We start from the raw sequence: 72,089 nt of genomic DNA on the forward strand, positions 1-72,089 counted from the left end.
TCTTCGGAGTCCCTTTCTACTCCCTCGCCTAGAGACTTTCTTTATTATCTTCAGACTTTTGTATAGAGCTATATAGATTATAGCAGCTTGTGACTTAGTGATATTCCGGGTCTTGGGAAATTATTTTGTATATGCCGAGTGGTACTACTCTTGGTTATTTATAATATGTTGTTTATCTTTAAAATATTGTGTTTCTTTATATTTTTTGTAATATTAGGCTTACCTAATCGTAAAGACTAGGTGTCATCATGACACCTTACAGAGGGATAATTTGGGTCGTGACAAGTTGGTATCAGAGCACTAGGTTCGTAGGAGTCGCGAGTCATAAGCCGGTTTATTAGAGTCTCGCGGATCGGTGCAGAGGCATCCGTACTTATCTTCGGGAGGCTATGTAACTGTTAAGAATAATCACATTTCTTTGATTTCCTTGTCGTGCGAGTTATTGACACCAAAAAAAAATAAGATTTTATTCTATTCTTTCTCACATATGGTGAGGACCCGTACTGAGAGGACCGACGATCATGCACCCGAGCCCCCCGCCAGAGCCGCTAGAGGCCGGGGTCGGGGTAGAGGACGACCACGTGGTGTAGCCCGAGCACCTGCGAGAGATGCATCAGTGGAGCCCCCAGCAGCTCCAATTGGAGGGCCAGCGCCGAAGATCCCTATTGCTACTCCAGTTCTCCACGAGACTTTAGCTCAGTTCTTGAGCATGTTCAGCACTCTAGCTCAGGCTGGACTATTTTCGATAGCTCCCACTATATCTCAGGTCGGGGGAGGGGCACAGACTCCCGCAGCCCGCACTCCTGAGCAGAGGTTCCAGGTTGATCAGGCCTAAGGGTATATTCCTATACCCCCAGTGGCTCCGGTTCAGCATGAGATCAGGGTAGCTGCTTCTGAGGCAGAGCAGCTCAGACTTGAGAGGTACAAGAAGTACCACCCACCTACTTTCAGCGGACTAGCTTCAAATGATGCTCTGGGTTTTCTTGAGGAGTGTCATCGTATTCTCCGCACTATGGGCATTGTGGAGACGAGTGGGGTTTCTTTCACCACTTTCCAGCTGAGGGGAGCATCATATCAATGGTGGCGTGCCTATGAGCTGAGTAGTCCGGACGAGCCAGCCTCACTCACTTGGACTCAGTTTTCAGAGATGTTCATACGTTAGTATGTTCCTCAGAGCCTCAAGGATTCTTGATGCACAGAGTTTGAGGAGTTGCGTCAGGGTGCTATGACTGTGTCAGAGTATGCAGTATGTTTCAGTGAGTTAGCTCGCCATGCACCGACTCTGGTTGCTACAGTCAGAGAGAGGGTTCGTCACTTCATTGAGGGACTCTACTCCAGTATTCGGACCAGTATGGCCAGGGAGTTGGAGATGGACATCACTTATCAGTAGGCAGTGAGAATTGCCAAGAGAGTGGAGGGCATGTTCGCCTGGGACAGAGAGGAGAGAGAGTCCAAGAGGTCTCGAGAGACCGGTCATTACTCAGGAGCTCGTGCACCAGCAACACGCTATGGTAGGGGTTTTGTCAATCGCCCTTTTCATTCAGCTCTTCCAGCAGCCAACGGTATCCCAGCTCCTCCTAGACCTCAGGAGCCCTATTATGCACTGCCAGTATCCAGTATGCCTCCTGCTCGACGTGCTATCACCGGCCAGTCCAGTAGGCCAGGTCTAGTCAGACTTAGCCACCGCATCCTCCGAGAGGTTGTTTTGAGTGTGGTAACACTCGTCACCTAGTTAGAGATTTCCCCAGAGCCAGGAAGGGCGCACCTCCACCGACTTATCAGCCTCCATGTGCTCCACCGGGTCCTCTGGCCATTCTTCCAGCACCAGTTTCTACCCCACCTCCTCAGCCAGCTCGAGGTAGAGGTCGGGGAGGCCGAGGTCTCCCTAGAGGGGGAGGTCAGGTCAGGTACTATGCCCTTCCAGCCCGTTCAGAGGCCGTTGCTTCAGATTCAGTCATCATAGGTATCCTCCTTGTCTGTCATAGGGATGAATCGGTATTATTTGACCCAGGCTTTACGTACTCATATGTGTCTTCTTATTTTTCTCCATATTTGGGGATATCTCAGGATTCTTTGAGTTTCCATGTTTATGTATCTACTCTCGTGAGGGATTCTCTCATTGTGGATCGCGTATATCGGTCGTGTTTGATTACTCTTAGTGGTTTTGAGACCAGAGCTGATTTGTTATTATTCAGTATGGTAGATTTTGATGTTATCTTAGGCATGGACTGGTTGTCGCCCCATTATGCTATTCTTGATTGTCACGCTAAGATCATGACGCTGGCTATGCCAGGCGTGCCGAGATTAGAGTGGGGAGGTACCTTAGAGTATACTTCCCATAGGGTCATTTCATTTCTTAAGGCTCAACGAATGGTTGAGAAGGGGTGTGATGCGTATTTGGCCTATGTGAGGGATGTCAGTATTGATACCCCTACAGTTTAGTCAGTTCCAGTAGTGAGGGACTTTCCAGATGTGTTTCCAGCTGATCTTACGGGCATGCCACCCGACAGAGATATTGATTTTGGCATTAATTTGTTGCCGGGCACTCAGTCCATCTCTATTACTCCATATCGTATGGCTCCTCCTAAATTAAAGGAGTTGAAGGAGCAGTTACAGGAGTTACTTGATAAGGGCTTCATTCGGCCCAGTGTGTCACCTTGGGGTGCTCCTGTCTTATTTGTGAAGAAGAAGGATGGTTCTATGCGTATGTGTATTGATTATCGGCAGTTTAACAAGGTTACAGTGAAGAAAAGGTATCCATTGCCTCGTATTAATGACTTATTTGATCAGTTGCTGGGGGCCAGGGTGTTTTCCAAGATTGACTTGCGTTCTGTCTATCATCAGTTGAAGATTCGGGAGCTGGATATCCCGAAGACTGCTTTCAGGACCAGTATGGTCACTATGAGTTTCTTGTCATGTCATTTGGGTTGACCAATGCCTCAACAGCCTTTATGCATTTGATGCATAGTGTATTTCGGCCTTATCTTGATTCCTTCGTCATTGTGTTTATTGATGACATCCTGGTATATTCTCGGTCTCGGGAAGATCATGAGCAGCACCTGATGACCGTGCTTCAGACTTTGAGGGAGAAGAAATTGTATGCAACATTTTCTAAGCGTGAATTCTGGCTTGATTCAGTGGCATTCTTGGTCCACGTAGTGTCTTGTTATGGGATCAAGGTAGATCCGAAGAAGGTGGAGGTAGTGCAGAGTTGGCCTAGACCGTCATCAGCTACGGAGATCCGTAGTTTTCTTGGTTTGGTGGGGTATTACCGTCATTTTATGGGGGGGATTTTCATCGATTGCATCACATATGACCAGGCTGACCCAGAAGGGTGCTCCGTTCAGGTGGACCGAGGAGTGTGAGGAGAGCTTTCAGAAGCTCAAGACAGCTTTGACTACAGCCCCAGTATTAGTATTGCCTACAGGTTCAGGGTCCTACACTATCTATTTTGATACCTCGAGGATCGGCCTTGGAGCGGTATTGATACAGGACGGTAGGGTGATTGCCTACGCGTCTAGACAGTTGTAGGTGCATGAGAAGAATTATCCGGTTCATGATCTCGAGTTAGTAACTATTGTTCACGCCCTGAAGATCTGGCGTCATTATTTATACGGTGTTCCCTGTGAGATTTACACTGATCACCGGAGTTTGCATCACTTGTTCTGGAAGAAGGACCTTAATTTGTGTCAGCAGAGGTGGTTGGAGCTACTTAAAGACTACGATATCACTATATTATACCACCCGGGGAAGGCCAATGTAGTGGCAGACGCCTAGAGTCGCCAGGCAGAGAGTTTGGGGAGTTTGGCATATCTTCCGGCAGCTGAGAGGCCCTTAGACTTGGATGTTCAGGCCTTAGCCAGTCAGTTTGTGAGGTTGGATATTTCAGAGCCTAGCCGAGTATTAGCTTGTGTGGTTTCTCGGTCTTCTCTTTATGACCCTATCAGGGAGCGCCAGTATGATGATCCTCATCTTCTAGTTCTTCAGGACAGGGTTCGGCGAGGTGATGCCAGAGATGTGACTATTGGTGATGACGGTGTGATGAGGATGCATGGCCGGATCTGTGTGCCCAATGTAGATAGACTTCGGGATTTGATTCTCGAGGAGGCCCACGGCTCGAGGTACTCCATTCATCCCGGTGCCGCAAAGATGTACCAGGATTTGAGACAATACTATTGGTGGAGAAGAATGAAAAAGGATATAGTTGGGTTTTGGGCCAAGTGTCTCAACTGTCAGCAGGTTAAATATGAGCATCAGAGACCGGGTGGATTACTTTAGAGGTTAGAGATCCGAGAGTGGAAGTGGGAGCGGATCACCATGGACTTTGTGGTTGGACTTCCTCGGACTTTGAGAAAGTTCGATGCTATTTGGGTGATCGTGGATCGGCTGACCAAGTTAGCCCATTTTATTCCAGTATTGACTACATACCCTTCAGAGAGATTGGCTGAGATTTATATCAGAAAGATTTTCCGCCTTCATGGTATTCTAGTATACATCATTTCAGAAAGAGGTACACAGTTCACATCACGGTTTTGGAGAGACGTACAGCAAGAGTTGGGTACTATGGTGGAGTTGAGCACAGCCTTTCACCCTCAGATGGACGGGAAGTCAGAGCGCACGATTCAGATTCTTGAGGATATGCTCTGTGCCTGTGTGATGGAGTTCGGAGGGTCATGGGACCAATACTTGCCACTTGAAGAGTTTGCCTACAACAATAGTTACCAGTCCAGCATTCAGATGGCACCGTATGAGACTTTGTATGGTAGGCGGTGCTGGTCCCCAGTGGGATGGTTTGAGCCGGGCGAGGCCTGATTGTTGGGTACAGATTTGGCCTAAGATGCCTTGGATAAGGTGAAGGTGATTCAGGAGAGACTTCGCACAGCCCAGTCCGGGCAGAAGAGTTATGCAGACCGTAAGATTCGTGATTTGGCATTTATGGTTGGTGAGCGGGTCTTGCTTCGGGTATCGCCTATGAAGGGCGTCATGAGGTTTGGGAAGAAGGGCAAGTTGAGCCTGAGATTCATTGGTCCTTTTGAGATATTGCGGCATGTTGGGGAGGTTGATTATGAGCTTGCCTTGCCTCCCAGCCTAGCAGGATTTCACCCGGTATTCCATATGTCTATGATCCAGAAGTATCACGGTGATCCGACTCATGTATTGGATTTTAGCTCAGTCCAGTTGGACAAAGATCTATCTTATGTTGAGGAGCCAATAGCCATTTTGGATAGGCACGTCAGGAAGCTCAGGTCAAATAATATTGCTTCAGCAAAGGTCCAGTGGAGAGGTCAGCCGGTTGAGGAGGCAACTTGGGAGACCGATCAGGATATGCGCAGCCAATACCCTCATCTTTTTACAGTTTCAGGTATGTCTTTATACTTGTTCGAGGATGAACGATTATTTTATACCCGGCTGGTCGTTTTGAGAATTAGAGCCCATATCCCCTAATATTTGCTTTCCCCATATTTGTTTCTACTTTTGGGACTTACCGGAGTGATTGGTTATGGAATTCAGAGAGTTTTGGGACACTTAGTCCCTAGTTGTAAGTTTAAGCCTTAGATTTTGAACTGTAGTCGGAACTATGTGAAGACGGACCCGGAATGGAATTCCATCGACTTTGTTAGCTCCGTTGAGTGATTTTGGGGTTAGGAGCGCGTCCGGAATGTGTTTTGGAGGTCTGTAGTAGATTTAGGCTTGAATTGGCGAAATTTAGTTTTTCGGCGATTTCGGCCGATAGTGAAAATTTTGATATCGAGCTCGGGATGGAATTCTGAAAGTGGTTGTAGGTTTGTAGTGTCATTTGTGACCTATGTGTAAAATTTGAGGTCATTCGGACTAGATTTGATGTGGTTCGGCATCATTTGTAGAATTTGGAAAATTTTAAATTCTTAGGCTTGAATCCGTGCTTAATTCAGGATTTTGGTGTTGTTCGATGTGGTTTGAAGGCTCGACTAAGTTCGTATGGTGTTTTAGGATTGGTTGGTATGTTTGGTTGAGGTCACGGGGACCTCGGGTGTGTTTCGGATGGTTAACAGGAAGAAATTTGGACTTAGGAAATATCTGGTGCCTTGCTGGTTCTGATGTTTTCGCACCTGCGGAGGGGAGTCCACAGGTGCGCTTGGGAGTTCGTAGATGCGAAAATGGACAGGGCATGCTGGACTCGCAGGTGCAGCTGGTCGTCCGCAGAAGAGGACTCGCAGATACGGCCCAGTGGTCACAGATGCGGACCCAACCCAATAAGTGACTTCCGCACTTATGTTGATTTTTCCGCAGGTGCGGGACAGCAGATGCGGCCTCATGAGCGCAGATGCGGAGATCGCTGGGCAGAAAAGGGGATTTCGATGGTTTGAAATTTCATAACACAAAATTTGACTTGGAGCTCGGTGGGAGACGATTTCTCGAGGGATTTTGAAGGAGAACTATTGGGTAACGAATTCTAACTCTATTTTGATCATAATACAATAATCTATTGTTGTTTTCCTAGTCTAATTAAGGAATTTGAGGGTAAAAGTTTGGAAATGGGGGAAAAGGTTCCCCAATTGAAAATCTAAGATTTTGAATGGGATTTTGACATCGGATTTAGATGATTTTTGTTCGAGTGAACTCATGAGTGAATGGGTGTTCATAATTTATATTTTTTTACCCGATTCAAGACGTGGGCCCGGGGAGACGTTTCGGCCGTTTTTCCTAATTTCACGCTTTACCTTCGAATTAATTAGTTAAATTAGTTACTTGTAGTTATAATTACATTATGCAATTAATTTGAATAGATTCGGGCCATTTGGAGTCGGATACTCGTGGCAAGAATATGATATCGAGTTGATTTGAGCGGTTCAGGGTAACTGGCTTGCCTAACCTTGTGTTGGGGACTTTTCCCTTAGGATATCTTGATATTATTTGGTGTGTGGGCGTCGTGTACGTAAGGTGCCGAGTGCGTACATGGGATGTTATTGCAAAAATCTTGTTTATCCTTTTTAAATCATAAATTGTTTCTCTTATTAAATTGTACTAATATGTTTAATTGTTTGGTTTAGACTAGAAAAGCATGCTTACGTATTTTAACTGCCTATTTGACATTCTGTGTGCCATGCTTAGTTAAATCCCTATTTTCCTTATCTGTGTTCAGTATAAACTGTATAACTCGATGGCATACATGCCATTTCATCTTGCGTTGCATATTTAAATTGGGACTACGGACGTATTTCGGGAGATCCCCCAGCACTGCATATTTACCTTGGGACTACGGACATATTTCGGGAGATCCCCCAGCACTGCATATTTACTTTGGGACTACGGACGTATTCCGGGAGACCCCCATGTACTGCATATTCATTTGGAACTACGGGACGGTATCCCGGGAGATTTTCCACTGTGTTTACCTTATTTTGAGCCGAGGGTTCCCTTAACTGTTAAATTTTTGAGAATTTCTTTAACTGTGCTACCATAAATTTTACTTATATCTTTTACTGTTTAATTTATTATATTTACTCCGGTAGGGCCTTGACCTGACCTCGTCACTACTCGACTGAGGTTAGGCTTGGCACTTACTGGGTACCATTGTGGTGTACTCATGCCCTTTCCTGCACATGTTTTCGTGTGCAGATCCAGGTGCGAGCTATCAGCCTCGGTGTTAGTGCGTGCTGCTGATTTTAGGAGACTTCAAGGTACTACTTCTTACGTCCGCAGATCTTCGGAGTCCCCGTATACTCCCTCGCCTAGAGACTTTCTTTATTATCTTCATACTTTTGTATAGAGCTACATAGATTAGACTTGGAGCCAATTTGGCTCATTTCTTCCATTGGAGCTAATTTGGCTCATTTCTTCCATTGGAGCCAATTTTAAAACGATTTTGAAGGGGCTTTTTTATCATTCATCATAAGGTAAGTGATTTCTACACATTGTGAGTTAAATACATGGGTTATATATGGATTTAAACATGAAAATTTGTGAAAAGTATGGGAGTTTTGAAGAAAAGCCTAAAAATGATAATCTTTGATTTTGACCGCGAAATTGGTTTGAAATTAGGAATAAAATATATATTTGAATTCGTGATATTATGGGTAGTATTTATCTTCAGGAATTTTTTAAATCCGGACACGTTGGTCTGGGAGTTGACTTTGTTGACTTTTTGAGTGGAGTTGGGAATTTTTATAAATTGTTAAATTATGAGTATTTGAGTATATTTTGATTGGTTTGCACGTTGTTTGACTAGTTTTGGGTCGTTTCACATTGGTTTGAGGTGTTAGAGAGGTGTTGGAGTCTGTTATCGGATTTCGGAGCAAGGTAAGTCTCATGTCTAACCTTGCGAGGGGGAAACTACCATGTAGGTGTTATATTTGTTATATGCTACTTGTTGTGGAAACTAGTATGCACGAGGTGACGAGAGTCCGTACCTGGCTAGAATCATGTTTATGTACATGTAGACTTAGGACTTTACCATGCAATATTTGTATTACTTGAACTCAACTTATTATTTTAATTACCTAAAACTTATAATTGAATTTTATTAGAGATCATGTTAGGTCGAACCTCATTACCTTGAGTTGTTTGGCGGGATACTTGATTGTTGGTAAAGGTCGTGCTTAGTTTATGTTCATGTCCTGGTGTTGCAAATATGTGTCTTGTAATTCGATAAGTTCCTCTCTTCCTGTGGATCGGGCCAAATGCCTTGGCAGTTCTATGTAATAGCATTATGGATCAGGTTGTACGACCTCAGCATTATATTTGAGATGCATCCACAGATCGGGTCGTTTGACCTCGGCAGTGTATGTACACGACTATAATGGATCGGGTCGTACGACCTCGGCATAATTCGTGCGTAATATCGCTAAGAGTTTGAATATTCATGAGATTTCTCTTTTGATTTGAGACTTGGCATTTACATGATATTCCTTATTCGTTTGAGAAAACACTTGATATTTCTTATCTGTTTGAGATAGCACATGATATTTGATGAATTTATACTGCCATTATGTTGGAGGATTATGTTAGTTATAGTTTCTTACCTCATTATTACTGTCGTGTTTCATATCTATTTATAATTTATTGTACTAATTTATTGGACCACTAGTAAGTGTCGATGTCGACCCCTCGTCACTACTTCTCCGGGGTTAGGCTAGATACTTGAAGGGTACGCGTTGATTTACGTACTCATGCTCCACTTGTTGCACTTATTGTGCAGGTGCATATATGTCTGGTGGTCTTTTGGGCTCAAAGGCGTGGCCATTTCGGGGAATTTACCGTGAGTTGCATTCCATGTTACGTCCGCAGCATACGGAGTCTCCATTATATTCCTTTATTTTGTCCTATCTATTTCACATTCAAAACAAATGTTGTATTAGTTTTATATTTCCTAATAGATGCTCATGCACTTGTGATATCGGGTTTTGGGGATTTAGATTTTACTCTTGATTGTATATCGCTATGATCTTCTAGTTTATATTATTGCCTTTATTCAAACATTTAAAATAATAATATCTGTATCTATAAAAACGAACGATTTTCACTCCTTATTTCCTTAATTATTTCAAAATACATTTTGGATTAAATATTGATGCGTTGATTTATCTGTTGGCTTGCCTAACGATAGAGTTGGGCACCATCACGGTCTATCGTAGGATTTGGGTCGTTAGAGCTTGGTCTTAGAGCACTAGGTTCACTTAGGTCTCACGAGTCATGAGCAAGTCTAGTAGAGTCTTGCGGATCGGTACAGAGACATTTGTACTTATCTTTGAGAGGCTATGAGGTTGTTAGGAGAACTTCCTTTTCTTTATTCCTCATTGTGCGATTTGATTTAATTGAAGCTTATGTCTTCATTTACATCCTACTCATTCTTACGCGATGTCGAGCACTCGGTATCACTTGGGCACCTACGATTGGTGGAGATGATACAGATATAATGCAGGATGTCTTTCCCTACATATACGGGCGGACTATTATCGTCGCCTTGTGGAGGGATGTTATGTCGTGTCAGTCCAGTGTTGGTGTCACTTATGGTTTCAAGGTTATACACAGTGTATTGTGATGATCACACTACTAGAAATTAGGTAAAAATCGACCAAAAAAACTGACCAACGTTGGTCGGTAATGGCCAAAAACCGACCAAAACGCGACCATTTACGTGGACGGTATTTTTGTGGTCGGAAAGGCATACCAACCAAAGTTGGTCGGTATTTTAATTATGTAATAAAAAGATTCACCATCTGGGAATCAAACCGGGGTCTATACTGTGGCAGGATACTATTCTACCACTAGACCATTGATACATTTTGTTTTAAGACTCTCTTTTATTTGATTTATACTCTTTAATTATATTTTCGCACGAAAATAACCGACCAAAGTTGGTCGGTTTTATTAAAAAGTAAAATTACCGACCAAAGTTGGTCGGTTTTTTTAATATTAATTTTTATTTATTTTAATTGAAAAACCGACCAAAGTTAGTCGGTTTCTTAAAACATAAATTTCGCGGGACACAAAAATAGTTTCCCGTATTTTTGCGCCAAAGAAAACCGACCAAAGTTGGTTGGTTTCGTAAAAAAATAAATTTTTTTTTTTTGAAAAATCGACCAACTTTGGTCGGTTTTTTGGTCGATTTTTTGACTGACCAAAGTTGGTCGGTCGATCTTGGTTGGTTTTTGCCGAATTTCTAATAGTGTCATGAGTTGTTATCACAGTATTGGTGTGAATAGTAGGGTGCTTGCTTATGTGTCGTGGCAATGAATGATTTGGGAGGAGGAGGATTGGGATATTCGGCATTTAAATTCCAGTGGATGAGAGGCAGGTAGACTATGGATGTTCAGGTTTTGGTTGGCGGAGTAGCTAGACTTGATATTTCCGAACTTGGTGGAATTCTTGTTTGTGTTGTGGTGTTGTCGTCCTTGTTTGAGCACATTAAGGCTCACCGGTATGATGGTCTTCATTTGTTTGCCTTTGGGGCATGGTGTTGTGAAGTAGTACCTAAGAAGCGCTTATCAGAGATAGCGGTATGTGGCAGCCTCAGGGTCGAACCGGTGTCTTCATTGACGATGATTCGAGGGAGATGATCCTCGAATAGGCTCGAAGGTTGTGGTATTTTATTCGTTCGTGCGTTACAGAGATGGATCATAATTCGAGGCAGCATTTTTAGCAACGAAGAATGAGAAGGAACATGGTGGGCAGTAGACTAAGTCTATGTATTTTATTTGAGATGGTGGTTTCTATACTTAGGAAGTTTGAATATGACGGAAAGGAGTTTACTTGGAATATAGAGGGATGGGAATGCTTGGTTATCATTTTGGGATGCAATACAACTTCGAATTTCAAACGTATTGTTGGACCATCAGTTGATGTTAATGGAATGAACGGATTCTTACGATTGGCAGGTAAGTGTGGACCCATGAGAATTAACTGATTTCATAGTAGATGTAACTATGGCAATGTCGTTAGGGGATGTCGGTATGAGGTTACATAGGTTAACTATCTACTGTGAGAAGGTTAGGGATCATGTGATTCTTGATAAAGTTCCTATGAATATTTCTACTTTCTATTCCAACATGAGGAAAGTACTGTGATGTGGGCTTGGATCGCTTGAAGAAGATGGTGCGGCTATTATGAGGTCGAATGTGCATTGGGGATGATAATTTGGGATATGTTATCAAAATTTTAATAAGAGCTTGCGAGAAATTTGGCTGGGTAACGGTGTGGAATCATGGTAGCTAGGAGGAGATGTCATTGTTGGTCCTTGGAGTTTGCGAGTGTGGCTAAAATCTAAGTGAGGGAGCCTACCGTCTATGATTGGATCACATGGTTATGAACCTTTGCAGTTTCTGGTTATCGGTACATTGGTGGACAAGTTATGACCGAGGAAGAGAACGTCAGGGGTAATTCGAACAGGGAATTTGTTGAATATGCACTACATTTTACCGTATTGGCTTATGTGAAAGTTGTGGAATTTCTTAGATTTTATACTTCTTATGGATGTGATGTACAAAGGAAAGAATTAATATGGTTGCTTCTTTGTAGTGTTCATGTGCTAATGGAGCACTAGTTGTTTGGTTATATAATCTGGACTGTATTAGAGTGGGCGACTCTCAATAATGGTTCTAGTGGATTCGACTCTCAGATTAATCGCGTCCGCGGAGGTCTGGGCAGTGGTGCTACGCATTCGCGATATAGGGATCGCGTTCGCGAAGGGAAGTTGGGCCTGGAGATTCTGGCCTTCGCGTTCGCGTAGGCGTGGTCACGTTCGCGAAGGGTCACCTGGTAGAGCATCGCATTCGCGAGCCTTTTCTCGCGTTCGCGAAGATGGATTTTGGAGCTGGAGCTGGGTGTGCTTCGTGAACGTGAGGGACATGCCGCGTTCGCGATGAAGGGTCGCCTGGGCAGTGTATAAGTTTACAAAATCGAGATTTGGCTCATTTCATCTTATTTCTTCCATTATAGCTTGTTTTGGGGAGATTTTGAAGGGGATTTTTCATCATTCATCACAAAGTAAGTTATTTATATACATTGTGAGTTAAAATACATGGATTATATATGGATTTGAACATAAAAATTTGTGAAAATTGTGAGATTTTTTAAGAAAAACCTAGAAATGGTAATCTTGGATTTTGACTACAAAATTAGTCATGGAATTAGGAATAAAATATATATTTGAATTTGTGGTGTTATGGATAGTATTTATCTTCAAAACATTTCGAAATTCGGACGCATGGGCCTGGGGGTTGACTTTGTTTACTTTTAGACTGAAGTTGATTTTTTTTATAAATTGTTAAATTACGAGTATTTGTGTATATTTTGATTGGTTTGCACGTTATTTGACTAGTTTCGGATCGTTTGGCATTGGTTTGAGATGTTTGAGCCGGTTATCGGATTTCGGAGCAAGGTAAGTCTCATGTCTAACCTTGTGAGGGGGAAACTACTTCGTAGGTGTTATATTTGTTATGTGTTACTTCTTGTGGGAGCTATGTATGCACTTGGTGACGAGAGTCCGTACATATCTAGAATCATGTTTATGACTGGGTAGACTTAGGACTTTACCATACAATATTTGTATTACTTGAACTCAATTTGTTAGTTTAATTACCTAAAACTTGTAATTGAAATTTGATTAAAGATCATGTTACGTCGAACCTCATTACCTTGAGTTGTTTGGTGGGATACTTGATTGTTGGTAAAAGTCATGCTTACTTTATGTTCTTGTCCTGATATTGCAAATATGTGGCTCGTAATTCAATAAGTTTCCTCTCTTCTTGTGGATCAGACCGAACGTCTTGACAGTGCTATTGAATAGCATTATGGATCGAGCCATACGACCTCGGCAACATATTTGAGATGCATCTATGGATCATGCCGTACGACCTCGGTAGTGTATGTACACGACCATTATGGATCGGGTCGTACGACCTCGGCATAATTCGTGTGTAATATTGCTAGGGGTCCGAATATTCATGAGATTTCCCTTTTGATTTAAGACTTTGCATTTACATGATATTCCTTATCTGCTTGAGGCAACACTTGATATTTCTTATCTGTTTGAGATAGCACATTAAATTAAGGAATTTATATTGTCATTATGTTGGAGGATTATGTTAGTTACAGTTTCTTACGTCATCATTACCGTTGTATTTTATATCTATTTATAATTTATTATACAGATTTATTGGACTAGTAGTAAGTGTCGATGTCTACCCCTCATCACTACTTCTCCAGGGTTAGGCTAGATATTTATTGGGTACGCGTTGATTTAAGTACTCATGCTAAACTTCTGCACTGATTGTGCAGGTACTCAGACAGATACTTTTGGTAGTCACTTGGGCGCATGTGCACAATTGTTGAGGGGACTTTACGGTGAGTTGTATTCCATGTTATGATATGCAGCATACAGAGTCTCCATTATATTCATTTGTTTTGTCGTGTCTATTTTGCATTCCAGGCAGATGTTGTATTAGTTTTGTTCTAGTAGATGCTCATGCACTTGTAACACCGAGTTTGGGAGATTTAGATTTTACTCTTGATTGTATTCCGCTATGGTCTTCTGGTTTAAATTATTGCCTTATTCAAACGTTTAAAATAATAATATGTATACTTTCTATAAAAACGAACAATTTCTACTCCTTATTTCCTCAATTGTTTCTAAATGCATTTTGGATAAAATATTATTGTGTTGGTTTATTTTTTGGCTTGCCTAATGATGGCGTTGGGCGCCATCACGGCCTATAATGGGATTTGGGTCATGACAACTTGATATCATAGCACTAGGGTCTCGTCTATCGCACATGATATCCATGATAGAGTCTCGTGAAAAAAATAAAAATAAAAAAATAAAAACTTATATGGGAATATGGAATTCGAAACCTCGTTGTTTAGAAATAAAGAATTATATTTGGTTGTTACTTGCTATCGAAGCAGTAATTATATTATTTGTTCGAATTCATACCTAATATTGTAGCTTCGTCTCTTATTAGAACTTAGGAGTCTTATTTACGTTATAAGTTGTATGCGTTAAAAGTTTAGATTAGGTTAATTATCATGCTAATAGATAGTTGTTAAAATATTTTTTTATTTTGTATTATTATCAATTACTAAATATTTTCTTTTAACTTGCAAGATTTAGACAAATAGTTATCATAAATTATTTTTAATTCTTTGTGTACATTAAAGTCAAATAATGCATTTTAAGAGCAAAAATGCATACATCAACTTTATATGAGAATTTTGATATATCAACCTTTTACTTGATATCCTCCCACTTTTATAATTTTAACATATGGATATTCTTTACTTACTCGGACACGATTGTACCAAAAAATTTAGAAAGTAAATGGGAAAAAGGGAAGGTAAATATCAAAGAAGCAAAACGAGAAGAATAAAGAGGATTTTTTTCATATATGAAGAAGCTTACGTGGGTTGTGGAGTGTGAAAGAATTGGGTCTTTAATGTTAGACTAAAAGATGAAAATAAAATTTGAAGTTATATACAAGATGGGTCAAACCAAATGAGAAGGTAAAACATGGGCTATTTTTACTAGCATTATTCTTTCAATTGTATTAACCCGTAATTTTTTCATTTTAGCATTTGCATATTTATTCTAGGATGACAATTAGAAAACCACCATAGTTGGTGTTCAAGATTGTTAGATATAACACTTGATTGATTTTTTTTTAAAAACAGTAAATTACTGAAAACTTTATGTTTGAATCATATATGAGATTTTAAATTTGAACGTAAAACTTAGATCTGAAATTTGAGGTTAAGTTCGAAATAGGTATTGTTGGGTTTGTTTGAAAACATCATTGGATGTTATTCTATTTGGTTGGAAATATTAAGAAGAGTTCAAAATCTCAATTTGAAGTGAATTGAAGTAGAGTTAAGCTACATTTGAATTAAATTTCGCAAAGACTCAAGGAAGAAGACGAAGTCAGTTTTTTTTTATAACAATGTATAATGTTATATACTAGTGTGTATGTGTGTATTAACAGCTCTTATACACTATTATACACTTTTATACACTTACAAAATGTATCTGCGACGAACTTCTATAACTTTCCGTTGCAATTCTTGTTCAAAATCAATCTAAATCTCTATTAAATGACTTCAAATTTTATAGACAATCTTTTAGATTAATTATAATAAATCTAAACAATACCCACTCCAAATTCTCACAAAATCATAATCAAATTTTAAATTCACTTATTTAAGCTTGTGCAATAATGATGGATTATCTAAAAATCTAATTTTCACCACCTAAATAGATTTAATTTGTTAAAATAATGGTTGAGTCACAATTGTTGATTTAGAAATTGAGTTAGAAGTTTGATAAATAAATAAAAAATACTGAGGAGGGACTTTGAGAACCTATTTGAAGTTGAACTTGAATCTTGGCCTATTTTTCTGGGCTACAGTTTTGCAAAGCTGTATATAGGCTACCCGGTCGCAATGTATGTGTATGAGTTGTACTTATATGTAATTCTCTTTAAATAAAATAGTTCTAATAAAATTAATTAGAAGAAATAAAATAAGCAGTTTTTCAATTCTGAATTGACAGACAAGTATTTAAGGACCTGTTTGTCCATAGATTTTTTTTCTTTTTTCGATTTTTTTTTCAAAAAAGTGTTTGTCCATGAAATTTAGCAAGTTTTAAAAAAATCTTGGAAAAAAGGTTTTGACCACTTTTTCAAAAACATTTGTTTTCTCACTCACAAAACTGCAATAGTTTTTCAAGTAAAATGCATGTCCAAACATAATTTCAAATTTCAAATACCATTTTCAACTTAACTCCAAATACTATTTTTTTTCAAAAATTACAATTTTTACGTTCAAACGCCTACTAAGTCTACAATCTTTTTGTTTTGTCCATCATCTAAAATGAAAGCAAAATATTATTTCCAAATAATATTTCGATATAATTATTACAAAATTAAAGTTTTCTAGAGATTAATAATCATCAAATTTTACTCTTAAAGTTACCTTAGTTGACTCTATATCAATAACTCATTTATAAGAGTGAGAAAATGAGCAACTTATTCTTAGGATAATTAAAGTAAAAAAAGGGTAAAGTGGAAAATAAAAATAAAAAGATAAGGCAATATCTCACTAGTAGGGTTTTTGTCCAAAAGCCTCGCCAAACTATCACTCCTCTTCCTCCTTAACTTCTCTCCCATTTTCTCCTCTCTCACATTGGCCAGGTACTCGTTGTCAAAACTGATTCTTGGGTTATTTAATGGAAAATTCCTTGGGGGTTTTGAGTTTTCTTTAGCTCGCATATATTCTGTTACATTATTAGAAGTTAAGGTTTTTTTCTAATTCCGAAAATTTATCGCGCTAACTTGTATCTTGTCTTTTTATTTTTTGGTTCTAATATAATTTGTTTCCTCTTATTTATTAGCAGCAGATTTTGGCAATGGCAACATCTGCTTGAGGCATCACTGCAACAGAATTCTTACAAATATGATTATTACTGATTTTTTTTCATAATATGTTTTGTATAATGATGTTGAGAAAATTGTTTAACTTTGATATTTATTTAAATTGTAGGGTTTTGGTAGACAAAAGAATTATGCTTGCATGTTACTTGCTATCGAATACATAGTGTGCTTTAGTTACTGATTTATAATTAAATATTTATCATATTTAATGGATTTTCTAAGATAAATATAGGGTCTAAACAATAATTACCGTATTCGTTGGAATTCGTACCTAATATTGTAGCTTCACTTCTTATTAGAACTTAGGAGCCTTATTTAAGTTATAAGTTGTATGCGTTAAAAGTTTAGATTAGTTTAACTGTCATGCTAATAGATAGTTGTTAAAATATTTTCTTATTTTGTACTATTATTAAATACTTATATTTTCTTTTAACTTGCAAAATTTAAAAAATTAGTTATTATAAAATATTTTTAATTCTTTTTGTAAAGTAAAATAATGCATTTTAAGGGCAAAAATGCACATCAACATCTTACTTCATATTTCCCACTTTTATAATTGTAACACATGGATATTCTTACTTATTCGGACATGATTGCACCAAAGTAATAGTGTCTTGAGCTTAAGTTTTATCCATATAATATACTTATATATTCATGTTACTTATTAGATAATTATAAATAAATTTTGATATATATTAATTAATAATATAATAAAAATAATAACTAACATACTATTTTAAGTAAAATTTATTAAAAAGAATCTTTACATTAATAAGTTTAACACAATCTTATCTGCTTAGTACAGATAAATTATATCTACGTAAGTTTATTACTTAACTATCATTAGTCTCAACTTGTTAATTTGCAACGTGATTATCACTACCTCATGCAAATGAAAATATCATAAAATTTAAATTTATTGCTAAATAAATTTAGATTTTTGTCATGAATATTAATCAGTATGAGATTGGTCTCATACTTCCATTAATTACAAAGACTGGGCTTGCTCACAAATTAAATTCAGCAAAGACCCTACTTTTTCTATTCTCTACCAGATGTTAAGTAGCAAAAATTGTACAAACAAGATAATAACAAAATGATAATAAAATAAAGTATGTTTCAGTTTATCTTTTGTTATCATTGTTAATGTTAAAATAAAATTCTATTCATTGTTTGTGGCAACAAAGGCATACACCACGGACAAAGACAATTTGAACTTAGAAGTATTACGCCATGTTGTTTATCATATAATACTTCATTAATGAGGATCAGGGAACAAAAAAGATTTTTAAAAAAAAAAGAGAAATAAAAAATTCATGCCATTAATAAAAGTAATTGAAAGAAATAAAATAATCAGTCTTTTAATTTTTGAATTGACCGACAAGTTTTTAAGTCTAGGATCTTTTTGTTTTGCAGTTTAGCCCATCATCTAAAATAAAGCAAAAAAGGTATTTTCTGAATAATTTTTTTATACAGAATATAAACTACTACTACTTTTCTAAAGATTAACAATTATCAAATTTTAAGTTGACTCTATATCAATCTTTAATTTAGAATAATATTTGGAATAAAGTAGAATGAAAAAAGAAAAAGGAATATTTCAGTACTAGGGTTTTTGTCCAAAGCTTTAGCCAACACTCTCTCTCACGTTGGCTTTTCCCCTCTCACGTTCGCCATAATTTTAGCTGATTTTGCTAAAACCGTAACTTAAAGGTACATTGATTCTTTTTTCTTTTTTCCTGAAAATTTGTGGAGAAGGATTTTATGTGTATTTCAAGTTTTGATTTTTATCACACACAAATTTGCGTGTACTCTAATTCTAGCTCAGTTTTTATGCTAAAAAGCTTTTTGCGTGTGTTGAAGGAAACACCAAAACTGGGGTAAAGGACTCCCTTGTAACAAATATTGTTCTAGAGTGGGGTATTTAATTGATTTTTTTCTGGGGTTATTTGATTTTGAGTTTTCTTTAGCTCGCGTATATTCTGTTACTTTTTTAGAAGTTTAGATTTTTATAATCCCAAAAATTTATCGTGCTTACTTGCTTCTTGTCTATTTTTTTTTTTGGTTCAAAAATAATTTGTTTCCTCTTATTTATTGCTATTGAAGCAGCAGCAAATTTTGGCAATGGCAACATCTGCTTGGGACATCACTGCAACAGAATTCTTACAAGTATGATTATTACTGATTTTTTTCTAGAATATGTTCTGTATAATGATGTTGAGTAAATTGTTTAATTCTGACATTTATTTAAATTGCAGGGTTTTGATAGACAAAAGCTAGCATTACCCAGACATTCCAGTAAGCAGACGAATCGTTTGCTTTGGGGTACACTTCCAAGACAAAGCCCTGTTAAGCATTCACATAAGAATTTGAGTTTAAGGTCTCATATTCCGGCGAAGATTAGAGCTGTGGTTTCGAGGGATATCAGCAGCGTCGTTAATGAAGATGTTCAGGTGGTTGCCGAGAAGGTGATGCATTTATATCGTGTTCCATTTCTACAGGACAGTGCCACTGCTGAGCTTCTCAAGCTGGTTCAGACAAAGGTCTCTAATCAGATAATTGGCTTGAAAACAGAACAGTGTTTCAACATCGGGCTCAATTCAGATATTTCAAGTGAGAAACTTTCTGTGCTTAAATGGGTTTTAGGAGAAACTTATGAACCTGAGAACTTGGGAAGTGAGAGTTTCCTCGATGAGGAGAAGAGGAAAATTCCAGATGCATATATCATTGAAGTTGGTCCACGGTTATCTTTCACTACGGCGTGGTCTGCTAATGCAGTGTCCATTTGCCAAGCATGCGGATTAACAGAGATAAATAGAATGGAGCGTTCTAGGAGGTATTTATTATATGTCGACGGGTCACTTCTGGATAGTCAAATTAATGAGTTTGCTTCAATGGTTCATGATCGGATGACAGAGTGTGTTTATGTTGAGAAGCTTAATTCTTTCAAGACAAGCATAGTTCCAGAGGAGGTTCGATATATACCCGTCATAGAAAGGGGTCGAAAGGCATTGGAGGAGATTAATGAGAAAATGGGCTTGGCTTTTGATGAGCAAGACTTACAGTACTACATCAAACTTTTCAGGGATGACATGAAGCGAAACCCGACGAATGTGGAATTATTTGATATTGCTCAATCTAACAGCGAGCATAGTAGGCACTGGTTCTTTACAGGGAAACTTGTGATAGATGGTCAACCTGCAGATAAGACTCTTATGCAGATCGTCAAGAGCACTTTGCTTGCAAATCCAAACAATTCGGTTATTGGTTTCAAAGATAATTCCAGCGCTATCAAGGGGTTTCGAGTGAAGCAATTGCGACCTATCAAGCCTGGTTCGGCATGCTTCTTGGTCATGATTACCAGTGACCTAGCTATCTTGTTTACTGCAGAAACCCACAATTTCCCTTGTGCTGTGGCACCTTATCCTGGTGCCGAGACAGGTGCAGGCGGCCGTATCCGGGATACCCATGCTACTGGAAGGGGTTCTTTTGTTGTTGCATCTACAGCCGGATATTGTGTTGGAAATCTTCATATTGAAGGTTCATATGCTCCTTGGGAAGATCCTTCTTTCACATACCCAGCAAATTTGGCTTCACCGCTGCAGATCCTTATTGATGCTAGTAATGGAGCATCGGACTATGGGAACAAATTCGGGGAGCCTTTGATTCAGGGTTATTGTCGAACGTTTGGAATGAGACTGCCAAGTGGCGAGAGGAGGGAATGGTTGAAGCCGATCATGTTTAGTGCTGGCATTGGGCAAATAGATCACCTTCACTTATCAAAGGGAGAACCCGAGATTGGTATGTTGGTAGTTAAGATTGGAGGACCAGCATATCGTATTGGAATGGGAGGTGGCGCTGCATCCAGCATGGTCAGTGGACAGAATGATGCCGAGCTTGACTTCAACGCCGTGCAGCGTGGAGATGCTGAGATGGCACAGAAGTTGTATCGGGTTGTTCGTGCTTGCATTGAGATAGGGGACAACAACCCGATCATAAGTATTCATGATCAGGGTGCTGGTGGAAACTGTAATGTTGTGAAGGAAATAATACATCCACAGGGCGCCAAAATTGATATAAGGGCAATTGTAGTTGGCGATCACACGATGTCTGTTCTGGAAATTTGGGGTGCAGAATATCAGGAGCAAGATGCCATACTAGTGAAGCCTGAAAGTCGTGATCTTTTGCAAGCAATCTGTGCGAGGGAAAGAGTTTCCATGGCTGTTATTGGAACAATTAATGGTGAAGGGCGTATTGTCCTGGAGGATAGCGTGGCAATTGAAAAAACCAGGTCTGGTGGACTGCCCTCATCCTTAAAGTAAAACTAAAATTAATTTCTTAAAGAATAACAATCATGAATTTTATTACCTAAGTTGACTAGATATCTATCACTCAATTACAAACCTCTGTCAATTCCGCCCTAAAACAACAACAACATACCCAGTATATTCCTTGGGCAATTCCGCCCTAAAACTAATGATAATAAATTATATTAAATTTTTAATCAGGCATTTGTTCTTAGAAGAGTAATTTAAGTTTTAAAAAAAAGGAATATCTCACTACTAAGCTTTTGTCCAAAAGTTCCAACACATTCACTGGCGGTGCTCAAAACTGAATTTTTTTATGGATGCTGAAAATTTGTGGAAGAAAGAATAAATATTTATTTCAAGTTTTGATTTTTGGCCATGATATTTGTTGATTTTGGTAAAGCAGTAACTCAAAGCTATTTTCTTGTTGTCAAAATTGTATATTTTTTTTGTATGCTGAAAATTTTGGAGAAAGATTAATATTTATTTCTGAGTGTTGGTTTTTGCAGTGCAATGCTGGTGTGTATGGCATTCTTGGTCCAATTTTTGTGCTAAAAAGCATCTGGTTGTTTGTTTATTGAGAAAGAACCAAAATTTGATCTTTTTTCTTATGCTGAAAATTTGAGGATAAAGATTAAATTTTTATTTCAGGCTTTGATTTTTAGCATGCAAAACTTGTGTGTAAGCGATTCTAGCTCCATCTTTTATTCTAAAAAGCAATTGAAAAATGCAGGTCTAGTGGATTGCCTCCTCCTCCACCTGCAGTGGATCTTGAGCTTGAGAAGGTGCTTGGCGATATGCCTAAAAAGACATTTGAATTTCGTCGCATGAACTATCTGCGTGAACCACTTGATATTGCTCCTGCAACAACAGTCTTAGATTCATTGAAGAGGGTCCTGAGGCTCCCTTCTGTTTGTTCGAAAAGGTTCTTGACCACTAAAGTTGACAGGTGTGTCACAGGCCTTGTGGCACAGCAGCAAACTGTGGGTCCCCTGCAGATTCCTCTTGCTGATGTTGCTGTTATAGCTCAAACTTATACAGACTTAACTGGAGGTGCATGCTCAATCGGGGAGCAGCCAATAAAAGGTCTTTTGGATCCAAAAGCAATGGCACGGCTGGCTGTCGGAGAAGCACTCACAAATCTTGTTTGGGCGAAAATTACATCTCTTTCTGATGTTAAAGCAAGTGGGAATTGGATGTATGCTGCAAAGCTAGATGGTGAAGGAGCTGCAATGTATGACGCTGCTGTTGCTCTTTCTGAAGCTATGATTGAACTTGGAATTGCAATTGATGGGGGGAAAGACAGCCTTTCCATGGCAGCCCACTCGTCTGGGGAAGTTGTTAAAGCCCCAGGGAATCTAGTCATCAGTACCTATGTGACATGTCCTGATATAACCAAGACAGTTACGCCAGACTTGAAGCTTGGAGATGATGGTGTACTGCTTCATATTGACTTGGCTAAAGGAAAACGACGACTTGGTGGATCTGCTCTTGCCCAGGTTTTTGATCAAATTGGGGACGAAAGTCCTGATCTGGATGACGTATCTTATCTTAAGACTGTTTTTAATGAGGTTCAGAATCTAATCTCTGATGAGCTGATATCTGCTGGTCATGATATCAGTGATGGGGGACTTTTAGTGAATGCTCTGGAAATGGCATTCGCAGGGAACTGTGGCATTCACTTGGATTTAACTTCTTTAGGGAGTAGTGTACCCCAAACACTTTTTGCAGAGGAGCTTGGCCTGCTCATTGAAGTTAGCAGGAAGAACTTGGATTTAGTTCTGGAAAAGCTCTGCAGTGGTGCTGTTTCAGCTAATATTATTGGTCAAGTTACTTCATCTCCAATAGTTGAATTGAGGGTTGACGGGGTTACTCATTTGAATGACAAAACTTCTGTGCTCAGGGATATGTGGGAAGAAACCAGCTTTCAATTGGAAAAGCTCCAAAGACTGGCTTCGTGTGTAGAATTAGAAAAAGAAGGATTGAAGAATCGGCATGAACCATCCTGGAAACTATCCTTCACACCAACATTTACTGATGATAAGTATATGACTGCCGTTTCAAAGCCAAAGGTCGCAATTATTCGCGAGGAAGGCAGCAATGGTGATAGAGAAATGACTGCAGCTTTTTATGCTGCTGGATTTGAGCCATGGGATGTTGCAATGTCAGACCTTCTCAATGGAGTCATCATGCTTGATGAATTTAGAGGAATTGTGTTTGTTGGAGGTTTTAGTTATGCTGACGTGCTTGATTCTGCAAAAGGCTGGGCAGCGTCCATTCGCTTTAATCAACCTCTTTTAAACCAATTTCAGGCATTTTATAACCGTCCAGACACTTTCAGCCTTGGAGTTTGCAATGGGTGCCAACTTATGGCTCTGTTGGGTTGGGTTCCGGGGCCCCAAGTGGGAGGTGTTTTCGGTGCCGGCGGGGACCCATCACAGCCTAGGTTTGTACATAATGAGTCTGGAAGGTTTGAATGCCGCTTCACGAGTGTGACAATAGAAGAATCACCGGCCATAATGTTCAAAGGTATGGAAGGTAGTACACTGGGCGTTTGGGCTGCTCATGGTGAAGGAAGAGCTTATTTCCCTGATGATAGTGTTTTCAATCATATTGTTGGCTCCAACTTGGCACCAGTGAAATATTGCGATGATGATGGCAGACCAACAGATATATATCCTTTCAATCTTAATGGTTCTCCCTTGGGTGTGGCGGCAATTTGTTCTCCAGATGGGCGACATCTTGCGATAATGCCTCATCCAGAACGCTGTTTCTTGATGTGGCAGTTCCCATGGTATCCTAAAAATTGGGATGTTGAAAAGAAAGGTCCAAGTCCCTGGTTGCGCATGTTCCAAAATGCCAGAGAATGGTGCTCATGAGGTAACTCCTTTACTTAATTATCAACTCTTCTGTCATGTTTCTATCCCTGTTGGAACTATGAAGAAACATGTAGCATAAAGACTGGTTTTGAGTGCATTATGTTTTGACTTATCCACTGTCGTATTTCAATCAATTCTTTCAAAGGCCTGTTCTATTTATATGTTTCATTGCAGTTATACTTGCAGAGGTCGTTGTAGAATATGTCCTAGTCCCTTATGTAGTAGGAGTAGAATATGTATTAATATAGGGCTCATTGTATCATTGTTAATAAATAGATTTTTCTCCCATGCATTCTCACAGATTGTATGCCGCCAGCACTATTCATCGAGTCTGCATCACAACATGATAATGAAGCTACCATCTAGTTACTTTTAGGTATGGGTAAAGAAACTTATGTTTATTGCATAAATTTTTTCTTGTGGGAAATCTCTTGCATATGTTAAAAGAACTGAAAAGAATAACAGAATTATGTAGTGACATTTAATTTTGGGTTAAAATTTAAAAAGTTTTAGAAGTTGGAAAGGTTAAGCTTTCATTCTTCTTATAAAAAAAAGTTAAGCTTTCATTCGCTCTTTCTGAGTGCTTTCCTTTTCTTTTCTCTACTGCAATTCTTGCTGTAACAACCAGCTTCACGGTCTCTATAAGGTGTTGTATTAAGCTGGGATTAGGATGACCTTTAAATTTCTCTTCTTAATATTTTTTTGATAAGGTAAATTGTATTAATCAAAAGGGAGAAAAAACTCCCGCATACAAGAAGTGTACAAAAAAGTAGAGAATTTACATCAGAACATGATTCTCTACAAAAGACGCCCAATCTTCTACACAAGTAGGGGCTATATGTGTGCACCAAAAAGCGATCAAAGATAAAAGGCTATTCTTAAGATGTGAAAACGGAGAATCAATCCCCTCAAAAACTCTCCTATTTCTCTCTCCCCAGACTATACACATGAGAGCTAACGGGGCGAACTTCCACGCCTTTTGCTTGCTTCTTCTACGGAAACCGGCCCAACTATATAGCATTTCCTTTACAGTGTTTGGCATCACCCATTGAACACCAAAATGATTCAGGATTGCCCTCCACAAACCCCAGGACACAGGGCAATGCAACATAAAATGATCAACTTCTTCCCCTGAGCTTTTACACAGGTAGCACCAACTAACATGTGTAATTCCTCTCTTTCGTAGATTTTCAGCTGTCAAGATCACTCCCCTCGCTGCTAGCCATGCAAAAAAGCACACCTTCGTGGGTGCCTTAGGAATCCAGATCGATGAGTATGGATAAGTAGCCTCCTCTCTCACCAACATACTCTGGTAAAAGGACTTTACGGTGAACAAACTATCGCCACGCAACCCCCATCTCTAAGAATCGCAAGATGGATGGGGCATGTCTTGCCCGTATAGCAGTGCCAACAAATTTTGGAGTTCCGCAATCTCCCAATCTTGCATGTTCCTTCTAAAAGAGAGGTCCCATACTATCCCCTTCATGCTCCTTGCGAATCTGTTGGACCATCAATTCCTTCTGGTTTGAAACTCTGAAGACGTGGGGAAAAGAGACCCTCAGAGTATCCTCTCCACACGACCTGTGATTCCAAAAGCTGATTCTCCTTCCATCTCCCACCCTGTAAGTGATGTTGCCATAGAATGCTTTCCAGTTCTTAATGATGTTCCTCCACATGCCACACCCGAATGGTGCTGTGATTGCCTTGGTCCTCCAACCCCCTCCCGTGGAATCGTACTTTTCTACTATGACCTCCCTCCATAGAGCATGCTCTTCTACCCCGAATCTCCACAGCCACTTCCCCAGCAAAGCTCTGTTGAATACCCTGAGATCTTTTACTCCAAGTCCACCCCACTTCTTTGGGGAAGTGACTGTCTGCCAATTCACTAAATGAAACTTTCTAGTTCCATCTGCCGCATCCCAAAGAAAATTCCTTTGAAGCCGTTCCAGTTTTTCTGTGATGCTCACAGGTGCTTGCAACAGGGACAAGTAATAGGTAGGGATACTCGACAAAGTGCTTTTGATAAGCACTTCCTTACCGCTTTTTGACAAGTACCATTTCTGCCAGCCTGCTAATCGTTTTTCAACCCTTTCAATGATTGGATTCCAAACCGAAGTATCCTTTTGCAAAGCGCCCAATGGTAGACCCAGGTAAGTAGTGGGAAGAGAGCCCAACTTACATCCGAGAACATGAGACAAAGCATCAATGTTAGCAACCTCACCCACCGGGAAAATCTCACACTTGCCGAGGTTGATTTTGAGTCCTAATACTATCTGAAACCACTGTAGTACCTGCTTCAGGAAGGTCAACTGATCCATATCTGCATCACAGAAAACCAGGGTGTCATCCGCAAAAAACAAATGAGAGACTCTTCAGGCACTAAGCACCCCGATCGGAGCTGAGAATCCTCTCAAGAAGCCTCCACTCGCCGCACGATCCATCATTTTACTCAGAGCATCCATCACTAAAATGAATAGCATTGGGGATAGGGGGTCACCTTGCCTGAGCCCCCTGGAGCTGCCAAAGAAACCACACGGGCTACCATTAACCAGGACAGAGAATCTGACTAAGGAAATACAGAACTTGATCCATCCCCTCCATCTTTCCCCAAACCCCATCCGCTTCATAATGAAGTCCAGGAACTCCCAATTGACATGGTGCTGTCCAATGTTGTGACTCAGATTTTCAATCCAGAAGAGTTGCGTCAATAGTGAACTCTTTGCTTGTAGATCAAGCTATTACTATATCACTTTAGGTTATTATTAATAAATTTTTGCATAATTAATCTTATACGGTAGCACTTATTCCAAATGTATCTTCATTAGACATGCTTCTTTGTAAAGTATGTATACGGAAAATAAGTTCATGTTTTTGTCAAATGTACAGATTTTCTGAAAATTCTGAAGTCATGACATTGTTTGACAGACAAATATTATTAGAGGGGCAAAGCTGAGAGGCAGGTGCTGTTCTTTATCACATAGAGGTTAAAGTGCAAAGATTGGACAGAAGCGACACAGTTTAATAGTCAGTGCTGAAGGTGCAGAGATTAAGATCAGTGCAGAGCTTGAGATCTCTGCAATTTTGTTTCTGATACCATGGCACAAAGCAGATGAATTTTTCAATTTAACTGGCTGATTGTCGTTTCTTTCGATACTGATGGACTTTTTCATTGCCTCTTAGCTGTTTCGCTTGTTTCTTGTATACCATAATTGGTTTTTCTTATGTCTTACATATCTGATCAACTGATTTTTTTGAGCATTTTTCGTATCAATTTTCCAACTCCTCTTCACTTTGTGCATCATCCCTCATAGGGTGTGCTTGTGTTGGTTGTGGGGAACTGTCCTGTGTTATATTCCATTTCATTACAATATATAGGGTGTGCTTGTGTTGGTTGTGGGGAACTGTCCTGTGTTATATTCCATTTCATTACAATATCTGAGTATGGATTTTGCTGTTCCTCCTGTATTTTTTTTTCTTACGTTGTTTGGTTTTTTTTTTTTTTTTTTTTTGGGAGGTGGGCACTGAGGTTAGGGAGGGCAATGCAAAGTGAAAGACACCTTATGAAGATCAAACTTGATCCAGGAACCATATGTAAACATGGTATCTGCTTAGATAGGACCGATTGACCCCTTCTCATAATGAGAATGTATATGACTTTCGGCCTATTCCCATATGGAATGAACTTATAATCATGCATATATATAGAAGGGAACTTCATTCTCGATTCTACGAGAGTTTTCTTGAAAGCAATATAGTAATTCCTGTTTATATTGCTTTAATTCTTATCTATTTGCCTTTGTTTTGCCCCTTTTTGCTTTGTCAGTTCCAACTGTGAAATTTACGAGGTGCCTATTTAAACATGGAAAAATGTACCGCTTGTATATTGTTTTGGAGAAGTTTATGCTGTTACATTTGAATTTTCTTTCATGTGCTTACCCCTTTATTTACACTTTGGTCATTATGTTAAATTGTTAAATGAGGAAAGAAATTCTCACTTCTCTTCATTGTTTTTTTTTCCGCTTGTTCTTAATCCTAAATGTTGTGACTGCAACATAAACCTTGTTGGACCTTGTTTTAAGGACAAGGGAAGATGTTTGCTGTATTTGTACACTGAAATACTTTGATAGTGGTATCTATAGAACACTTTAAGAAGCTGTCCAACCAAGTCAAATTTGAGGTTTTTAGTGGTTCAATCATGAATTTCACTTGGAATTATTGAAGTCTTGGAAACACTTCAGGCTACTTAAAACTCTGGGAATATGCAAATGTCTTTCCTGGATGACCTTTTCCTTCATATGAATATCAAAACATCAACTATCTGTCAAATCATTGGTAAAGTGATATCTTGTTGAGTTCTCTCATCACGCCACCTTGTTTTTCGATTTGATAGTCAGGTTCATGAGAGAATAGGAAGAAAGAATCCTGAACAAGAAATTCTTGGCCATATAGAAACTAAAAATTAATTCAAGTAAATAATTTTCTAAATGGAAAACGGAATTTCATATAATACTAATATATAGAAGAGGCTTGGCAAGCAGGAGACGGCTGTTTTTGCTGTTTCAAATTTATCTTGCTTTTCTTTTTCTTGTTTGAATGTTATTTGACAATCGAGATGCATTTCTATTGCATCAAAGACAGTAGCAGAAATGTTTCTCTGAGGTACCATATTGTCCTTTTATGGAAATACTTCAGTACCTCATTGGTTACTGATTATGGAAAGAAATAAAGCTCCCCAATGGAAAGTGAGAAAATGTGTTAATAGCCCATGTATTCTCATTTTGATACTTGCTTTGTTTTTGTGTTTGAGTTGGCATTCAGTTTGTACTAAAATTATTGCCTAATGAAAGAAAACAAAAAGTTAAAATAACAAAATATTTCAATCGTTGATAGCCTGATACTATGATTTTACATGAGCTACTAACTGTAAGATTGTAAATTCTTGCCTTATTTCTGTTATGTGATACTCTTATGCATTAAGTTCTGACAATTTGTTAGATTTTGCTTGGTTTGCGTAGAAGAATAATGTGTATGAGCTGCCTATATGTGACTCCTTTTATGTAGTCAATTACATGATAACTACAAGTCTTATCCAATGTGAATATGAAAACCTTAGGGGTATTCTTTTACTGTAATAATACTACTACTGTTCATTGCTGAATGATTGGGACTCATTGGGTACTTGTATTTTGTTGTTTTCAAAGTTGAGTTGCTTAGACTAAAATGAGATCGTGTACTTGAAAACAAGTATGTGTAAGAGGATAAGACATGCTTTAGCGTCAGTATTAGTATGTTGGCTTTTCTTTTATGGTTGGTGAGTTGATATGTTGGCAGAACTACAGCAAGAGGAAGTAATAGGAGATTTGCCAGGTGGTGATGTAATCTCCACACAACTAAGCTATGTCCTTTGGCTTTTGATCTTACAGGTTTCCGAGATAAAAGCAGAACACTTTCCACCTAAAATGGACATTGTTATTCAAAACGAGATACCAACAGATTTCTACAATATTGTCTGTGGAGCTGTGGTATGTGCCGCTCCTGTCCAACTTTTGCTCTTATCTACTCCTACACAGTAAACTGCTCAGTGGTTATAACTGCATGAAGTGATTACATAGATTAGAATGGAACTGGTTAGTTATCCCATTCTCACACTGTTCGATGCTGCTCCTAACTTTTCTTTCCTGTCATAGTAACTGCCAGACCTAGTAAATTGACTAAATTTAAAGAATGAAGAAGAAAAGGAATAATGATAATTTCTAACCAAGTTCCTGGAGAATACAGGAGCAGAAGTCCACAGTGCATATTGATCTCAATTCTTCTATAAATAAGAAGGCACAAGATGAGTATGGTTGCTAAAAATATTTTTTGAGAAACACGCACATTTGGCCGTTCGGCCAAAAATAATTACATCCGCTAGCCAAATATATAAAAAATAAGTATAAAATATGTATATTATACATTAATATACCAAAAATATACATTTTACCTGCTATTATTTTTGGGAGCGACTATACTGTGTAGTCCCCCCCTAAAAAAATAAAGAATCTAATCTATACTAATAACTATATTTCCTCAGATTGTCGGTGCTTGATGAGGTTGGAGGAAGTGAGGACGGGTATTACGAGGTTGTTGGAGGGATAATTCCGACTCCTCTTGTAGTGAAGGATACTAGATAAGTGAAAACATGTGGTATATTGCTTGGTTTTGCTGGACATCAGAGAAAAGTTGAAAAATATACAGGTTATGGCTGTTTTTTCCTCCTAGCTGATGACAAATTTTGAGAAGTTGGATAGATAAAAACAAGTATTTTTCATTTTGAGGTCTCGGAATCAAGGTTTAGACTCCATTACTCGAGTCAGAGTCTTCATGGACTTGTATTTTGATAAAGTCTTTTCTATTAATCCAATTAAGATGTCCTTTTTGGCTTGCATAACCCCATATTCCAGAATGCTCCACATATATACCGTTCTCATATGGCATGTCAGGCTGATCCTTACCTGAAGAACAAAAAAAACCAAATTTTTACCTCCGCCTATGTTTGAGTTATACTGTAACACAGCCGGTCTTTCCTATTTAGTAGTAATAGCTTTACTACAAATTTCCCTAATCGCTTCCATTGTTTTCTTTTGTGAATTGCAGTTAATTAGGTGCTTTCTGGTTCCATTAAAGCGGAAAATATTGAAGCCATATATCACACTTTTAAGGACTCTGCTTTTATTAGTAAACCAGCTGGAGGAACTTTACAGTTCTAAATTGCGGGGGGTTAAAGCCTTCTTTTGATTTTGTTTCTCACCGTGTTAGCCGCATATAGGTGCTTTTGATGTCTATCTTTTTATATAAAGTGGTCAACGCCTCGTTTCAAGTTACCAGTTAGTTAGTCTATATATACATTGATGTGAACTGAGCATGTTCAGCGATCCTTTTAGACCTACCTTTTTGCAAAATTCAAGTCTGCTCTATGACTATTTTTTTGGCATCCTGCATAAAAAAATAAAAAAATATAGCTACTTATTCTAATAGGGTATTAAGATGTTAAATGCAAGGATAGTTGTTAGCGGCTTGTTAGGACATTGAAGAGGGCTATTGTTCTCATAGGTGTTGAAATACAGGTGGATCTAATTGCAGCCATGTAAATCGATAAATTAGTGTTCCATGTGTTGTCACAATTTGTTGACTTGCATTTTTCAAAAGTGATCAGGCATAATGATAACTTGGTTTTGAGTTGTGTTGAAATTTCTTTCTTTTAGATGTGAATTCTTTTAATTTCGCTGCTGAAAGTGAGAAGAGTCTATTCCAATAGTGTGTTTTCTCTTGTAATAAAATTTAGACTTATTTTCGTGTGCACTGGGGCAACTTATTGATGATGTAGAATGAAATGGCTCGTGTTTTGTTGATATTGTGGATAGACGAAAGGAGGAGGATTCGTGAGCTAGAATTCCTTTATTCCTTTGACAGCACAACCATTGTTGACTTGTGAAAAGTAATAGCAATAATCTTGATGCTGGAACGGCAAATACATTATGTTTTATTTTGTTAACATGGTAAAAAGTACATGTTCTTCAGCTGAATATTATAACTCCGTATGATGAAAAACTGTATTTATCGGACAAAAAAAAAGGGTATAATGCAAACAAGCACGGGCTAGTCCCGTCTATTGTACAGATAAAAATGAAAACTACACCAAGTTTTCTTATGTTCATGAGCAGAAAAATTATGTTGCAAGCTCAAATATTTCGATAAATTTCATTAGCCGTAGTGTCATTTTCTCATTAAGCAATCTTAAACCTATTTTTAGAGTCTTCAGACGCAGGGATACAATAACATTGAGTCTTAAATCTGACCAACTTATGCTAAGTCAATTTTGTCTAAGATATAGTGTAGTATCTGTACTGTTCAGTTGTAGAAGTTTATCACAAACAGACTGACAAATGTAAAATCAGTATCCATAACCATAAGTATAGTAGTTCGTGCTTAGATTAGAACTTCTTTTGCTCGCTTCTAAAATACGAAAGAGTAGACCGAGGAAAACTCTACTTTACAGACTTGCGCCTCCACTCAACTTTCCACCTATGACCTATTCCAAGTAATTCAGTAAAACTACTCCTTTCCGAAATCAGCCAACTGTTTTTTTTAATCCACAACAACAACAACGCTATTGGGGTGACTCGAACTCACAACCTCTTGGTTGGAAGTGGAGGATGCTTTCCTACTTTTGAATCCAATCTTTAAGCTATGGAGCACTCAAAAGTACACTGTTTGGGGTGAACTCATGAAAAAGAAGGCAGAGAGCAGTTAGGTTGATATGTAAGAACTTCAATGACATAAGATGTGAAAGTAGGCAATATTAATTATCACGGGTTCCACTTTTAATGGAATCTGTTGCCACCAAGTTTTATGTAATAGAACAAAAATTACTTTCGCAGCAAGAAATCTGATGGAACACCTGACTTTACGAGATTCCAATAAGATTTGGGAAAATAATTGAACAAATGTTACATGAGAAACAATGTACTTTGAAACTACTAAGCCTGTAATTATTTTCCCGCTTGAATACACTCAAAGCTGAGAAGGGCCTAGTCCAAAAATAAAAAAAGTCTATGATTAGTTACCATGGAGATTGCAATGGTTTCTCCAGCAATAAAATGATTAGAAGCTCCATCTCATTCTCATGTCATCAGCGAGGTCTATGGAAAGAAGAATGATATTAACGGATCAAAAATCAGTTAAATAGACGCTCAATTATGTATGCTTCCTCGCACGACCACTGGAAGGAGCAGCATCCTCTTTCCTAGTACCAGATGCCTCAGGCTTCCTTGCCCACGCGGGTGCACTGTCTGGTTCATAACGATAATCGTAAAAGAGTTCTTCTCCAGCGCAAATTCTTTCATTGGCAAAGATACCAACTCTGTGATCTCCAGCCACCATCATGACCTATCGAAGAGTTGAGTCAGCAATGCAGAAACAGGAATTCGATCATGGCCTTGAAGTTTTTATATATATATTTAAGTACCTTAGCATAGCAATTTGGAACAGGAGAATGATTTGCAAATTTTAGTTTATCACCCTTCCGATGAGCATCAAGCACAAACTGCACCAGGAAAAAGATAAGTTGTTCGTATGAGTTGGTGGCTGAGACCATTAATTCTACGGACTAAAATACAAATAGCGGAGTATAGAGGGTGTCATGTCTCATGCCTGATCATTTAGATTGAATAGAAATGAAGAATTTTCACGATCATAAATCTTGCCACGCTTGTCAGCTTCACGGTGTGAAATTAATTCACCTGTGTACTCCCCAAGGTATTCATGCTTTCCAACAGTATTCTGAAAGTAATGCTTAAAGATGAGGCCCCAAGAAACATGTTTCTACTTTATGTAAACCCATCATGTTGTCAGATCTTACCTTCAAGAAAGCTCCCCAGCCAGAAACATCAGATCTACCAAGAAGAACCTGTAGATGAATATAAGGCATCACAATCAGCCTAGAACTGAGATTTGACAACTTTCATTCTTAACTTAGAACACCACGGAGAAGGTGGGAAAGGAGAAGGAAAGCAGCAGCTTCCTTTTGATGACTGATTACAGCAAAAGCTCAGATGATACATTAAACTATAATGTGCAATATAGCAATATAATTGTCCACCTCAAAATGAATACCACAAGATTTTTTCATTTAGGGTGGACTGTCACAGCAAGTTACTAGAGAACGAATTAAAGGGCCTTTTTGTCAATTAGGACCAAGCCAGAAACATCCTTAAAAATTGACTCAACAATCTAGCCAGGGAAGAAGTTGAACATAAAAGAGTACGAAAGAACTCATATAATTCAAGAGCACACAAATTCTCAAAAGAAAAATCTTTTCCAGATAGAGGACAGAGGACGGTAATAGAACCCAGCAAAAAAATGTATACCCATTGGATAAGAAACTTCAACTCAAAAATTGATACCCTCTTTATGGAGAAAAAGGAAGACCCAGCCCAGTAATAATTACTTGTCTATGTGGTAAAATTTCACCAATTTCAAGAAATAACAAATATAAATACCTTTTGTTGCTGTTTGAGAAGCAGCTTCATATTCCTGCATTCATGACTATCACCTCTTTGAGGAGGAACCCCAAGAGTTCCATCACCACAACTGGGAAAGCCAAATAACATGCACGTGAATTATTTGCGAAAAGAGATGAGTGCTAAAACATATAGTTTTGTTCATTTTGAAAGATAAGACTATTGTTGAAGTCCGCACAAGACAATCATTATCTGAATGGTTTAGCTTGGCAGTTGAAAATAGTTACTGCTAAGTTTGTAATAATTGCTAATGCAAAAAGGTTTAGTCCTTCAACTGGCATACCCACAACCCAAAAAAGTAGAATTAAGGCTTTGGAAAAAAATAGTGAGATTTGGGACAAAAAAGAACTCCACTACCACTTTCCTCTAGAAAGGAACAAGATGATTAGCAAGTACTAACCCAAGGCAGGTATACAAAAGATGGGCGATCCAACCAAGGAAGAAAAACTATTAAAGATGATTAGAAACAGTTTCTGCTATGGTATTGCAAATCTAAATTAACAGCTTAAAGGAACTAGAAAGCAACAGAAAATAACAGCATGGCTGATAGAGCGCACCTGATCCAACAATTTCGACAAACATCAGGATCACATTCCCTGCCTGCAGCAAAGCAAGGGCATTGACGGCTTCTGCATTGACTTTTGGCACAATGACAACCACGAAACCTATTTTTGCAACTCTTTGGGCATCTAGGAATAAAATTAGCAAAGCAGTCAAGCAACATTAGCTAATCAAAGCATTAAATCTGAAATAACAAAGAGATGCATGGCAAAAGATACAAAGTCTGAGGTTGTGAATTTCAAAAAAGGTAACCCAGTGTCTGCTTCACAGTTGTCATAGCAATTTCTTTTTTGATAAGTAAGAAGCAAATGTTCAATGAGAAAATCTCATAGGAATTTCAAGAGAACAATGCTGACTTACCCACAGTATTTTTCACAGCAGGTCCCATTTACAATGCAGGGACATTCTTTTCCACAAGGGCCTTGGCAGCCACATGGATTATACTGCCGACAGGGTTGATCCTTCCTCTCAGAAATCCGCTTCCTAATTGCATGATATCCAGCGGATTTCCATGTGTATTTTAATCGGCGAACTCTGCCTCTTCTACGTAAAAATTTGGATCTTCTTCGAGGTTCATTACCCTAAAATATATTATGAATTTATTATCACAACAGGATTTACCTAAGTGGGCTATGATTCAACTTCCCCCACCTAAGCAGAACAATTTTGAGAAAAGTAAACACTGACCAGGATATCCAGACCATCGTTGGAACCACCTTCAAGGCCACCATTCATTCCATCACCTGCTCCTGAGAATAGCTTATTCCCGGAATTGTTCATATACTTGAAAACCTCCCAGCATGTCTTCAAACCATTCATGAGATTCCGAGCAATCAAACAGCTGTATAACAAATAAAGTTGATAGTCCAGGTTAAAATCAAAGGTGTAATGATACAAATGAGAAAGGCACTCAAATTTATCACCCAAAGGAAAAAAATTTAATCTTCACAACCAATGAAACACAAAGGAGTTCGTCTGTAGGTTTTCATATTCAATGTTTGAACAACTCAACTGGCGGTTCGCTTAGTACAAAGATTCTAGGCTGACTCAGTCAAAGATTTTAGGCTGACGCAGTTCATCTCATAAAGTTTGGACCAATCGCCATACCCTAAGTTTCTAATTTCAGAGAGTGAAGAAAATCACTGCCTTATGGGTAGATATGATACTTCTCATGCTGCACAAACAACAAATGACCCCAGGATAAATTTACATTATCTCTCATTTAAGGATAGCAAATTAGTGACAAGAAGCTTGCTTTATGCGAGCTTTGAGCAGTCTGATATCTTGGTACACAGATCAAGGTTGTGAGTTGACAAATGACCAAGTTGGACAGGTGAACTTGTATGATGGCTAATGGGTAACAATAAATAAATAAACCTTACATTTTCATTAATTAGGAGGCACTGTAAAACGGGATTGGAATCCACAGCATCAAAGAAAGCTATCCAAGCCAGCTTTTCTTTTTTCCCCTTGTTTTGACAACGGTGGTATCTAGGCCAACTTGTGTGCTTGCTTTTCAAAAGCTAGCACAAGGCATCTAACTAATATGCTGAGCATCATTTTCTTTTTTAATCAGAAGGCAGGCAATGTGTCAGTGACGATTTCACATCTTATAATACAAAACACAAAAACTTATAAAGATCCCCACTTATATGGAAGCAAAATAAGCAAGAGCAGAGATATATATAGCAAAGCATAGTTTTGGAGTTTACCAACCTGCTTCTACCAAACATTTCTAGACCCTTTTCAAAGAGAGCCTTTTCAATGGGTCTCCAAGATTTAGCACCATCTATTTCTTGTTTGCAGTTATTCTCACCCACATATTCATATTTCCTCGACGAGTAATCACAATTTGTCACAGGTTTGTCACTGGTAGCTTCCAGCAATTGGCAACCAAAAGCCTCTCCTTGCAAAGAATTTTTACTGTCCAGAACTGGAGAGTTTTTCCTCCTGGACCTTTTAGCACTATTACATTGTGTTTTTTGTGAAGATGGACTCACATCTTCATTTTCCTTCCGTGAAATAGAGTGAAGATTCGAATCTTTGGAACCTAGACTTCCAATTGCAACAGAGTCGGATTCTAAAGCTGTCATTTTCTTCTGCCTTTTCTTAATGGCAACTAGAACATGTTCAGCTATTCGCTTGCTGTTCCTTTTGTTGCTCCCATCTTTACTGTCAGATTTGCTTTTCAATGGAGATGAAGAGTGCTCATTAGGAGTGACATTATTTATGGGTCTAATCTCCGAATCACTGCTCTCTGAGATGTTTTTTGCATTTGATGGAGCACCTTCACCTTGTGAAGACTTTGATCTTCTTGACACATGCTTCCTACCTGGCATCTGAGTATTATTAGCAACATCAGATGGCAGGACAGGTTTTTCGCCATGAGTAGCGCTCTGAGGACAGATCACTGTAGCATTACTTTCGCACTTTATAGCCTGAGGTGAATAAAAAAGCAAATAAGATTTGGAGGTAGTACGACCAAAAAAGCGATACAAAAACCAGCATACCTAATATGAAATGCAAGATTTTTAAGACATAAGAAAAAGCAGGAAGCCAAATTGATTCTCAAATGTCTAGAAATTGTACAATAGAAGAGAGGAAAGATACCAGACTGTAGCAATTTGGACCACAGGGCTCCATATCTGCATTAGAGCAGTACCATGGTATTTGTTTTTCAGCCTAATTAATGTAAAAAGACATCATAAGCATCCCATTTCGATTACATACAGTTCCAAGGTAATGAAACATCTGTCGGAAGACCAATAACGTACAGGAAAAATAAGATCCTGTGAACATCCATGTAATCTACAATCAAAGACCTGCCAGTGTGGGCAAAATGAGAAGGAAAACATATTATAAGTAGGAAGAAGTACGAAACCAAAAAAACCAGCGAGAAGAGAAGATTCGATATAACATATTATGAGGTAGTTTGGTAAACAAAAAGTAAGAGGAATAACCAAAGATATACTTACAAGACATCGACGACAAAATAGATTATCAAAAGAATCCAGAGCGGCATCAAGATCTTTGGCAAGATATAAATCTAAAGAACTTTCCATGTACTCATTCTTTGAAGTGCCTGCATTATCTCTCTTAACAAGATCTTCATATCTTGCCTGTATAAATGTTTGATGGTGTTTTATCTCTGTAAAGCCAGCAAAAACCAAAAAATGGGAAACAGCTGGACCAGAGTTCGCACTATGACCAGTTTCTATTAGATAATGGATGCTTAATGACAAAGTGTAACAAATATCAAAACCAAGTGTGTACCTTCACGTCACTAGGTTTTCTTGACAAGCACCGTCCTAGCAATTCCAACACACTGTCGGACAAGCCAACTTCTTTGATAGTCATTCTGCGAATAAGCAGACAAAGATACATTATTTTGACCATCGTATTCGTGACATAAAAATCTAGATCAAGTTCTACATTCAGGGATACATAAAAACAAGACTTAGCTCAAGTTTGGGGAGAATTATCAAACAATTGCAATAGATTTAGACAGAATACAAGCTTAGAATTTTGCACAGCCTTTATAAATTAAGAGAATACGGTCACCCATACTTGGCATCATTAACAGTAATTAATACAACTGTCATGAGATAGCATGAGATTAAAAAGGTGGAAGCCACCTCAAGATTAAGTACAGTCAGATTGTGATGATCTTGTCTTCAAAGTAATTAGCAAGCTCCATAGGCCCAATGTCTGAACTTTCTCTACACGGCTGGAAAGTATGTATTTTTTTTTTGATAAGGAAATATTAGTCCTCAAGGTATAATATTCCTCGAGAACTTCAATCAAAAAGTATGTGTTTTATGCATGGTTACCACATAAGGGGTGTTAAATTTATCTCCAACCTCTTTCTGGTACCAGAAAATGTCTCGTGGAGCTGAAAACTTCCTAAAGAACAGTGCATCACAGTGGAGAAAGAAAACAAAATAGCTATGACATATGTGACAGGTAAACCTTTCCTATGGGAATACTACTGAACCAAAGTGGAGGAAAACATTGATGGAACTATCTAGTACTAATCCCCTAGCTAAAGAATACTTAATCCTTCAGAGAAACATGACACCATTGTTTCATGTGGAAAACGTTTTCTCTGAAGAAGATTCTTCATCTACCAGAAAGAAAAAGAAATTACTAAAGGGCACAATTGACTTCAGGTAGCTTAGTTATACCAACCGCAGCATATAATCTTCGGACTCTGCAAACACCTTCTTTTCTTCTTCTTCTTCAAGTACTTCTTCATCACTATCACTACAAATTAAAGTTTCTCCACCATTCTGGTCATAATAAATTCTTCTACGACCAACCACAGATTGATCCTCAGTCATTCTCTGATTTCTGCAAAACTCAATGTAGGACCAGAAAAATTAAAATATCAGGAAGAGAAGTAACTGCCAATAGCTACAATGAACACTTTGACACCTACAACTATCAAAATGGTGAAAGGACGTCGTTACTTGAAATTTAACATTTAGAATCCCAGTTATTTCCTTCCTTTGGACAGAAAAATAAAACAATAAGGAAAAGAGAAAAAGACATTTGAGACAGCCCTATAGCTGAAAATCAATGCAATAACCCACAAAAAGACATGCATCAATTTCTCCATTCTGCCTTCTGCCTTCTGGCAGGCAACTTCGAAGAATAAAGGGACTATACAAAGTACAAATTACTATGTAAAACAAGGATACATCAACAAAGTTGATTGTGCAGAAGGCAACATGGAAGGTGACACCACTTTGTCTCTTTTGGAGTATATGGAACGAACAGGATAGGAGGTTGTTTCATAATAGTGGAAATGATGTAGAAGCATTAAAATATTCACTTGTACTTTTGGTGTAAAGAGAAAATACCATGGGTAGTTGATCAAGCATGGTGGAAGAAAGTGTATCACTCAGACAGTCGCACATCTTGTACATATTTTTGGACACCGAATTGGTGTTTGTTAATAAAATTCTTTGACTTACAACAATATCAAAGTTCTCTGTGAAGAGGGAGGAACGAAATCCAACAGATAACCACTTAATCAGTATTGACATACTAAGATCAGGTTCACATATCCAGAAACACAGGCATCAACTAAAATCCACTACTGCACTGATCTATAGCCTGTGGGAATAATATAAAGAAGATGGTCCCGAAGTAAAGGATATTAAAGTTATATCTAAGATCATACAAGAGATTAAGATAAAAGCTGCTATAGACTACAAATTAAGAGGATAGGCAGTTCCTTTTTTTTTTATAAGTAAGAGGATAGGTGGTTCTACTTTGCTGTCATTACAGAATACAAGCATTGGATAAAAAGTCCTATTCTGGGTATGAGATTAAAAGTTAACAAACTAATCGAAGACGAGGAATAATGATTAATAGCTATTCTCAAGGCATGTACAGTTTTAGAGGAACCTCATTAATATAGCTGGGATGCATGAAACCACAAGCTGTTAAGGAAGCAAAATTTAAACTTAAACATCAGATGTGTACTTTGTCAAGACAACTTAACACACCTATCCAAGAAAATCCATGTAGTATATGGAGGTATTCTTTTCTCTTCTGGAAGTTTAATGGGACGTACGGCGTTCTTGACTGCAATACTTGATCCTAAAAGAATTGCAGAAGTGGCGTATCCGTCATCTTCAGAGCTATTGCTATCATCATCTCCATTACTGGTATCAATGCCATTTTGCATATCAATTGCATCCTTCTGCCTTTTCGATAGTAGATCAACTGTTCTGTCAGCACCAAAGATTTCAAGAGATTTTCTCTCCGTTGCCAAATTGTAAAGATCCTTTGTCAGATTCTCCAACTTTTGTGTATTTCCGTCTACCCTTTTCTGCGAAGAGAAGAAAACAGGTCTCATTAGTTCAAATATAGTAAAGTACCTCAAATATAGTAAAGTACCTATAATCAAAATTCAGAACTGATTATTGGGCAGAATGCGGAATAAACTGAAATAAAGAAAAAGAAAGAGCACCTTTATATAATCAGCACGTTCAGAAGCAACTTTTTCCTTCAAAGAATTAATAACTGATAATACTTCCTCAGGTTCTACAGTTGCTTCTTCAGGTGGCACATTCTGTCAAGAAAGTATGATCCCATTAAACGATAATCTTTCAATTTTACAGTAACATCAACAATGCCTCAACTCAAACTAGCCCATTCGCCATATGAATCTTCAACAACCATTCCACTCCAACAACCATTCCACTCCATTTGGATATGTACCATTCCAATTTTGTATATAAAAAAAAGGGAAAAAGGAATTAAGTGCGGGAAGAGAAATAACAATTAACAAATATTGGAATGCACATGCAATAAATGGTTTCACTTCCTCAAAATAGGCGAGAGCCTCCCACATGCGACATAAGCAAAAACACTCGAGCACAAGACACTAGCTAAGAGGCACTCAAGTATGGAAATAACCCTATGCGATCCAAACGCAGTAATTCTAGACACAACCAAACAAATAGTGCAATAGAAGTCTTAATTAAATGTTTCTGGAAAATCTCAAAGACTAAGAGAACAAGATATATAGACACACCCATACTACTAGTATTGTGCTCGAGTACACAACACTCTGAGGAAAGGGGTAAATGCACTAAAGAAGCACAATAAAAGGAACATGCGCATTTTGCTGCGTGAAAATCAAAATGAAATAAGAGAACCACCAAAAACAGACCCCCCAAAAAGGAAAGTGTTCAAAACTAGTTTCGCAATCAGTGATTAAAGTACCATTCACCCACGATTTTTTGGATGGCATGAAGACATAGTTGAAATCTGTGACTGTGAGTCCCTTGTTTTTGTATTCTTTATAGTACCTACTTGGTACTGAATTCTAATGAAATTGACATTACTTTATCCAAACAAAAAGTGTTTTACAAGGCGTTTCTGAGGCGAGCCCCGGGGCGGGGCGTAGTAAATAAACACCAGGGCGATCTGGGGCGAAAGTATAGCGAGGCATAAGCCCCATTATTCCGAGCGTACGCTTAGGCGTCGGCGAGTTCTTTTTTGGTTGGGGCATAAGCACAGAAAAACTTTCAAATTAGACATAAAATTACTGAATAAGTCCTTAATTTAATACAAAAAACCACAAGAGTCAGCTTGTTATTAAATCCTAAAACGTTAAAAGAACATAAAAGTCAAAAGATTTATTATTGTTAGCCATAATTTTTGCCCTTTCTCTGTCTTCTACAGGGTAAAAGGAAAAATGATCAATTTGCAAACTCCAAAGCAAAATGGCATCATCTACCATCACTTGCTCCGGTTCGACGCTTCTGATGGTAGGCTCTTTCATTGCCTTTCTCTTTTCAATTTTTTTTTGCTCTTTCAAGTTAGTTTAAAATTTTCTACTCAATTTTTTTTCAAAGTCTGAATAGTTTTTTTAGATGACGCAGTTCTGATTAGTTTTTTAGTCAATTGTTGATTATGATTAGCGTTTTAAGATGAAGCAGTTCTATATACATTTTCACTTATTTCATATTTTCTTGATATTTTTATAATTTTAATGTAATTTTACCTTCTTTTAATATTTATCTTTATTATATCAATTTATAAAATATTAACAATTAAAGATCTACGAGGCTTACGCCCAGAGCCTTGAGGCCTATGCCTTGCCTCATATCAGTAAAACGTCTCGCCTTGCGTCCATGCCTTTTAAAACACTGGAAAAAGTTACCATCCATTAAATTGCTGTACGTTGAGCCCATTGAATTTATTATATTAGGGACATACGCTCATTATTATCTCTATGAACAAAGAATTAAGAATTAAAAATACAATTTTTCCTATCAGAAATATAGATACTTAAAAATTTTCCTGCAAGATTCACAATTATACTACAAGCCCTTCTACAGGTCCAAACTAGAACTGACAAAGACTCTGAATTCATCATGAACTTCTTAATGTAGCAGTGCCTCTGTCAAAACATCAGACTTTATACAACAAGTGAAACAAAGAATAACTAACCCGTACAGATCAAAAACATAGCTGGCAGTACTTCTTTCCATTAAGTATAGCTGGCAAAAATCATTTTTTTGTTGAGAAAAAAAGCAAAGGAGTAGAAAAAGTACAATTTACCCAACTATGCTTCCAACAAACACTAGTTAATTTCTTCCCATCTACCGAAGCCTAAGCCTTGGTGGACAGAGTTACACGGTAACTGCTGGTGAGAGGTAGTAGGTAGTGAATTGTCATAAAAAAAAGTTTTTTTGTTGTTGCAAGCTACGTTTTCCACTGATACGAATTATCTATTTGGTCTCATTGTGGGATTATCTAAACCCTGGGACTTAAAACAGTTAAACTAGCTCCAAGAAATAACAATGCAGCTGGTAATTCACTATACAAGTTAAGAAATCAGAGAGACCAAATAAAGTTACGATCTTTTCTATGATCAGAGCAACATTAAGAAATACCGAAATGTAGTTGAAAAGAAAAACGAATCGACACTGGACGAATTACCTGAAGATCATTTAAAGGTTGAAATATGGAATCGGAGGGGGAGTCGTCGGACACCGACGACATTGCCGGCGTTGAGCACGATCCGGCAACGATATGCAAAACCCGGATTTGACGGGTCGGGTTAAAACCCTAAATTTGAAGTTTGGGAGAGGAGGGGGCCAACAGAGGAAGATATATTGCTTTTTTTTCTTGTTTTTTATAGGAGTACTTATTGGTTGGAGCATTTATTAATAAATTAATTTAAAGTGAAGATTGCAGAAATGATCTGTTTGGCTCTTAATTCTATGTTTGGTGAGAACTTTGGTTCTGATCTGTCACTACTATTTTGAATTTTTTGAATTTCAACCTGTCCTGTGTTTGGGGATGTGGACAACTTTTCCATTTCCTTATCCAAGAAAAAATAGGAACTTTGGTCGCATTTATTGTTATTTTTAATGGTATAATATAAAGTAGAAATACATGAGTTTTACCCTAAACTTATTCCAAAAAATCAGTTACCCGGCATCCTCTTAACTTCTTATTCTTGTTCAAATAATATTGATTATGCCCCCAGAGGTGATGTGGCAGAAATACTATTTACACAAACGCGTGAGTAATACAAAGTAAGTTAAAACAAATTGGGAGATTGCACAGCTGTTATTTTTCTAATTATTTATTTTTTCTTAATATTTTCTTTTTCTGCTTTATTTTTATTCTCTTTCCTTTTCTTCTCTTCTATTTCTTCCTTTCTTACAATTACAAATGAAAGGAACAAAAAATTGACCTCTATTTTTTGTTTTGAATCGGCTTGAGCCACCCTTTTAGAGGGTTTTTGCAAATAAGAAGAAGTTGAAGTTAGCAGTAAAAGTTTGGCATGCCGTTAATACGGTAAAAGCTACAAAATTCTATTGCCAATGCAGCAACTTGGATTCTGTTCTATCCTAACTTGCTCCACAAATTCTATCCTAACTTGAACTTTAACGTCTACAATTCTATCCTAACTTGCTCCACAAATTTTTGGAGATTCTTCAGGTCCATCCTTAGTTGTGCAATATTCCAACTTGGATTCTCCATCCCAACTCCAATGAAAGGGCATTCCTTTGTGTTACTAGTCTTAGGATACGCGCGTTTCGCGTGTACCATTTTTTATGAGTATAAAATATTTTAAAAGTTACATAATTATTATATAAAATAAAATTTAAAAAGTATAAGCTTTTTAAAATAAATTTTTTTAATCCTAGTTAACTAACTTAATAAAGAAACAAAATGTACCCCGTATAACTTTTCTTCTTTTCTTCGTCTATATCTTTCCACCATAAAATAAAAGGTTATAAGTAATTTCTTTAAACAGTTAAGTCTCCCTAATCTAATTAGAGCATGTTTGGATTAGTTGATTGTACATAGCTGATAAGCACGGAGTGCTGAAACTTATTTTTAAAATAACCATTTATGTGTTTGGATAGATGTGTTGAAATTGATTATTAGCAGATGATATGTTTGGTAGAAAAGTGCTGATAAGTTGTTCATTTGTTAAAACGACTAAAATATCCTTAAAAACTTTACAAAAGATTATAAATTAAAAAGTTTCTTTGTAAAAAAAGGATGAACAACGAATATGGAATGAAAAGAAAATTAGAAAATTTATTTTGGCAAAAATATTATGTGAATTAAAAAATATTATTAAGGATAAACTAGTAAAAGTCTTGGTCAAACTAAAAGTGCTTATAAGCTGAAAAATCATAAAATGGGGTGATCAACTTATAACTTAAATAAATACTTCGGATGTTTACCAAACGTGTAAATAAACTAAAAGGTGCTTATAAGCCAATTTGACCGGCTTATAAGCCAATTTGACCGGCTTATAAGCTTACCAAACACCCTCTTAGTCAACACCAAATAGGATATATTCTGGCGTTGGATCCATTGTGAAAATATCTTTAAGCATAAGCTTCCCATTTTTCAAATTTATAGTCTTATTTTTATCTTTCTTCTTTTGGCACAAAACAAATATACACCTTATTTTCAACTACATAAAATTTTAGCAAGTTGAAGTTTTTTTAGGCCAAAAGTAAAACTGTTCCTTGACTTAGCAAAAGTAATGCAGTCTTACTTACAGGATGCACTTAGAACAGAATAAACGAATGAAAATACAAAACCTTACCAAATCTAGGTATTGAACAAAATCCTGGACCTCATTTTTTAAATTGCTCAAATAATCCTAGAAAACTCAAGAGCTTATGAACTTAATAAATTATACGGAAAAGGGACTAAAATGCCCCTTTACTATATGAAATAGGATCGGCTAGCCCTCCGTTAAAAGTTGGTCTCTAATCTGCCTTTGCCGTCAATAAATGGGCTCGTATTTGCCCTCCATTACTAACGGGAGACTCATAAAGCCACGTGGAATATATTTTTGCATTTTAAAAATCCAAAACCTAATTAAAAAAGCCATATGTATCTGTGAGGGCAAGTTAGACCCGGTTCGAATTGTACAGAGGCATATATGAGTCAGTTATAATAGTCATTTTTCAAACACTTCACCACTCCATATCAGTTTATTTAGATACATATTTGACAAGACCAAACTAATTATCACAACAAATAAACTCAGTCATAGATACAAACATTCAAATGAACGGAAATGACTTCATTAAATCCTAATAGCTCAAAGAGGTCGAATCATAACAAAAGATAACAAAAGACAATGTCAGAATGTTCTAGTAGCTCAAAGGGGTCGAATAGGAGGTGTCGTTGTGGACTTGCTGCCAATTATTTTATGGCATGGACTCCTTTAAATGTTGGGAGAAAGTTTTTCAAGTGCCCGAAGCATGAGATAAGTAAATTTTTTGATGGGTTCTTTTAATTATTCTGATTTGCTTGTAAATTTGTCTTATTTATTTTGATTTTTAGGATAAAAAATATTCCTATTGGGAATAGCAAGATGAAGAGCTTCCTCCAATAGTTTCAAATCTCACATGCAGTTTAAAGAAGGAAAGGAAAGCTCTAATCCGTGAAAGAAATGCTCTCCAAAGGAAAGTTGCCGATCTTAAGAATGTTATGATGCTCGTCGATCTTGGAGGAATAGAAGCCTTGGAATTAGAAAGAAATATTCTAATGAAGAAAGTGGCTGATTTAGGGTACTCAGTTGTGCTTGATGCTAAATTTCGGAAGAAGATGTGAATTTTCATGTGTGTGATATTGAGATGTTTTGTTTTGTTCTTTGGATCATAGGGGAAATGATATGTAATGGTAGTGTTATTGTGGCTTAATTATTGTATTTTGTTATGTAATGAAGCATTATGTTTTTGTACAATGCTTTAATGAAGTCATTGCTGTTCATTTGAATGTTTGTATCTATGACTGAGTTTATTTGCTGTGATAATTAGTTTGGTGTTGTCAAATAGGTGTCTAAGTAAACTGATATGGAGTGGTGAAGTGTTTGAGAAGACTATTATAACTGACTCATATATGCCCCTGTACAATTTGAACCGGGTCTAACTTACCCTCACAGATACCTGTGGCTTTTTTAATTAGGTTTTGAATTTTTAAAATGCAAAAATATATTCCACATGGCTTTATGAGTCTCCCATTAGTGATGGAGGGCAAATACGAGCCCATTTGTTGATGGAAATAGCAGATTAGAGACCAACTTTTAACGGAGGGTTAGCATGTCCTATTTCATATAGTAAAGGGCATTTTAGGCCCTTTTCCGTAAATTATATTTTCCTAATGATAATAAATTTATAATTCTGTGACATCTCATGTTTTCATACGTTAAAGTTTCGTCATAGGTTAATCGACATAAGTTCGGGAAGGAAATTATTTTGAGATTATAAGTATTATACTATTTCAAACAAGAGATAAGTAAATTCGTAAAAGTGAGAGGGTAAGCGAATCGAAGAAAATAAGTTTCGTCAAAGTTTGACAATTTGGGATAAAATACGGTTCGAGCTATAATACCCGATATTTATGGACTAGTGTCATACTAGGTACCATATGATCATGATAGTATGATGTATAAGTGTATTAAAAATAAGTAGTATTTTAAGTAATTTGAGATAATTCTTAACTATGTAGATAATTGGTTAAATAATGGATTAGTGGGAATAAAAAAATTGATTAAGGAATTGGTGGAGATTAAGGTCTTTGGATAAAGACCAAGGGATCTAACGTGACAGCAAGACTTTGTCCAAATGATGACTCTTACATTATGAGTGAAAATGTGCATAATTATGTAATATGTGGCCTAGTCATACTACTTAAAGCTTAACACCTCTCTAATTCAAGAGAATGTCTTATATCAAAGTATGCAACGAATATTCAGACGAGAATTCAAGGATTCAAGAATTCAAGCAAGAAAATTCTTTAAGCATCCTAGCAACGTGACTGTAAAGAAGTCCGGTATAATTTTTCTCAAGAACATCATACGGATTTTCCCTACTCCGATTTTGCTGTTACGAGTTTTGTTGCAATTGTCGCGTGTTAGAAGGATTGTCCAGAGAACCGGCTCAGGTATGTTAAGGCTAAACCCTTCCTTCATTTTGGCATGATCTCGTAATTACATGTGTTTGATAACGAGGCATAAAGAGAAGTTCATACTCCTGAATTTATATGCATTATCCTAGTCTCATAAATTACAGTATTCTCGTTATCGGGACTTCATATTTAATTGAGTATTGTCTTCTTCCATTCAAGAGAGCAGAGAGCCTATATGTACAGTATTACAGTATTTTCATTACCATCGAGCTATAATCGATGGGCAGGCCCCTATTGGGCAACCTCTGATCAGATGGTAAGTTATATACCGAACCTACTGTGGCCGAGCGCCTATGAGCGAGCCCAGAATGGCCGAGATACATAGCCTGGTATGGTCGAGCGCCTATGAGCGAGCCTACTACGGCAGAGCAGTTGTATATATACCGAGCCTTATAGGGCCGGACAACTATTTTACATACTATATTGAGAGAGTTGATTCAGTATCAGCAGGTAAGCATATATTCAGATTATCTTTGACTCCCAGTTATTATATTATCAGTTCAATTTCAGCTTTCAATTATTCTGTTGCCTTACATACTCGGTACATTATTTCGTACTGACGTCCCTTTTCTGGGGGCACTGCATTTCATGCGTGCAGGTTCAGACAGACAGACGGGTAGACCTTCTCAGTAGGTGTTACCCGAGTTTAGCTTTATCGGTAAGTTCCACGTCCGTCGGAGTTGCCGGGTCTAGAAGTTTTGTGTACATCTTGTGTATATACGTATATAGGTTATGGGTAGGTCGGGGAACTATTCCGATCACAGTACATCCAGCAGTAGAGGCTTGTAGACATATCCTGTCAGTTAGTGCAGTATGTTGGGCTTGTAGGTCTTGTATGTATATTTTGTTGGTTTGACAACTGTAGTAGTTATGACGGCCTTGTCGGCCCAGCTTTATATTGATGTTTAGTCAGCGTTCGCAAATTGTCTTGCAATGTGCTCCATGGCCAAAGTATGGCATTATATGTTCCGAGCCCCTTAGTCACAAGTTGGTACGCAAGGATAGATGAGGCACCAGGTACCGGTCTCGCCCCCAGGCTAGGCTCGGGGCGTGACAAATTCATTCCAAAGAATCACTAATATATAACAGAAATAAAGTTAGGATAGAAGAACAAGATCTTGAAATTCAGTGTGTAATTTTAACTGAATAGCTTACCATATAACTCAATATCCATTCATGTTTACTTCTAACTCTGTGTGTGAGAGAGAGATATTCACTTGATTAAGATCAATATTCGTCAAGCAAAATGATTTTATTCGGATGAGATTATATTGTGAATTGAAAATAAAACTCTTTAATAGAGTCATCTGCAATAGAAATTTATTATCATGAGGCAAGACATTGGAAGAAGCCGTAAATCGACCATTAATCACATCGCAAATTAAAGATCAATTAAAACCTTTAGGGGGGGAAGTATCTCCAAAAAGGACTCAAACTGTAAACATCTCTAAAGTTATTTATTTAATTAATAAAGTAGGAATTTATGTATACTGGTTTAAATATCAAAAGCATCTAAAATTATAAGAACAAGCCGATGGATTAATGATTATCATCGACTCAAGTAATTAAAACCTCTTCACCGAAATTCAAATATATTCATGCACAAACGCCTCCCAGACACATATATCAGTAGAAATACAACTTTCGAAAAAATTGCTATCTTAATCTTAACATAAATCACAAACTGAGTCGACTAAAAAAAAAATAGGACCTGATATAACTTGATATTAGACTTATAGTGATAATTGAACCAAGAAGAGAAGGAAGATGTGCAAATCGTAGAGCACGAAGAATACAAAGAGAAATTTACGGTGTTAGGGGAGAGGACGAGTCATTTATGACTGAGCAAGATCTTTTAATAGAACTTTGATTCCTCCAAAAAATTAATATCCAAACCAAAAACTACTCTCTTCGACAATAGTTTTGAATTGTGCTTGAACTCAAAATAGCAAACTCATTGGCCACATAGCTATTTGAATTAGCAAGGATTTTATTCGCATTCAGTTACAAATCAAAGGACGTATAAAATTATAAAATTCACATTCCATTATTTTATTAAATTCGATTGATGAAGTTTTTAAAAATAAATTATAGTAGTTATTTTGCATATTTCAAATAAGGAAAGTATTTTTATATGTGGAACATTTTGAATTGATTTTAAAGTATTAAATATCAGGACTTCAAATAAGAAAACATTTAATAAGTAGAATTATAATTTAAAGTCCCTATATATTAGGAAAAAATAAAATGGCAATTTTGTCTAACTTCAAATATATTTTTTAAAAGGTAAAAAAGGCAAACGACATTTCGCTAAGGGCCTTCGCGCTTTTAATATAGTATAGATATAGATAGATTATTGCTTTCATTGCATCAAATATAAAGAATAAATAGTTTTAATTAGTTTTATATATATATATATATATATATATATATATATATATATATATATATAGATTATTATAATGAAACGTTAACGTTAAAATAAATGTAATATTTGTTTAAATGATGCAAATAAATGTTATTTCATTGACACAGTAGATGAATTCAATATCTTCGAAATGACCTATTTAGTTAAATTAGTAATACAATATTTATAGTATAGTAATTACATAAAAATGTCATCTATGAAATTGCATGCTTGATTCTTATCGTTAACAATTTTGGCCTAAAGTTTTCTCATAATAACTGACATTATCCAAAAGTAAATTAGTATTGCATAGCGATTAAAAGTCTAAAAGCCGAATTCATATCATATGGTGTTATATTTTTCACAAAGTTGCACAAAAAATATAATGAACTGCTTATTAACAATTGAATACTCAAAACACCTTTACATAGCTTTTTGTTTTCTTTCTAAAAAGTTATAGCACTATTTTCGTTAAAAACGAAGATTTATAGATATTAATAAAGAATATAGCAACTTGCTAACTCTACATATTGTGTAATCTATTTTTTATGAGTTAGAAAATTATATTGTGCACCTAAAATATTCAACTGAAATGAAGAAAAAAATACTATCAATCTGATTAAAAGGCTAAGACAAGTCTTTCAAGTTTCAGTTATACGATTAAAAAAAAAACATATAATAATACCTTGAAGATCTATAAGAAAACATGAGAGGCCATATTCCAATATTTCTTTCAGCAAAATTGCTAGCACGCGTCTATGCAGTATAAAAGAAAAGAGAGTAGATGAAATTAAAATTAATCTTCTCTATTAGGGATATACTAAAATTAATATTATCATTGGTAGTGTTAGCTCTATTTATACATAAATTTATGTTAAGATTATTGTTAATAGAGGAATAATAGATGGTAAATATTTTGAAGAAATTTTTGACAATCAACTTTCACTAACCGACCTTATGAATTACACATGAATGTACATATATCAATAAATATGTACAAATAAAGATATGTATATGCTAATATACCTCTAAAGACTAAAACCAGAAAGCTCTAATATTTCCTTGCCTTCAGTAGTAGGAAGTAATATAATTAATGGCATGAATTGTTGTGCCATGGATCAACCAAATCTATGAAAAATGAGAAAATAATTAGATCATTAATCGCACATCTATTAACTATGTGCAACCATAATCTATATAAATTATTGTATAATTAAAAAGAACACAATCGCAAAAGAGAAATCTACGGAGAATGGTCTTAAGGTGGGTTTTCATTTTTCCGCCCATAGCTGAAATTCTTGATAGACATATGCATTTTTCTAACCCTAATAGGATTTTATTTGCAACTAAAATCCGAAGATAGTATTTAATAACAACTATATTTCTTAAAAAGAAAAGAATAAGAGGAAATAATTTAATTTGTATGACTCTTCACGTTAGAACTGTTGTTAATTTATGAAGCTAGCTTCACCTTATAGTATTAAACAAATACTTAACAAAGTTGCCAACAAAACTATAGGAATAGGAGTCCTGACATGGATAGAAAATAATTGAAAGCCTTTTTTTTCTTTATGTTGATTTAAATAATCAAAATTTGATACATAGAATTCAAAGTGGCATGTTCATAATTGACTTCAAAATACTAAAGAGAATGTAATATTTTCTCTAGATTTGCAGCACGTGAAATAGGAGTTTAATGTTTAATAGGAGACTTGGTTCAATTGCGTTAAAAAATAACTATGGATAATATGAATAATAACAACTGTGAATACTAATCGATTATAATTCCATAATACAAAATAAAAACTCCTAAACCTACAGAACCATATGTGGAAACAACAATTTCCTAGTTTTCCTTTAAAGAAATGTTCATAATATAAAGTTAAATCAAAATTACTTTTACAGTTTCAAATATTATGAGCTCCAGAAAATACTTGATAAATAAAATTTATGATAGTCTTATAATTGCAATTGAAAAAAAACAATTTACAACCCTTCTTTATCTAGTAATAGAATTGATAAATTTCAATAAGAAAAAACAGTAAATAGTTTTGTGGCCTCACTCTTTGTAACATAAACTTTTATAACCGAACAAAGAATACTACTAAGCGTAAAAGGAGTCGAAAGTTCTCGAAGGATTTGATAACTATATTTACAAACTTTATTTATCAGTTATTCTTTTACAAGCAGAAAATTAAATAAGGATGGATTTAATATACAAAATTTAGTTGATTTTAAAGTCTTAAATATTAGGAAACTAATAAATGACTATTCCTAAAAATTAGAAAAATAGTTAAATGACTATTTTATCTAGTGTAAAATCTATTTTTAAGGGTAAAAAAAGGGAAAGAATGTAAGGCCCCGTAAAATTTTACAAAAAAAAATAATTTTTCGTGGTGCCGAATTGGTTTTTACGTGTTGAGTATTATATTTGGGTTGAACAATGCATCGGAAAGTAAAGGAAAATTTTTGGCGAAAAAGTATATTTCTGCAGTCCATTATGCGACCGCAGAACCACTCTGCGGACCGCATAATGGCTGCAGAGTGAGGCAGTTAATTGGGTCAGTTGGAAGCAGCTATGCGGTCGACTATGCGACCGCATAACTGTTATGCGGTGCATTATGCGACCGCATAATAGTTATGCAGAACGTATGGTGACCGCATACACAGACAGTTCTTTTGGCTATTTTGTAACCAATTATGCGACCGATATGCGGTCCGCATAACAGTTATGCGGACCGCATAGTGACCGCATACACATACCTTGTTCTGGAGCTCTATTTTTTGGGTTTTAAAAACCCGACCCAATTTCGTTAAATACACTCTTTGGGCCATTTTTGAGACATAATCTGATATTTTAGAGTGAGAGAGAGTGCCCTAGAGTGAGAAGGAGTTCTTCAATAATTTTTCTTCTATTCTTGCTCAAGTTTTGGAAGATTAAGAAGGGAAGCTCACTAGGTCTTCATCCTAGAGGTAAGATTCTACACCCTAAACCTTAATTTCGAATTTTTCTGAAAATGGGTAACTAGCAAGATAATTTTTGGGCACGAGAGTTATTTATTTTACATGCATGTGTTATCAAAGGGTGTAGGAAGATTGTTGAGCTAGAAATGGTAAAGATTGGGTTGTGGGAAACCTTATGCACACATAGTGTTTGATAAAATGCTCAAATGAGCTAGAACCATGATCATCTTCCTAATTTTGGTTCAATTTGTTATATTTCTAAAATAGATTGAAGTTCCAAAGAATTTCGAAACATTTAGAGTGTAAGGAAGCTCAAGTGAGGTATGTTGGCTAAACTCTTCTCTTAGAATTGAATCCCACGATATTCATGTAAATTATGTAAGTCCCAAGTGATTCATTATGAAATTGGCTATTCTGAGTAGGATTGGGTTGAAAGATATATGTTCAACAAGCATCCCAAATGCTCTATTCATGTTATGTTATCAATTGAGGATGCGTTAAAGTATGGGATGTGCATTAATAATGTTTCGACTTTAAGTCAAGTTCAAATGAAGGCTATTATGCCAAATTTTGTGAAATATCTCTATGTGCATTAGACTCTAAATTGTTCGCATGTATACTACACACTTTGATTTGAATTGTGCTTGTTGTTGATGGTGAGAATGATATTTGAAATTGATAAGGTGAGCATGAAATACTGAATGTGGTTAACGTGCCAAGAATGATCTTATAATTATGGCCACTAATGCCAGTGAAATGAAAAGATGTGAAAGTATTATGAAATGCGATGATTGATATAAAAAGGTTGATGTCTCAAATAAGACAGCCTAGCCGATCGGGTCGTGATCAGACACCATGCCGCACACATGGTGGTGATTGTGCTGGAAATTATAATTGAAATGGTAATTGTGGTTGATGTCCCTAATGGATAGCCTAGTCGATCGAGTCATGATCGGACTCCGTGTTAAATACAGTGGTATTGATATTGAGAGAAATTTTAGTTGATGTCTCTAATGAGATAGCCTAGCCGATCGGGTCGTGATCGGACTCCATGCTAAGAGTACGGTGGTACTGATTTTTATAAGTAATGGTATTGTGAATAATGGTATTGTGAATAATGGTATTGTGGACAATGGTATTCGATACTAAAAATCTCCTAATGTGAGATATAGAAATTAATTTGAACAGTGTCTTGATTCTAAATTGAGGTTTGATGTTGATTAAAGCCTCCTTTGATATTATGATAATCTTGTTTGTATTATTTGTCATTCTATTGAGAGGGTGTTTAGTTATACATACTAGTGCTATTCGACAGTACTAACGTTCCTTTTGTCGGGGGCACCGCATCTTTCAATGGATGCAGGTGATTCCACAGCAGGAGATATTGATCAGTGATAGCAGTACACCTTCTTCCCAACTAACTTGGTGAGCCCCACTTCATCCCGGGGTCATGTATCTTTTGCACTTTGTGTATTCGGTTTGAGGTATAGCCGAGGCCTTGTTGCCGGCATTATCATTGTACTCTTCTTTATCTATAGAGGCTCCGGAGATATAGTATGGGTTGTGTATTGGTGTTGGGAAAATACAAACTATGTTATGTTGTGGATGTATTACTTGTCCATTTGAGACTTTAAAAATGATGAAACTATTGGAGATGAATTGGTATTGTAGACATGAACACATATTCGTCTAATTAATGATAATATGTATTATCTCTATTCATGGATGAGTTTGGGTAGAATAAAATCTAACAGGCTTGCTCGGTTGAGCGTCGGTCGCGCTCCTTAGTTTTGGGGTGTGACAAACTTGGTATCAGAGCCTAAGGTTTTAAAGTGTCCTAGGATGTCTCGGAGCCGTATCTAGTATAGTCCTTATTATCGGTTTGTTGTCAACCACATCTATAATTAGGATTCTACATGTGCATTTATGAATAATACCCTTCTTTCATGTTCTTGATCGTGTGATAAAGCTTGTTGTAAGATTGTTCCTCCTTTAACTTCCGAGTTGCTCTAATTTTCAATACATGGCACCTAAGAAGAAGGCAAAAACTGGCCAAAGAGCCAATGTTACCCCAGGAGTGATAGTTGATCGTATAATTGATGATGCGAGTGAGCACCCGAGGAGTGAGAATATTCCTCCAGTTACTACACTGCCTGACTCTACAACAACTGATCAGACTGCACATGTCCCTACACCTACTGAAGGTGCAACAGTTCCTCCAACTGATATACCAGTTCCACCTCCAGTTCCAGCTTCTGATTCTGGTGTTTCTGATGTTGATCTTAGGGGAGCCATACAGATGTTGGTGTAAATAGTGGCTTCTCAGACCCAGAGGTCAAATGTTGCACCCACTTCTTCCAGTTAGCCAGGGGATTCTACTGGTTCCAGGGTGAACAGGTTTCTCTAGTTGGATCCTCCAGTGTTCACGGGTACTAACCCAGAGGAAAATTCCCAGGATTTTATTAATGAGATGCACAAGACTCTCAGAGTTATGCGTGCTACTGAAACAGAAGCAGTGGAATTGGCCTCCTACCGCCTGAAAGAGGTGGCATATTCTTGGTTTGAACTATGAGAGGAGTCCCGTGAAGAAGGAAGCTCTCCGGCGAAGTGGAGTGAGTTTGCCGATGCCTTCATTGATCATTTTTTGCCTGCTGAGACTAAGGCAGCCCGTGCTGCTGAGTTTGAGAACTTGAGGTAAGGTAGCCTGAGTGTGTGGGATTACCATATGAGATTCGCGTACCTGTCTAAATATGCTATTTACATGCTGCCCAATATGGAGGCTAGAGTTCGCCGATTTGTATAGGGCCTTAGTCCCTTGGTAATTAATGAGGCCGCTATAACAACCTTGAATTCAGATATGAACTATGAAAAGATGGTGGCATTCACTCAAGCCACATAGACCCGCAAATTAAGGAACAAAATGGAGCGAGATGGTAGTAATAAGGCCCGGTCTACGGGAAACTTTGGTGGTTCTTCAGGTGGTGGCAAGTCAACATTCAGAGGAGGATCGTCAGGGCCATCACGGTCCTTTGCTCAGTCTTCAGCTAGTGCACCGCCATCAGGGCCTAGTCAGCAGCAGCAGTGGAGTCGTTTCAAGCCCAGTCAGGGCAACAGGGGATCCAATCAGCAGGGTCGTCATGGTGGTAGATTCCAGCAGCAGAGGAAGCCCCCATGTCCTAGGTGTGGAAAGATGCACCTAGGAATATGCTACATGGACCTACTCATATGCTACAGATGCAGATTGAAGGGTCACATTCAGAGGGATTGTCGTTCATCCCGCCAGGGTGCGAGCAGGGGCATGGCACAACCAGCCAGTTCTGCAGCTACTACATCCGCAGCACCTCCTCCAGCTCGAGGCACTCCAACACCCGCAGGGCGTGGTGCAGCTAGGGGTGGAGCATAAAGTTCGAGAGGATCCGGCCGTTTCTATGCTATGAGAGGTTGCCAGAATTCAGAGGCTTCTCCAGATGTTGTCACATGTATATTGACTGTCCAATCTCATGAAGTATATGCTCTTATTGATCCCGATTCCACTTTATCATATGTCACACCTTATGTTGCTATGGAATTTGGGATAGAACCAGAGCAGCTTTATGAGCCATTCTCTGTATCTACTCCGGTTGGTGAGTCTATTTTGGTCGCGCGAGTTTATAGGGATTGTATTTTTATGTTGTGTAATCGGGACACCATGGCCGATCTTATTGAATTGAGAATGGTTGATTTTGATGTGATAATGGGGATGGATTAGCTTTGTTCATGTTTTGCCAAGCTTGATTGCCGAACCAGAACTGTTAGGTTCGAATTTCCAAATGAGCCAGTTATTGAGTGGAAGGGTGATGATATGGTGCCAAAGGGTAGGTTTATTTCCTATCGTAAGGCCACAAAGATGATCAACAAGGGATGTATATACCATTTGGTCTGGGTTACGGACACCGATGCTGAGGCACCTACACTTGAGTCTGTGCCTGTTGTGAATGAATTTCTGGGAGTCTTTCCGGATGAACTCCCTGGGATCCCACCAGACATGGGGATTGATATGATGCCAGACACGCATCCTATATCTATTCCACCCTACATAATGGCACCGACAAAATTGAAGGATCTAAAGGAACAATTGAGAGATTTGTTAGAAAAGGGTTTTATCCGGCCAAGTGTGTCACCTTGGGGCACACCGATCCTTTTTGTAAGAAAGAAAGATGGGTCACTGAGAATGTGTATTGACTATCGGCATATTAATAAGGTAACAGTCAAAAATAAGTACCCACTGCCAATGATAGATGACTTGTTTGATCAATTGCAAGGTGCCAGGTACTTCTCCAAAATCGATTTACGATCCGGGTATCACCAATTGAAGATCAGGGAGCGGGATATTCCGAAAACAACTTTTAGAACCCGGTATGGGCATTTTGAGTTTCTAGTAATATCTTTTGGGCTAACAAATGCCCCAGCAACCTTCATGGATCTTATGAGCTGAGTTTTAAAGCCAATCCTTGACTCTTTTGTGATAATGTTTATTGACGATATTCTTGTATATTCACAAAGTCGAAAAGACCATGTCGATCATCTGAGGGTATTCAACAAACCCTGCAGCAGCACCAGTTATATGCAAAGTTTTCAAAGTGTGAATTTTGGCTTGAATCGGTTATATTCTTAGGTCATGTAGTCTCTAGTGAGGGAATTAAGGTTGATCCTTAGAAAATTTCAGCTGTGAAGAATTGGCCGAGGCCTACAACTCCAACAGAGATTCGCAGTTTCTTAGGCTTAGCTGAATATTACAGAAATTTTGTGGAGGGGTTTTCTACTCTTGCCTCTCAATTGACTAAATTGATGCAGAAGACAATTAAGTTCCAATGGTCAGATGCTTGTGAAAAGAGTTTCCAAGAATTGAAAGCAAGATTGACTACGACACCGGTGTTGACTCTACCAGAGGGTATAGATGGATTTATGGTATATTGTGATGCTTCAAGAATCGGGCTTGGGTGTGTATTAATGTAACATGGGAAGGTGATATCTTATGCTTCTAGGCAACTCATGAATCATGAAAAGAACTATCCAACACATGATTTAGAACTTGCAGCAGTGGTATTTGCATTGAAAATTTGGCGTCATTATTTATATGGAGTCCATGTGGATATATTCACGGACCATAAGAGCCTTCAATATATTTTCAAACAGAAGGAATTGAATCTGAGGCAGAGAAGATGGCTTGAATTACTCAAGGATTATGACATTGATATTTTATACCATCCGGGGAAGGCTAATGTTGTGGCTGATGCTCTTAGCCGAAAATCTATGGGTAACTTAGCACACTTGGAGGCATATCAAAGGCCATTGGCCAAGGAAGTTCACTGATTGGCTAGTTTGAGAGTTCGTCTTGCGGACTATAGTGAAGGAGGGATAGTTGTGCAAAACAGGGTTGAATCATCACTTGTTGTGAAAGTCAAAGAGAAGCAATACAACAATCCATTGTTGGTACAATTGAAAGAGGAAATTCATAAACATAAGAACATGGCCTTTTCTCTTGGCATAGATGATATTACACTGAGGTACCAAGGGCGACTATGTGTTCCAAATGTGGATGGTCTCCGGGAAAGAATTTTGACTGAAGCTCACACTTCTAGATATTCCGTGCACCCAGGTTCTACAAAAATATATCATGATCTTAAGGAAGTCTATTGGTGGAATGATATGAAGAGGAATGTGGCGGACTTTGTGGCAAGATGTCCGAATTGTCAGCAAGTGAAAGCCGAACACCAAAGGCCCGGTGGGTTGGCACAGAACATAGAAATTTCAATGTGGAAATGGGAAATGATTAATATGGACTTTATGGTAGGATTACCGCGCACTCCGCGCAAGTTTGACTCAGTTTGGGTGATTGTGGATCGACTCACGAAGTCAACACACTTTTTGCTGGTTAAGTCTACCAACACATCGGAGCATTATCCTCAGTTGTATATCAAAGAAATAGTCAGGTTGCATGGCACCCAGTTTCCATCATTTATGATCGGGGAGCACAATTTACTGCTAACTTTTGGAAGAAATTTCAGCAAGGTTTGGGTACTCAGGTGAATCTTAGTACAACCTTTCACCCGCAAACTGACGGGCAGGCAGAGCGGACTATTTAGACACTTGAGGATATGTTGCGCGCTTGTGTTCTAGACTTCAAAGGTAGCTCGGATGATTATTTACCACTCATAGAATTTGCATACAACAATAGTTATCATGCTAGCATTCAAATGGCACCGTTCGAGGCTTTATATGGTAGGAGATGTAGATCTCCCATTGGGTGATTTGAAATTGGGGAAGCAGAGTTGATAGGGCCAGACCGTGTACATCAGGCTATGGAAAAAGTTAAAATCATTAAGGAGCGGTTGGAGACTGCTCAGAGTCGTCAGAAATCCTATTCGGATGTTCGTCGTAGGGATTTGGAGTTCAAAGAAGAAGATTGGGTATTCTTGAAAGTTTTCCCCATGAAGGGTGTAATGCGATTTGGTAAGAAAGGGAAATTGGGTCCGAGGTATGTCAGACCGAACAAAATCATTCAGAGGATCGGTGAGGTGGCGTACAAGCTTGAGCTACCACCTGAGATGTCATCAGTACACATGGTGTTTCATGTGTCTATGTTAAAGAAAGTAGTTGGAGATCCGACACTTATTGTTCCGGTTGAGACTATTGAGGTAAATGAGAAATCGACTTACGAAGAGATTCTGGTTTCTATTATTGATCGCCAAGTCTGAAAATTAAGAAATAAAGAAATTACCTCCGTGAAAGTGTTGTGGCGCAACCAACAGGTTGAAGAGGCTACTTGGGAGGCCGAGGAAGAAATGAAGAAAAATTATCCTTATTTGTTTGAATAACTATATATTTATAAATTTATGATCTAGGAAAATTATAACACTTACTTTCTATGAATTTTGTATCAACTGTACAATTGGCGTTAAGGGTGTTCCTTTCTGGAAATACATTGCTTATGAGGCCATAATTGGTGTTGTTTTGTATTATGTTACGTTGTTGGATTACCTATATGTTGTTATGATGTATTTCTGGGGCTCTCTGACAGGTGGATAGGCCTAGTTACAAAGGGAACTCTGGCAAAATTTTTGGAAATTTAGGGAGTTAATCAAATTTAGGGTTGCTAGTGTATGGTATGAAAAACTAAGTTGCATAAGATGCTAATAACAGATTTTGCCCCTCATTCGAGGACGAATGATCCTAAGTGGGGTATAATGTAAGGCCCCATAAAATTTTACAAAAAAAAATAATATTTTGTGGTGCCGAATTGGTTTTTACGTGTTGAGTATTATAGAAATTCTTCGTGGCGAGCTTGCGAGCCGCGGCTCAAACTTTTTGGGTTGAACAATGCACCGGAAAGTAAAGGAAATTTTTTGGCAGAAAAGTGCATTTTTACTGTCCATTATGCGACCGCAGAACCATTCTGCGGGCCGCATAATGGCCGCAGAGTGAGGCAGTTAATTGAGTCAGTTGGAAGCAGCTATGCGGTCGACTATGCGATCACATAACTGTTATGCAGTGCATTATGCGACCGCATAGTGACCGCATACACAGACCTTGTTCCGGAGCTCCATTTTTGGGTTTTTAAAACCCGACCCTATTTCGTTAAATACACTATTTGGGCCATTTTTGAGACATAATCTGATATTTTAGAGTGAGAGAGAGTGCCCTAGAGTGAGAAGGCGTTCTTCAATAATTTTTCTTCAATTCTTGCTCAAGTTTTGGAAGATTAAGAAGGGAAGCTCACTAGGTCTTCATCCTAGAGGTAAGATTCTACACCCTAAACCCTAATTTTGAAATTTTCTGAAAATGGGTAACTAGCAAGATAAATTTTGGGCATGAGAGTTGTTTATTTTACATGCATGAGTTATCAAAGGGTGTAGGAAGATTGTTGAGCTAGAAATGGTAAAGATTAGGTTGTGGGATGATGAAATCCTTCATAAAAAGGACCTTGAAACCTTATGCATACCTAGTAGGATTGGGTTGAAAGATATATGTTCAACAAGCATCCCAAATTCTCTATTCATGTCATGTTATCAATTGAGGATGCGTTAAAGTATGGGATGTGCATTAATAGTGTTTCGACTTTAAGTCAAGTTCAAATGAAGACTATTATGCCAAGTTTTGTGTAATATCTCTATGTGCATTAGACTCTAAATTGCTCACATGTGTACTACACACTTTGATTTGAATTGTGTTTATTGTTGATGGTGAGAATGATATTTGAAATTGATAAGGTGAGCATGAAATACTGAATGTGGCCAACGTGCCAAGAATGATCTTATAAATATAGCCACTAGTGCCAATGGAATGAAAAGATGTGAAAGTATTATGAAATGCGACGATTGATATAAAAAAGTTGATGTCTCAAATAAGACAACCTAGCCGATCGGGTCGTGATCGAACACCATACCGCACACATGATGGTGATTATGCTGGAAATTGTAATTATGGTAATTGTGATTGATATCCCTAAGGGATAGCCTAGCCGATCGGGCCGTGATCGGACTCCGTGTTAAAGACGGTAGTATTGATATTGAGAGAAATTTTGGTTGATATCTCTAATGAGATAGCCTAGCCGATCGGGTTATGATCGGACTCCGTGCTAAGAATACGGTGGTACTGATTTTATAAATAATGGTATTGTGAATAATGGTATTGTGGACAATGGTATTCGATACTAAAAATCTCCCAATGTGAGATATGGAAATTAATTTGAACAGTGTCTTGATTCTAAATTGAGGTTTGATGTTGATTAAAGCCTCCTTTGATATTATGATAATCATGTATGTATTATTTGTCATTCTATTGAGAGGGTGTTTAGTTATACATACTAGTGCTATTCGACAGTACTAACGTCCCTTTTGCCGGGGGCGCTGCATCTTTCAATGGATGCAGGTGGTTCCACAGCAGGAGATATTGATCAGTGATAGCAGTACACCTTCTTCCCAGCTGACTTGGTAAGCCTCACTTCATCCCGGGTCATGTATCTTTTGCACTTTGTGTATTCGGTTTGAGGTATAGCTGGGGCCTTGTTGCCGGCATTATCATTGTACTCTTCTTTATCTATAGAGGCTCCAAAGACATAGTGTGGGTTGTATATTGGTGCTGGGGAAAGACAAACTATGTTATATTGTGGATGTATTACTTGTCCATTTGAGACTTTAAAAATAATGAAACTATTGGAGATGAATTGGTATTATAGACATGAACACATTTTTGTCTAATTAATGATAATATGTATTATCTCTATTCATGGATGAGTTTTGGTAGAATAAAATCTAAACAGGCTTGCTCTGTCAGGTTCACTCGGTTGAACGTCGGTCGCGCTCCTCGGTTTTGGGGATGTGACAACGACATTTCACTAAGGGTCCTCGTGCTTTTAATATAACTAGTTTTAAGGTACGCGCTTTGCGCGTGTATCCTATTTCATTGAGTATAATTTTTAAAAATAACGTGACTATTATTGAATAATATATTTGAGTTATTGGACAAAAATTAAAAAATATTAGCTCTTAATAATGAATGTTGATTCAATCTAGCTAGTTCACCAAATAAATAAATCTTGTGCAATAAAAGTCTGTTATGCCATATTCTGATTTATGAGAAGTTTGGGAATATATTACGAAATTATTATTAATTTTGTTAAATTGTATTTTGAAAAATTATTACTAACACGAGATTTTGAAAAAGAATTAAATTGGATTATTTTGCTAATTAATTAATTCAAAGAGTGGATTATTTATTCTTACCATTAAAAATAATTATTTATTTATTTTTTTGCATTGGGGATTTTTATTTTATAATAATAGAGAAAATATAGATAATTTTTTTTAAACTCCTTTCGTTTTCAAACAATACTTTTCTTAATATTTAAAAACTATATTTAATAATAAATAAATTTATTAAGTATAAACCTCTCACTATCCCTTAAAATTCTAAGTTATTACCTATAAAAGAATGAATTCCTAAACATATTTGAAAGGGAAATTGCCGTAAGAAAATAGAAGGAAAAGAGAACATACTCCTAGTTCTCCCACATAATATTTAGTTTGAAATCCTAAATATTAAACTTTCTACTAATTATAAAAGGAAAGATTTCATAACCAAAGTTTTAGTTATGAGTCCTACATACTTCAAACAAGGAAAGATTTAATAAATAGTAGTATTTTAATTGATTTGAAAGTTCTATATATTAGAAAAATATTTAAATTACTATTTTGTCTAGTGTGAACTCCATTTTTTAAAGGGTAAAAAAGGCGAACGACATTTCGTTAAGGGTATATATATATATATATATATATATATATATATATATATATATATATATATATATATATATATATATATATATATATATATATATATATATATATATATATATATATATATATATATATATATATATATATATATATAGAGAGAGAGAGAGAGAGAGGTTTATGTAATTTTAAGTTTTAATTATATTTTAGTCTACTGGATTTGTTGTTGTTGTTGTATATTTTTATTTATTTCATGAATACACTTGAAACAAGTGAGTTGCATATGGGAAAAAATCTTTATTTTTTCTCTAAACACTAAAGAAAATGAGCAATTATTACAAATATTATTCTATGTTAGGCGTGCCCTAGCAAATATTGAGAATTTAAAACTTAATTATATTATTTCATTGATAAAGATAAAAACATAAGTACTAAAACATAATTAAAACACAAGTAAGGGATACATTTGGATGGTTGTTACCAATTGTATTGTATCGTTACTTTAAATACAATGTTTGTTTTAATTGTTACTTAAATTTATTATATCGTATCGTTAAATCTGTTGTTACGTAACTATGAAAAGTACCAATTTATGAAACGATGAATTTGGTGTGGTGGCGTCGTTACATTGCTTTTCCCTCATCTTACCCTTTTTTATTATTAAATATTCATATTTTATTTTTTACCCTATTTTTTTATACAATAATTCTACTCTGTATCCTATTTTTTTTGTTGATAATATTGCAAGTTTATTTTTCATATTATTGGCGTGTGACATCATAAAACGATAATAAACGATACACTATATCTAAATATTATATTCATTAAATAATATAGTACAATACAACACCATATATTATAAAACTACGTTTAACAACCATCCAAACAAGGACTCGGGATCGGGAAAACCATAAATAGATAGACCGCGACAAACCCTCTATTTCAGGCCACGAATCGTTGGCGGACTAACTGATTTATTTTTTGAAGTTGAGAAATAACCAATCGAGGAAGCGAATTTGATTTAAATAGAAGAGATGGCCAAGGCAAAGCATCAAAAGGCCAAACCCAACAAACAATCCCATGTACGTTCCTTCAAAATAATTTAAACTCCTTATCTCTACTGTTTTCGCTCTTTGTTAATCAAATTTATTGGTGAAATCATAGTAGGTCTAAAAGATATGGGTTATACCACTTACCACATGTAAATACCAGATAAAAAACAGTCTAATTATGATGAATTGTACAGATGATTCATATAAGGGATTTCAATTAGTTTGGGATTTAAACACATTTGATTAATTTCTATATTTTTTTTCATGCCACCTTAGGCTAAGAGATTTTAGCTCACAGTGATCCAAGGGTGTGGCCTACCCTGGGAGGAGAACGGTGAGGTTTCAGGTTCAAATACTAGTAGAGGCAAAAGCATCAAGTGGTTTCTTTCATTTGCCTAAGTTTAGGTGGGCAGAGTACCTGGTACGTGTGTTGGTGGGAGGTAGCAAATTGCCATAAAAAAGTGTTGAGCTAACATTGTGTGATTCTGTCCGCTTTGGACCAAGCCTACACAGTTTTCCCCAAAAGGCCTCAGTATTCACACCTTATATGTAGCTTCGCAATCTTTGTTGTCATACACCAAACAAAAAGATTCTACTTCAGATGGTGTAAGTATGGAAATTGAGTGTGCTGGTTAATAATGTACTGAGGCTATGTGCTTTCTTTGTCTTTGTTACTGTCTTTGAGCTGAATCATGCATATGCAACAGGCTAAAAAACATGGGAAGCAGGCTGATATTTCTGAATTTCGAGCTCAGCTTGATGCATTGGGCTTAAAAATTATTCAAGTGACGGCAGATGGAAATTGTTTCTTCAGGTTTGTACTTAGTAAGATTAACCCTTTTCTACATGTTGGTCTGTATCAGAATCCGCGTGAATGCGTATGTAAACTCGATGCATGTTCATCATTGGTTTAGAAATGCATAAGATGCGACCTTAATCTATATTGAGGTTGTATATCTAAGCAATGTATTTTTATACTTAGCAAGTTCTTGAGGTTTCCATGCCACATGTAATAGTAAAGAGTGCTTACTTGAGCTTCTGAATAAAGGTTAAGCAATCATTGTATTTACGCAGGGGATTAGCTGATCAATTGGAAGGCAATGAGGAGGAGCATGAGAAATATCGGGATATGGTTGTAAAGTTTATCAGGGTACGTGTTTCTTCAGATGAATGATTTTCCTTCAGTACGCTATCAGGTGACGTGGAATTATCTCCGTGCAATCTTGTCATTCAATGCAAGATACGCTCAGGATACACCTAGGAACAATATTTGGTAGCTATCATGTTGGTGTTGTTTGTAGTTTGGTTATGAATATCCTGTTGTATTAAAAAAATAGGGATAAAAGGGATATTGAGGTTAAAATTAAATTTTGAAATAGAGGGGTTACCGCGTAATTAGCAAAACCTGAAAATTACAACGAATAATAAAGCCTACGATGCTTGGGATAGGAAGTAGGAGGAATTAGAAGGTCTGAAACTCGGAATGAATTAGGGATCTGGAATCATGAAATTTCACAGCTACCAGCCAGGGTTTCATATGAGATTCCGAAGGAAGAGGGCAAGGGGGAGGAGCAAAATTGAAGTTGTCTTGTTTCGAGATTTCGAAGAGGAAGTTGATTTAGGTTAAAAAAAAATAGTAATACAAGAAAGAACACAATCTGGCTTTATTCTCAAAGTTCGCATCTTTTGATGGTAACTGTATTTGAAATGAGCTCCGTAATCAGTATTCGTATCCAAACTATATAGCTTAAGGTGTTGTTTACAAGTGGTAGGATTTTTAAGCTTATTAATAGTTGAGAAAACCTTAATTAAAACAATCAAACTTCACTAAGAGGATTCATATAATTAATCCCAATTAGTTTGGTATTAAGGCACAAATGATTGGTATTGATAGATGGATTTTGTGAAAAGTTTATATAAGGATGTAATGTCTAACTTAGTTGAGACTCTTACTGGGATGGGGTCAATTACAGTTCTACTGAGAAGTAACGTCATTTTGGCAAGGCAAGAAGAAGTAGCTTAGAAACTTAAGTTTCTTCTACAACTGTTATTTTTAATTTTCCTTTTCTTTTTTTTTCCTCTCTCAAGTGTCTGCCTTTATTTTCCCCTTAGGGTTTTGGCCTAGTGGTAAAAGCATAACGGGTAAAGTGTGGGTTAGACGGACATCACGAGTTAGAATCCTACGCAGACAACAAAGCCTGGCATTTAAGTGGAGAAGGGTAGAGGGGTCAGACCCGTTATCCATTGAGTTTAGAATCATGCACCAGCTGGCCTCAGGGATTTCTTGGTTATAATAAAGAAAGAAAGAAAAGAAAGTGTCTACATTTGCTCTCTTCTCTGAGCTTATTCCTAATAATTTGTCAGCAAAGCTGCTGACACTGTCAATATTATCTATATTATACTCTGGCATGAAGGCGGGAAGGACTGAGCCATGCTTGTGACATATGTACTATGTACTACTTTTGTCATATGGTTCTATCCTATGACTAATGTGAAGGGTGGTCGGGGAGAGGAGCGTTGGAATCTCTGCTCACAGTCCAATATGTCTGCACATTAGTCATAGGATAGAAATATTGCAGGGTGGGCCGGGGAGAGGAGTGTTGGAATCCTATGACTATATGCTATGTTCTAATTACTATTGGAGTGTTTTCTTCAGTTTCAACTTAGACTGCAAAATTATTTATCTATTGATTTTTTTAGGACATTTGGTATCAAGTGTTCTTTTTTGGTCCGTTTATCTAGCCACGTCTGGGCAGATAACGACTTTTTGAACAAATAATTGTTCTGATAGTTATGATGTTAGCCAAATGCTCTCGTATATGAAGATATTACTTGTTTCCAACAAGCTCTTTTGATTTAGAAATGTATAGCAAAAATTGCTAATAACCTTTACTGCAACCTCCAAGGCATTACTTTTCTCTTTAGTTTTTGTATATCCTAGTTCTGCTGTTACCTCCAAGATTCCTAGAGAAGTTCCCTGGAGATGCCTGGAGGCAAAAGGTGTATCGGTTCCCTACATTATGGCGATTAAGGACATGTATGATGGGGCTAAGACTCGGGTTAGGACAGTAGGAGGCGACTCTGAGCAGTTTCCGGTTGTAATGGGGTTACACCAAGGTTCTGCGCTCAGTCCGTTCTTATTCGCCCTCGTGATCGACGCGTTAACACACCATATTCAAGGGGAGGTGCCATGGTGCATGCTATTTGCCGATGACATAGTTCTGATTGATGAGTCGCAAGCCGGTGTTAACGAGAGGCTAGAGGTTTGGAGACAGGCTCTTGAGTCTAAGGGTTTCAAGTTGAGCAGGACGAAGACGGAATACCTAGAGTGTAAATTCAGCGCTGAGCCAGGGGAAGTGGGCGTGGATGTGAGGCTTGAATCACAGGTCATCCCGAGTAGAGGCAGCTTCAAGTACCTTGGTTCGGTTATCCAGGGGGGAGGGGAGATCGACGAGGATGTCACACACCGTATTGGGGTAGGATGGATGAAGTGGAGGTTAGCATATGGAGTCCTGTATGACAAGAGAGTGCCACCAATACTCAAAGGTAAGTTCTATAAAGCGGTGGTTAGACCAGCCATGTTGTATGGGGCTGAGTGTTGGCCCGTTAAGAACTCACATATCCAGAAGATGAAAGTAGCAGAAATGAGGATGTTGGGGTGGATGTGCGGGCACACTAGGATAGATAAGATTAGGAATGATGTTATTCGGGAGAAGGTGCACGTGGCTCCCATTGATGACAAGATGCGGGAAGCGAGGCTTAGATGGTTTGGACATGTTCAAAGGAGAAGCCCAGATGCTCCGGTACGGAGGTGTGAGCAGCTGGTAGTGGAGGGCACGAGAAGAGGTAGAGGGCAACCCAAGAAGTATTGGGGAGAGGTGATCAGACAGGATATGACGAGGCTCCAGATTTCCGAGGACATGACACTTGATAGGAAGATGTGGAGGTCGAGTATTAGAGTTGTAGGTTAGGATGTAGTTGAGTCTTGACTTACTTCGTACCATTGTAGGACTGGCCACGTAGGTTTTTTTGTCTAGGGTAGCTAGTGACAATGTTGTGTTTTACTACTTCGCTTTTCAGTGCTTGTCCTATTTACTAGCTATCGTTTTTGCTTTGCATCTTTCTTCTGCATTTCATGGTGTTCCTATTTTTTCTATGATTGTTGTGGTGATACTAATGTTGTCTCCTCTTGTCGTTTTGTCCTTTTGTTTTCTTGAGCCGAGGGTCTTTCGGTAACAACCTCTCTACTCCTTTGGGGTAAGGGTAAGGTCTGCGTACACACTACCCTCCCCAAACCCCATTAGTGGGATTCTACTGGGTTGTTGTTGTTGTTGTAGTTCTGCTGTTACATCATGTTCTCTAGTACTTAGAACACCGAAACAGATTTTTAAGGTACTAATAGTGGAGCTATATTTAACAGAATAACCGTGATACATTTGAGCCTTTTATTGAAGATGAAGTACCATTTGATGAATATTGTGAGTCCATGGAGAAGGATGGCACTTGGGCTGGACATATGGAATTACAAGCAGCTTCTCTTGTTACTCATACTAATATATGCATTCACCATGTACGTCTTCTCCCCCCACTTAATCCCTCTGATACTTCTAAGCAGTTCTTGATTCTTTAGAACCGCTAGATCTTTAAACATCAAAGTTGCTCACTTCATAGTGCTCTGACCTGATGTTCAAGGGATTTTAGATTGACTATTTTTTACGTTCAATGTGGTACAGCATATGTCACCTCGCTGGTACATACAGAATTTTGACAACCGTGAATCTCGGATGCTTCATCTGTAAGTGTTGAAAGAATATGAGATTTCATCTTTCACTTGCTTATGTGTTTATTTGTCCAGATATTGTTATTCTTCTTAATGTCATACAATATTTCATTATCATGTTAGTCAAAACTTGCTATAGTTTGAGTCAATAGGAGTAAAGTAGAGCCCCTCCGGCATGTTTTTCTTTAGTTGTTTAACAGGAACGTTTCTTAGCTGGGTTAGGTTGTTGGAGGACTGATACGAGTCATTTTCATTAATATATTTATTTAGGGCAGTTATAATTGGCATTTAGCAGGTTTACCATCAGTGTTGTCAAAGGCTCATGCTTAAGCCCTGAAGCTCAAAAAAGCTCAGGGACGGCACTTCCCTGGCTTAAGCTACGTTTATATGTAGGCAAGGTACTAAGGCGTGTGCCTTATTGCCCATACATTCTATCTTGAATCCAACAATATTAAACACAAATATAATTGGCAAAGAGATGTTAGTTGTTACGGAAAAATTATGAATGGTTTTGTTACTTTTTTCTTGCATTACAGATATATTTTTATTGTTTCTCTTCATTGCGCCTTTTTTTGCTAAAGCCCACATTTTAACTGCGCTTTACACTTAAAGCCCTGGTAGACCTGAACCGCTTTTTAAAGCTTTTCGCCTTTGACAACATGTTGCATTTGCGTTGCAATATGAGAATAGTCTTATGGGAGATTAGTTTTAGTATATTAGTTGTTGGAGGAGACAGAGGAACTAGATGCGTAATAGACAGTCTCGTACCTTATTGAAGTTAAAAGTTGTTTTGTTTTTACTTATAGTTTACATTCTCTTGGACCAGTCTAATATTGTATTTGCTAACGTCATTCATATAGAATAAAAGAGCGTCATGGCAGTAATTCAGGAGGAGGATGAGAAAGTTCGGTATTGTAATATCTATGACATGTCCCAATGCTCGACATCTTCTTTGAAGCTTCTTTTCTTTCACAGACCTAGTTGAATGTTTGTAACCTTGTTCCTCCATCATGACTCTCCTAGTTGTCCTTATGCTTGCTGTCTATTTCTTCACTTCAAAGTCTTCTTTGGGTTTTGAGGGGGAGGGGGGGTTGTGGAAGGCAAATTCTCCTTTCCTCCTAGTAAAAGCTGAAGCTTGGAGGTGTATGTAGATCATTTTCTTTTAGTTGATACTAGTGTTCTGAATAAGGTGAGGAAGTTTGAGACGCAAGGCATCCCAAGTAGAGGAAGTTTCAAGTACCTTGGGTCAATAATACAAGGTGATGGGGAGATTGATGAGGATGTCAAACACCGTATTGGAGTAGGGTGGATGAAGTGGAGGCTCGATTCCAGTGTCTTGTGTGATAAGAATGTGCCACTGATACTTAATGGTAAGTTATACAAAGCAGTAGTTAGATCGACTATGTTGTATGGGGCAGAGTGTTGGCCGGTCAAGAACTCTCATGTCTAGAAGATGAAAGTAGCTGAAATGAGAATGTTGAGATGGATGTGCGGGCATACCAGGTTAACTAAAGATTAGGAATGAAGTTATTCGGGATAATGTGGGAGTGGCCCCTGCGGAAGATAAGATGCGGGAGGCGAGGTTGAGATGGGTCAGGCATGTTAAGAGGAGAAGCACAAAAGCCCCAGTTAGGAGGTGTGAGAGGTTAGCCTTGGTGGGTATGAGGAGGGTAGAGGTAGGCCTAAAAAGTCTTGGGGAGAGGTGATTAGACCGGGACATTGCGCAGGGAGCTTACTGAGAATATGACCCTTGATAGGAGGGTGTGGAGGTTGAGTATTAGGATGGAAGGTTAGTAGGTAGTCGATCGTTTCCCTTTGTCTTCCTCTGTTCGTTAGCATTAATGTTAGTTTGATATCATTTTATTCTTAGATTGCTATTATTACCTACGTTTTAGTTGCTACCTTGGCTTCGGTCTTCTTTTATCTTGTTGTTGTTACTACTTGTTGCCATTACTTCTTTTCATCTTTTCTTTAGCCGAGGGTCTATTCGAAACAACCTATTTGCCCCTCCAGGGAAGGGATAAGGCTGCGTCCATCTTACTCTCTCCAGATCTCACTTGTGGGAATTTACTGGGTTTGTTGTTGTTGCAGTATTCTCAATAAGTTCATGACAAGTGATGTAATTTTTCTAAATACTTGGTCCTGCTGCATGGACATCTCCCTCTCTCCCTTTTTTTTCTTGTGCATGCCTACAGATGTTGTTTTATAGGAAGGGGATTGGAGAAAACACAAGAAACTCATTTTAAATACTATTTTTTTCCCTTTTTTAATCTGTTATATTTTGCTTTGCTTTTCTAGTAGTTGTAAACTTCACAACTTTCTATCTCTTTGGTTGTTTGAGAGATTTAAGGTTATATTCAGTGTACCACTTCGTTTCTCTTCTTCCAAGGCAAAATGTAAATCTTTTATGGATAGACGCAGTCTTGTGAAATAGCTGACAATCAAGTTTTATAAGCAGCTTAGACCTTCCCCTCCCCCCTCCTTCTCAACTGTCACGTGTCTTTCTTTCTCCATTGTGGAGAGTCTGCTGTCTCTAGCTTTTTGCTGTACTGTGATTGACCGACTGTTTTGGTCCATTTTCATTAAATAACAAAGAACAGTTCCAAATCATGTAGAGGTTAACCTCCACCTCGTCTTTCTTAATAAAGAATTGATTATCAGAAGGAACTAATGATTATAGTGGTGTGCCTCTTGAACCCTCTGAGATTATTGTCTCTACTGAAGCAAGTGCCACTTATTTGGGTTAAAATGGAACAGCCTTTGGCATTTCTTTCTCTACTTCTTAGCCCCTTCATCATTACTTCTTACCCCTTCTTGCATTTTATACATGTTAGCTGCCTGACTTGCTTATTTACTGTCAGTTCTTATCATGACGGAGAGCATTACAATAGCGTTCGGCTGAAGGAAGATTCTTGCATTGGACCT

The 72,089-nt window shown here is 37.5% G+C and overlaps 3 protein-coding genes across 32 annotated transcripts in view; 2 read left to right on the forward strand and 1 right to left on the reverse strand.

Annotated features, from left to right (window-relative positions):
• Positions 1-18,464: 18,464 nt before the first annotated feature.
• On the forward strand, positions 18,465-31,317 carry LOC107771670 (putative phosphoribosylformylglycinamidine synthase, chloroplastic/mitochondrial). 27 transcript variants are annotated; one of them, XR_012698743.1, is made up of 9 exons: positions 18,466-18,614; positions 19,011-19,070; positions 19,160-21,192; positions 21,942-24,088; positions 24,389-24,463; positions 27,013-27,124; positions 29,511-29,609; positions 30,161-30,324; positions 30,724-31,028. XR_012698743.1 is itself a non-coding variant. In XM_075229732.1 (5 exons), the coding sequence occupies exons 2-4, from the start codon at positions 19,026-19,028 to the stop codon at positions 24,085-24,087; spliced, it is 4,224 nt and encodes a 1,407-aa protein (XP_075085833.1). In that variant the 5' UTR covers positions 18,465-18,614; positions 19,011-19,025; the 3' UTR covers position 24,088; positions 27,013-27,376. The 27 variants fall into 27 exon arrangements, 5 of the variants coding, with proteins under 5 accessions (XP_075085833.1, XP_075085834.1, XP_075085835.1 ...); XR_012698741.1 differs by having other exon boundaries at positions 30,161-31,317; XR_012698750.1 differs by lacking the exon at positions 30,161-30,324 and having other exon boundaries at positions 30,724-31,317.
• A 1,215-nt stretch (positions 31,318-32,532) lies between these two features.
• On the reverse strand, positions 32,533-43,397 carry LOC107771672 (histone-lysine N-methyltransferase CLF). The gene is made up of 17 exons (XM_016591095.2): positions 43,173-43,397; positions 40,690-40,791; positions 40,223-40,548; positions 38,898-39,059; positions 37,983-38,067; positions 37,685-37,828; positions 37,484-37,531; positions 37,320-37,391; positions 36,426-37,147; positions 35,397-35,550; positions 35,070-35,290; positions 34,706-34,837; positions 34,128-34,218; positions 33,488-33,535; positions 33,280-33,408; positions 33,095-33,172; positions 32,533-33,015 (listed from the first exon to the last, which is right to left on the reverse strand). The coding sequence occupies exons 1-17, from the start codon at positions 43,233-43,235 to the stop codon at positions 32,824-32,826; spliced, it is 2,769 nt and encodes a 922-aa protein (XP_016446581.1). The 5' UTR covers positions 43,236-43,397; the 3' UTR covers positions 32,533-32,823.
• Positions 43,398-64,219: 20,822 nt separating this feature from the next.
• LOC107771673 (OVARIAN TUMOR DOMAIN-containing deubiquitinating enzyme 7) overlaps positions 64,220-72,089 on the forward strand; it is a 13,004-nt gene continuing 5,134 nt past the window's right edge. For 3 of the 4 annotated variants that reach the window (XR_012698761.1, XM_016591096.2, XM_016591097.2), the window contains exons 1-6: positions 64,220-64,414; positions 65,092-65,198; positions 65,459-65,534; positions 68,805-68,954; positions 69,118-69,179; positions 72,026-72,089. The exon at positions 72,026-72,089 is cut by the window's right edge and continues 21 nt beyond it. Coding sequence is in view for 3 of the 4 variants with exons in the window: in XM_016591096.2 (XP_016446582.2) it covers positions 64,367-64,414; positions 65,092-65,198; positions 65,459-65,534; positions 68,805-68,954; positions 69,118-69,179; positions 72,026-72,089 (507 nt within the window). In the remaining variant the exon portion in view is untranslated. Of the gene's footprint in view, positions 64,415-64,660; positions 64,991-65,091; positions 65,199-65,458; positions 65,535-68,804; positions 68,955-69,117; positions 69,180-72,025 lie in introns of all 4 variants that reach the window. The other variant, XM_016591098.2, reaches the window with a different exon arrangement.

Source organism: Nicotiana tabacum, chromosome 14 (assembly GCF_000715075.1).
Source record: "Nicotiana tabacum cultivar K326 chromosome 14, ASM71507v2, whole genome shotgun sequence".
Taxonomy (NCBI): domain Eukaryota; kingdom Viridiplantae; phylum Streptophyta; class Magnoliopsida; order Solanales; family Solanaceae; genus Nicotiana; species Nicotiana tabacum.

Coding starts and splice junctions, on each gene's coding strand:
- LOC107771670 (XM_075229732.1), top strand. CDS start 19,026: ATGGCAACATCTGCTTGGGACATCACTGCAACAGAATTCTTACAA. Junction 19,071..19,159: donor CTGCAACAGAATTCTTACAA/GTATGATTATTA, acceptor TTTAAATTGCAG/GGTTTTGATAGACAAAAGCT. Junction 21,193..21,941: donor GTGGCAATTGAAAAAACCAG/GTCTGGTGGACT, acceptor TGAAAAATGCAG/GTCTAGTGGATTGCCTCCTC.
- LOC107771672 (XM_016591095.2), bottom strand. CDS start 43,235: ATGTCGTCGGTGTCCGACGACTCCCCCTCCGATTCCATATTTCAACCT. Junction 39,060..40,222: donor ACATGGATTTTCTTGGATAG/GTGTGTTAAGTT, acceptor TGAGTTTTGCAG/AAATCAGAGAATGACTGAGG. Junction 37,392..37,483: donor CACAGGATCTTATTTTTCCT/GTACGTTATTGG, acceptor TACATTAATTAG/GCTGAAAAACAAATACCATG.